Here is a 72089-nt window from a genome sequence, read left to right as displayed (position 1 = left end):
ATGACTGCTTATAGCATGTAAAGATGTACCTTGTGAGGCATTATTGAACATTAATTGACCCGACAGGCTTATACTTCTGTTGTTATGTCGGTTTTATTTATCTAGGTTCATACTTACTCTGATATGAACAATATTGTTCCAAAGGACCCTGTTGGTTTTATAACTGCACAAAAACATGGGATATTGTCAGTAATCTGACATAGTTGGTGTAAATCAGATAAATGACTTGTAAGCTGTGGATCGTGGTAAAGCAAGGAGGAAACAAAGGATTGTATACTTCATCCTCTTTGGTTGACCTTAATCATTAATTTAGTTTTCGCTAAACCTCTAACAACCTTCTATTTTTCTTTATTCTCTTCTCTAGGCGTTTAGTGTAGCTTTGTTTGCCATTGGTATACTTGGAAAGTTATTTCAGGATTATACAGACATGTTTCAAAGGTTTTATCAAAATTTATCAATATATATTGATTCTTTGAGATTCTTAGCATATGTTGAAAAATATATTCCCACTAGGATTAAAGTGCTTTAAAGATTCAATAACATGATATACTCAATGCAAGTTCTGAGTTCTTACTCACCACCACAGTGATTAAAGGTCTATTAAGCTCATTGTCAGCAAGGGGTGGAATGAGGAGAAACTACTTGCTTGCAATTTTCAATGACAAATTCCAGCATTAACCACCAACAGTTTGCAGTCCCTGTTAAAACTGATGTTAATACTGTTAGATCATTATAAATGTGCACTCACATTGTATAGCCTTTACCCTGTTTTGCAGCATTGATTTTTTGATGTGCCAGTAATAAGTGCTGAAGTAAAGAACACTGGGGAGACAGTGTACTCCTAAAAGAATTTATCAGCTAAGGAAACATTATTAAACTCCAACGCTGAGATTGAGTAAAAGGGAATGATGTAAAATCTGACTTTGTCTTTTCCACTGTATTAATTGTGACTGTGATAATAATACCAGCTATTAACTTGCATAGGTATGACATGGTCAGATCACACTTCAAGGCTGCCTTGTTCAAAAGTTAATAGTATTTGTAAACAGTTCCCTAATCCCAGGTATCAAAAGACAACAACTTCAAATTCAACAACTTTACATGCTGGTGGGTTTTACAACATTGAATCTGTTGGTAGCATTTTAACTGTGTAGCAGAGGTGGGTGTATTATCTGAGTGATTGACCACAACCAGTTTTGAACAACAACAAACTATTTATTGGAATAACTGTAACTATACACAGAGTGCTAGGATGTGCTCCCGAATTTTCTAGCTCCAGGATTAATTCTGTCCAGGAAAGCTCACACTCAAGCTGGGATTCGCACTCTTTAGCGTGATTGGCCAATTAGGTCACATGACCTTTTGAAACTTTGCCACTTCAAAGGTTCATTACTTCATCCTTCCTGCCCCCTGTCCCTGTAGTCTCTTACTGCAACATGCTATAGTTAAACTATTAACTAGGCAACATCAATAATAAATATTATTAACAAAGTTCATTATAAACTCAGTCCGTCTGGGGACTTCCTCTTCCTCTGGGAGTAATGTAGTTCAACAGGTTGTGTCGCCACAGTAGAGGTAGTCTATGTTGGATTCTCAGAAACTTGACTTTCTTCTCTCAAGGGTGCATCAGTACTCATTATTTCTTCAGTTCCCATTGGAACAGTGCTTAGCCTTCTTCAGGATGACTTACATCTTCACTTCCTTGAATAAAAGCCACATTATAGGCAGGTACAATTGGAGCAAACAGCCCATTGATTCTCGAAGTAATTCCTGTCTCCTCAAATGATCCAAAAGCTTTTTTTGGACTTTGTCCTGTATGTGGACCTCATATGATACCAGGCCTGTTCTGGTCACTACAACACCATGGACCCAACTTGGTTCACTTCCAAAATTTTTGATGAACACTGGATCGTCTACTTCAAATGTCTTCTCATCCATTGATGCAAAGTGATTCTTCTTCTAAACACTTTGCCACCATTGCTGCCAAATTTAGAAATACCAGGTCCAACCTGGTTCTTAACCATTGACCCATCATTAACTCAGCAGGAATTACTTCAGTAGTCATATGTGGATGGTTCTGTAAGCAACAAGGAAACACACTAATTCTGTCTCCAGGGATGCTGGTAGTTGTTTTACAGAGGCTACTTTAGAGATCTGTATAGTATGTTCAGCGAGTACATCCGAGGATGGATGGTAAGGTGTGGTACATATGTGATTAATCCCATTTGATGACACGAAGTGCTGGAACGTAACACTAGTAAATTTTGTTTTTTGTCTTTTTGTCTTTTTATTCCGCAGGTGGAGGTCCACCTCGTTGTCAGATGAGGGGCATGCACACGGTGGGTCGTGCGTGGGCTGCTCTTGGAGGTTCCGGGAGTGGCCTAGTACTTCGTGTCGGTGTGTGTGCTTGATCCTGGACCGGTAGACGGGCGCCGCAACAGCTCAGTGACTAGCACTGCTAGCTGTGCAGATACATGGATTTGGGCCTGTGTCTGTGGGAGTTTGTGCATTCTCCCTGTGGTTGCGTGGGTTTCCTCCAGGCGCTCTGGTTTCCTCCCACACCCCAAAGATGTGCTCTTAGGCTGATTGGTTTACCAAATTGACACTATTCTCCCCTGAATCTGGCTAAGTTAGGGGTTCCATTCGTAGACACGCAGGGTAGAATAGGTGTAGGGTGACACGGCGGCACGGGCTCGTTGGGCCGAAGGGCCTGTTTCCCGTGCTGGGTTGTTCTTTGTTCTTTGTTTTGTTCTTTGTAAATGCTGTCCCATTGTCTGAAACTAGTACCTCTGGCAGATCATGCAGGACGAAGCAATGACATTGCTTCTCCCCTGTGGCATAAGCTGTCTAACCAGTTTGAATGAATGTCCGCTCATAGAATGAACATTGTACTCATAAATGGGCCTATGTAATCAATATGAACTCTCACCCAGTTAGCTTTGGACACACTGTTTTGCCATTCCTTCAATATCTGTGCCTGTCCCAGACCACCAAATGTAATTACAAACCAACAACTCCATCTTTGACATTCTTGGGTAGTCATTGTGCAATTTATCAAATATTAGCTTTCTCCCAGGTTCGGGGATTACTACTCTCACCCCCAAAGGAGAATATTTTCCTCATTGCTAAGTTCATCCTTCCTTGTTTGATAAGGACTTAACTGTTCTGATGTTTATTATGCTGCCAGCCACAGAGAGTCATATGCTTGACTTTTGACAATATGGGATCTCTCTGGGTCCAGTACATTATCTGTTGTGCAGGTACAGGTAACATATAAAGGAAATTTAAAGCAAATTCAATTTCCTGAGGCACTGATAGGGGTGATGTACTTTCTGGCTACATCGGTGATGTGTGCCCCTGGTCAGAGCTGGACAGTATATTCATAAGCAGCCAACTTAAATAAAGGAAATTACAATGAAATGAGGATACAGGTAGCTAACGTGGACTGGATGATATATTAGTAAGAAAGTCAGTAAGCAAGCTGTGGCAGGGATTTAAGGAGGTAATTCATGACTCTCAGCAAAAATATATCCCAGTGAGGGAGGAAAGATTCGAAGACAGGGATTAACCAACCATGACTAACCAAGACAATTAAAGAGATTATTAAATTGAAAGAAAAAGCATATAAGGCGGCAAAAGTCAGTGATAGCCCCGAAAACTAGGATAAATTCACAATTCAGCAAAGGAGGACTAGAAAGATAATGAAGAGAGAAAAAATAAACAAGAAGGGAAAACTAGCGAGGAATATAAAAACTGACAGTCAGAGCTTCTTTAGATATATAAAAAGAAAGAGAAAGGTCAAAGCTCCAGAGAAAATGAATTTGGGGAAATAGTTATGGGGAACAAGGAAATGGCAGAGGAGTTAAACAGATGTTTTGCATCAGTCTTTATGGTGGAAGGTATTTGAACATAAAAATAATGCTAAAAAATATGGGAAAGGAATTAAATGAACATAAGAAATAGGAGCAGGAGTAGGCCATCCAGCCCTTCGAGCCTGCCCCGCCATTCAATAAGATCATGGCTGATCTGTCGCTGCTCAGTTCCACTTTCCCGCCCTCTCCCCATAACCCTTAATCCCCTCTCCTATCAAAAACCCATCAACCCGCGTCTTAAAAATATTTAGCGAGGCAGCCTCCACCACTTCAACGGGCAGAGAATTCCAGAGATTCACCACCCTTTGAGTGAAGAAGTTCCTCCTCAACTCCGTTCTAAACCGCCCCCCTTTTATCTTGAGGCTGTGCCCCCTAGTCCTATTGTCTTTTTTGAGCGGGAAGAGTCTTTCCACCTCTATCCTATCCATCCCATTCATCATCTTATACGTCTCAATGAGATCTCCTCTCATTCTTCTAAACTCTAACGAGTACAAGCCCAGTTTATTCAGCCTCTCCTCATAGCTCAACCCCCTCAACTCCGGTATCAGCCTAGTAAACCTCCTCTGCACTCCCTCCAAGGCCAAAATATCTTTGCGCAGGTGCGGTGCCCAAAAATGCACACAGTACTCCAGTTGCGGCCTCACCAATGCCCTATACAGCTGCAGCAAGACCTCCCTACTTTTATATTCAATCCCCTTCGCTATGAAGGCCAGCATCCCATTCGCCTTCCTGACCACCTGCTGCACCTGCAAGCTGGGTTTTTGCGACTCGTGCACAAGGACCCCGAGGTCCCTCTGCACCGTCGCCTGCTGCAGTTTTTCGCCTCGTAAGTAATAGTCCTTCCTACCATTTTTCCTACCAAAGTGGACCACCTCACACTTGCCAACATTAAATTCCATTTGCCATTTCCTGGCCCATTCGCCCAGCCTATCTAGATCCTTCTGCAGACTCTCCACACCCTCCGCACAATTTGCCGTTCCCCCAATCTTGGTGTCATCAGCAAATTTCGACACTCTACACTCGGTTCCCTCCTCCAGATCATCTATATAAATGGTAAAAAGCTGAGGTCCCAGCACCGACCCCTGGGGCACTCCACTAGTCACCATCCGCCAATCCGAATAGCACCCGTTGACCCCCACTCTCTGCCTCCTATTTGACAACCAATCTTCTATCCACGCTAACACCCTACCCCCAACTCCATGTCCCTCGACCTTCTGCAATAACCTCTTGTGAGGCACTTTGTCAAACGCTTTCTGAAAATCTAGAAAGACCACATCCACCGGCTCTCCTCTATCCACCGCCCTAGACACATCCTCATAGAACTCCAGTAAATTTGTCAGACACGACTTCCCTTTAATGAAACCGTGCTGCGTCTGCTCTATCAAGCAATTCCCTTCAAGATGCCTCGCAATTTCCTCCTTAATGACAGATTCTAACATTTTACCTACCACAGATGTTAAACTAACCGGCCTATAATTCCCCGCCTTTTGCCTGGCACCCTTCTTAAACAACGGTGTAACATTAGCCGTTTTCCAATCATCCGGCACTTCCCCGGAATCCAGCGACGTTTGGAAAATAACCACCAAGGCATCCACTATCACCTCCGCCATTTCTTTCAGAACCTTCGGATGCATTCCATCCGGTCCTGGGGACTTGTCCACAATCAGCCCCTCCAGTCTGTCGAGCACTGCCTTTCTAGTAACAGTAATGTCATTAAGACCCTCCAGTCCTACCACCTTTCTATCGCTAACACCCGGCAAATTATTTACGTCCTCCTCCGTGAAGACAGAAACAAAAAAGTTATTCAATACCTTAGCCATATCCCCATCCCCTACCACTAGGTCCCCTTTCTCATCCTCTAAAGGACCAACATTCACCCTAGCCAGCCTCTTCCTTTTTATATATTTATAAAAACTCTTGCTATCCTTTTTTATATTAAGCGCTAGCCCAGCTTCATAGTTTCTCCTACCCTTCCTTATCAACTTCTTTGTCAATCTTTGTTGACATTTAAACCTCTCCCAATCCTCTTCTCGCCCACTACTCTTAGCTACTCTAAATTCCTCCGCTTTTAGTTTAACACTTTCCTTCACCTCCTTCGTTATCCACGGCTTATTACCTCTCCTCTTACTATCCTTTTTGACCATCGGAATAAATTTCCGTTGAGCACCAAGAAAGATCTCCTTAAAGATCCTCCACTGCTCCTTAACAGACCCTCCCTCCAACGCGCTCTCCCAGTCCACATTCGCCAATTCTTCTCTCATCCTACCGTATTTCCCTCTATTCAAACAAAGGACGCGTGTCCGGGAACCCACTTTCTCCTCCTCCACCTGCACCAGAAACTCCACCATACAATGATCACTCTCCCCAAGAGGATCCTTCACCACAAGGTCCCTAATTCTACCCGCTTCATTACATAGCACCAGATCCAAGATAGCTTGCTCCCTCGTCGGCTCCAACACACACTGTTCGAGGAAACTATCCGGCAGCATTCCAAGAACTCTTCCTTATTAGTATTGGACAAACAAATGGGCTAAAGGCAGATAAATCTCTTGGCCCTCAAGACTTGCATCCTAAGATCCAAAAAGAAGTGGCCAGAAAGATAATGGATGCATTGGTTGTAATTTTCCAAAAATCCTTGGATTCTGGAGAAGTACCGGAGAATTGGGAAACTGCCTATGTGACATCCCTATTCAAAAAGGGAGGGAGGCAAATAGCAGATAGATAAGCAACATCTATTGTTGGAGGAAATGTTGTAATCAATATTAAGGAAGTAATAGCAGCACATTTGGAGAAACAGCCTTGCTTTATGAATGGAAAATTTTATCTCACTATTTTCTTCGAGGTTTTTGAGGAAGTCTCAATCAGAGCGGACATCGGGAAATCAGTAACTGTGTTATATTTGGATTTCCAGAAGGCATTTGACAAGGTTAAGTAATAAGATAAAGGTCCATGGTGTTGGAGGTAGTATATTGGCATGGTAGAGAATTGGTTAATGGGCAAGAAACAGTGAGTGGAGATAAGGGGTTTTTTTTCAGACTGGCGACATGTAACCAGTGAGGTTCCACAGAGATCAGTGCTGGGACCAAAACTATTTACAATATATATTAATGATTTGGCAGAAGGAAGTGAATGTATTATAGCCAAATTTGCAAAAGATGCAAAAATATGTGGAAAGGCAAGTTGCAGAGGGATATAAACAGTTTATAAAGAGATATATTTGCAAATGGGCAGAAAGTTATCAAATGGAGTAGAATGTGGGAAAATGTGAAGGTGTTCATTTGAAATGGAGAACAAAAGAACACGATATTTTTTAAATGAAGAAAAGCTGCAAAAAACTGCAACACAAAAGGGGTACTTGTGCACAAAACACAGAAAGCTAGCAGACAGGTGCAGCAGGTAATCAGGAAGGTTAATGAAATGTTGGCCTTTATTTCAAGGGGGTTGGAGTATAAGAATGGGGAATTCTTGTAACTGTACAAGGTACAAGTGAGACCACATCTGGAATACAGTGAGCAGTTTGGTGCCCTTATTTAAAGATAGATATTTGGAGGCAGTTCAGAGAAGGTACTCTAGGATGATCCCTGATAAGATTACAGAATCCCTACAGTGCAGAAGCAGGCACCTCAGCCCATCGAGTCTGCCCTAACCTACCGAAACCTACCCCTGTAATCTATGCATTTATCCCTTTAATCCCCTATCCTAAACACCTTGATATATTAAGGGGCAATTTAGCATAGTCAGTCAATCTGATCTGTACATCTTTGGACTGTAGGAGGAACCAGAGCACTTGGAGGAAACCCATGCAGACATGGGAGAAACGTGCAAGCTCCACGCAGAAAGCAAGGGATTGTTTTATGAGGAAAGATTAAATAGGTTCAGGCTTTGCTCATTGGAATTTTGGAAGAATGAGAGGAGATCTCATTGAAATGTATCAGATTCTTGAGGGCTTGACAGGGTAAATACTGAAAGGATGTTTCCCCTCATGGGAGAGTCTAGGACCAGGAGGTATAGTCTCAGAATAATGGAGCACCAATTTAAAACTGAAATGAGGAGAAATTTCTTCTCTCAGAGGGTTGTGAGTCTTTGGAACTCCCTGCCACAGAGAGCTGTAGGAATAGAGTCCTTGAGTAAGGTTGAAAAAGATAGATTTTTGTTCAGTAGGGGAATTAAGCATAATGAGGAAAGGGCAGGAAAGTGAAGTTGAGGAATATTGGATCAGTTATTATCCTATTGAATGGTAGAGCAAAGTCGAGGGGCTGAATGGCCTACTCCAAATGCTATTTCTTATGGTCTTATAGTTAATAACAAAGCCTAATGCTGTATCTTCGTGGATGCAATGTTGGTGGTGGTGGGGGCGGGGGGAGGTGGTGGAATTGCTTTGTTTTCCTTCAAAAGCCCAAATAAGAATGATGATGATGGTACCAGAATATTTCATGCTGTGGTGAAATATTCTGGTACCAAAGGTGATGACTCGGCCCTCCTTCTTGATTTGTGAATATGCCTTTGTTGCATCCGTCAGAGTCCAATGGGTCTTTCTGTCCCATCACTCATTGTACACAATAAAACAGTGCTAAATCTGTATAGAGACACATTGCAGATGAGTATTATTTCTTTGAAAAGATCAAAATGAACAAGTAAACATTTTGACTGAGGGACAAAAGCAAATTACTGTGAATGCTGGAATCTGAAATCAAAAGAGAAAATGCTGGAAAATCTCAGCAGATCTGGCAGCATCTGTACAGAGAGAAAAGAGTCCAGATGACTCTTTGTCAAAGCTAACAGGCATAGAAAGTGAGAGATATTTATTCTGCAGGGTAATGGAATGAAAGATGAGTCATACCAACAGAAACCAGGGGAAAGACTGCGAATGGCTGTCCACAGAGTGAATAAAGGGTGTGAATGGCCAAATGGCAAAGAAGCTAAAATGAAAATGTTGGGAGGGGGTATGGTGTTTTTGGGGGGGGTGGGGGGGTGGTGATGGATGGACGGGACAGATGTAAAATATCTGTCCCATCAATTTTTCCCCCCTTCCCCCAAGTGTCTTCATTGTAGCTTCTCTGCCATTTGGCCATTCACACCGTTTATTCTCTCTATGGACAGCCAGTAGCAGTTTTTTTCCTCTGGTTTCTATGGCTATGACTCATCTTTCATTCCCTCACCCTGCAGTATAAATACCTTCACACTCTCTATGCCCTTTATCTTTGACAAAGGGCTGTCTGGACTTGAAACATCAGTTTTTTTCTCTCCTTACAGGTGCTGCCAGACCTGCTGAGATTTTCCAGCATTTTATCTTTTGATTTTGACTGAAGGGCATGTTTTATTTAACCCAGCCACAAAGGCTGCTGTCACAGGGCTGTTGTAGCTGAATTGAATTTGTGCCTTTGCATTCTGAGGCTTTGGATGTTAATGCCCTTTTACGAGATCTGTGAAATTCTTTGTATCAGCGCCACCTAGAGATGTCAAGCCCCCAATTAAATCATGAGTTTAGATTCCACAGGCTATAAGTAGGAAGACTGTTCTCTTATCCTCTCCCCCACTATTTCATTTGCCTGGAAAAAGTACTGCAGATGTTCAACATATTGAACCCAATCTTCAGAGTTAGCATCAAATGGCTCCTATTTATCATAAAGAGGGATTTTGGTGTCCCATTAGTTGTAGTCAGGCTTGAATTATTTGAACACAAGATATTTTTCCTTTTTTCCATGATGATTTGAAGGCACTTCTGATGATCCTTGTTGCCAGTGTATTGTCCTATGACTTAATTTGAAGAACACCAAACTATTTAGTAGAATAACTATATTGCAGGATGTGCTACCGACATCTACAGCTCCAGGACTCTTCCTGCCTGGGACAGCCTGCGCTCACTCCTGGGGTTTGCAGTCTTCAGCCTGAATGGCCAAACAGATCACTTGGCCTTTCAAAACCTCACCACTTCAAGGAGCTTGCCATGATGGGTGGATGGGGGAGAGATTTCAGATGTTTTGTGAGGGTGTTCAGTTGAAACCCCAAAATCTTGGGTTGGGTCAGAAAGCCGACATGATCCCGTTCACTTCTGGATTTAACTCAGGAGGGGTTTCAGATGAATGGGATAACCCATGGAGTTGTCAGATGTGCAATCAGGGTATTTAAATCCTCAAATAATCCAGATGTAATTATTTGACATGATTTATTATTGTCACGTGTACTAGTATACAGTGAAAAGTTATTTTTCTTGCATGCTATACAGACAAAGCAAACTGTTCATAGAGAAGGGAAGGAGAGACAGAATATAGTGTTACAGTCATAGCTAGGGTGTAGACAAAGATCAACTTAATGCAAGGTAAGTCCATTCAAAAGTCTGACAGCAGCAGGGAAAAAGCTGTTTTTAAGTCAGTTGGTACATGATCTCAGACTTCTGTATCTTTTTCCCTGATGGGAGAAAGTGGAAGAGAGAATGTCTGGGGTGCATGTGGTCCGTGATTAAGCTGGCTGCTTTTCCAAGACAACGGAAAGCGTAGGGACTATCAATGGATGGGAGGCTGGTTTGAGTGATGGTTTTAACCAGTATATGGTTTTTCAAAGCTATGTGGAACTCGGCAGGGTTAACAAGGTGAGTGTGCAGTGGGGAGTGCTACTTCAGTGAAGCTGACAGTGTGGGTGGTCTTCAAGCATGTAACAATAGCTGCAGTGCTGACTCAGTGAGAGACTAATGCTCACAACACTTCTTCTGAGAGAGGGCTTTCATTGCTTGATGGATGATTTCCAACTTTTTAGAAGTAATTTCACATGCCTAGCACTTTGCTCACCTTGAGCTGTAATTCACTGCTGTCAGCCTTCATTAAGGCATGGGAGCAGCTTGTGTAGTTTTCCCTTGAACCTGTAAAGAGGAGCAAGTGGGCCAGTATCTGTAACATGGAACAGCTGCAATCATTTCCTTCCCCTCAGCCACATGTGACTCCACAGGGCACAGGGAATGGATACAGAGATCCAGCTGGAAGGAGGCTGAAGCAAGCCCCCCCCACCCCCCCAACATCTGACAAATTCAGGCCATCATTGTTTGATTTTTTTTCCTTCTTTGTTTAGGATGTGGACATCTCTGGCTGGCCCCTCCCTAGTTGCTCTTGAGCTGAGTGGTTTGCTAAGCTATTTCAGAGGATGTATCAGTGTCAACCACGTTGCTGGGTAAATATAGCAGCTTTCGTTCCCTAAAGGGTATTAGTGAACCAGGTTGATTTTTTTTTACACAGCAATCAACAATAGTTTCATGGTCATCATTAGACTTTTAATTCCACATTTTTATTGAATACAGATTTCCCATCTGCCGTGGAGAGATCCAAACTCCTGTCCTGTGAGCATTTCCCTGGGTCTCCGGAATATTAGTCCAGTAGCAATACCACTACATCACCACTTCCCCTCATGCCAGCATTGCTCCTGAGGTTTGCCCATAGTGGGCACTAGGTGAGGTTGCATGGAAGGGTGAGGGTGGGTGAAAGCTGTGAATTGGTGCTAACTTGGTACACGGACTAGAAAGTGCCATGGAATGAGTTGGGGCGTGTGTTGTCATAGGGCTATGAAGGTTGTATAGAGAGGCATAATGTGGCCTCGAGGGCACGAAAAGCCAAGAGATGGGGTGGGGCATGAGGTGGCATAGATGGACATAGATTGGTAATGGCTATGTATAAAAGGGAAGGCTGGTTCTTGTTTGAATTTTTTTTTTTCCCTGACAACCAGAACACATCGACAGATCTCTGCCCAGGCCACCTCGGCATCCAGCATCCTCTATATTCATTCTGGGGGCAATAAGCCCAGCTTTTAATGCCCCAGAATGAAAATCTGACCTCTTGGGATTCTTTTTCCCAGAACAAGTTAGTGAAGCTGAGAAATTTCCCCTCTCTGCACTCTCGAGTCAGGGGGGAAAGTTCAGCCCAATATATCAACATCGCTTTAATATAACAATTAATGTCGGTAAGTTCAGAGCCTGTCACTCCCAGATGGTTGTGTGTAAGGGGCCTAATGCATTTGAATTAATTGAGGGAGTTGGTGAATTGAAGCCAACTTCCTAACTTGTATATACTTTTCAGGTTTTAATCCTCCACTAACACTCAGCCACATGAACCCTGTGTCAGCTGTGGCCATTTACATTTCACCCAGTAGCTCTAACTCATTGGATCTTAGTCTGATTTGTGTGATTTATGATACTGGAGTGATAATAATAGAAACAACATGTATGACTTAATATTTGAATAACTTAACTGCTTCTTTTAAACTGGGAGCTTGTATAATATGAAAACTGTGTCAGAACAAGCACAGCACTTTCCTTCCTCCCTTCCAACCCATTAAGATATCACCTAAAAATGGAATCAACATTTTCCCTGGTGATTCTCAAGCTAATTTTTGGGAATCATTTTAAACAAAGGATTTCATGGTAATATGAGGAATTTTGTGGCTGGAGCCTGGAAATTAAGTGGTTAAAGCCATTTTTATAAATTGGTTTTTCAATCTAACCAATATTATATGCAATAAATACAAAAATCTCATTATGTTGTCACAGAAAGATTGTAAATACCTTTGGTCAGTTTTTGTAGCAAATTTATGGCGCAGGCAATAGAATAGAACCAGAAATAAGTGTCAAAGGGATAACTCGGGACATGCAATCCTGATTGATAATGGATGTTTCAAGTTTCCAGGAGAAATTTAAAGTTCAATTCAGAAGAATTATGGTAACATCTATTCAGGAAACTAAGCTACCAAATATTTGACTGAAATTTTAACTTTTGTGCCCTGGATAAGGAATGAAACTTTTTGATATGTGTAATTTCCTGTTAATGAGGGGGCAATCTTGAGCCTACATTCACTATATGGGAGAATTCCAGTGGAGGCCCAAGATGCGCAAGTTGTAGATCTCGCCAGTGAGATCACAATTTTGTATCTTCCCTGTCCCTCACTGGTAAGGTCACCAGATTCATGTCCATAATGGACATGAACTTGTTTCACACGAATCTCAATACATTTCCATATCATTAATCTGTCCACTCACCAGATATTGGCCATCACCATATATTGACACTGCGCCAACGTAATGTCACGCCGCCACGGTTTACAACACATTCATCTTAATGTGAACCTGTCGTGGTGGTCTTCCCACGGGATAAGGATAGCTCCCCCCACTGGGGGAGAAGGACAATGCCCCCAGCACAGTTTGGCACTGCCAGATTGGCACTCTGCCTACATCAAGCTGGCACTGCTATCCTGATAATGCCAACCTGTGCCAAGGCTTGGACCCCAATAGGAGCCTCATGGGGGAGGAGAGATTCATTTAGATGCACTGGTGGCCAGAAGTGAATGGAGGAGTTGGGAATGCTAGCGATGGCTATTGCTCGGGGAGGCGGGTGCTGGCACCAACTGGGAGGAGGAAGAAGGGCTGATGTTTGGGTTAGTGTGGGAGAAGGGGCTGATGAATGGGGAGCAGGGTTGATGATCGGTGTGAGGGGGTGGTGGTGGAGGTGGGGTCAATGGTCATGGTGGGGTGGAAAGGACGGATGATATCATGGGGTGAGAGGGAAAGCGGCCAATGATTGTGGGGGTTGGAGAGAAGTACTGACCGCAGTCAGGGTGGGGAGGAGAGCCACTGAGAACTCCAGGGTAAGCTGGGGGGAGATTTATACACCTTCTGATTGGGATGCCCTTTAAAGGTGGCGCCTGATCTCAGAGCAGCCAGGTTTTGCCGGCATGTTCGGGTCCTGCCTTCCTCCATGATGGCGCGAAACACATCCCTTGAATTTTTAAAACAGAGTGTCATAACTTCTGGAGAGAAAGCCAGTTGGTTTCTCTGGAGAAAAGCAGGCCAGTTTTCTCACCGGAAACCACACTCTACCATTTTTTGGTAAGAATCTGCCTCCCCCCCCGCAACATTTTATTTATCATGAGGCAACAGTCAGATAGGGCAGCCTTTCTGGTTTGTCCTGAGAGTGTTGAGAGCCCTAGCTCACTGACAATGCATTTTCTTCATTTTGTTTGTAGTGTTTTACCGGAGAAGCAATAGTGAGAGATCTGTGGTCACTCAGCCCCTGCAAGCAGCCTATCCATTGAGAAACCTTTTTATTTACTTCCCCCCTTCCCATCCCCTCAAAGGCTTTGTTTATAAATGACTGTTGGTGATATGAGTGGACAGACAGTGGATGTGTTTGTTTGACAATCCTTTGTCTGCTCTTTACAAGGGGGTGTTATTATATTCTGGATAAGCAGTGTAATATCAACATTAATATAATAGACAGGGATCTCACACACATCACACTGTTGCTAGTATCACCCACAGTAAATTCTATACTTGCATTGCTCATTATGCGTTTGATGAATGCAACCTAGAGAACACTTTATAATTCTTAAGGCCAGACCAGATAGCATCTTGAGTATTTGGTGCACAATCTACATCAGATCATTTCTGCACTGGATGAAGTGTATTCTGCTCTATACATTGCATAGTGGGAATGAATGATATTCCCATTTGCTAAATTCCTCATGTGTCTGTAATGCCTATCTGCATATCCAAATGTCGCTTAGCAGTGCCATCGTTCTTTGCCCCTGCAGCTTCTGTGTTTCTTTAGGGAAAACAGATTAACTTTAGTAAAGTTATTAAGCATACCAAGTAAAGTAAAACTTTCAGTGAAATGAGAGTATCAGCTTCTGACTGGTGAATATCAGGCTGCCTAGAGTTACCCTGACCCTGTTTGAGGGACAGAGCTTGAGGCTGCATCAACCCAAACTTTCTTTACAAGGCTCAGAGGAGCACAGTCCAAAACGATTATATACCACTGTTCCAAATTTTCTGGCAGGAGTTTTTAAATAATTGGGAATGCCATCCTCTGGACAGGTGCATTGGAATGACAAATCCCTGAAGGTCAGTGATTACCTTTGGAATCAATCAGATCATAGTTAATCCCAGCAAGCGTCCGTGTCAACTCTTGCCAAAGCATTTCATACTGGGCCTCTTGATTATGCCCTGCTGGAATTTCAGGTGTAGCTTGGGAAAACCCTCACACCAATGTCCCAAATCGGTGTTTAGACATGCAAGTGGAGGAAGCCAGCACAAAATACAAGGGACAGCGTCCATTGTAAATTTCAGCCTCTCCTCATTTTACAACATGATTTGCCTGACTTCATGCCATCATGTCATTTCATGATCATAATAAATGTAATATTCCTAAAATACATACCCAACACTTACTCCCTCCCCCAAGCCTTCCTCCAAAGTCAGCCTTTCCTCTCCCTGAGACCTTGGACTTACCTTCTGCTCTGATTTTGAATCTTCAGCTTTTGAGTTGGTCCTGATCCATATTTTTCTGGTCTGTCCTTCCATATGTGAGCTGAGGACTCAATACCCACCACCAATACCTTTTTATCCTTCAGTGCTGCACCTATGAATAATTCCAATGTTTTCCTACCCTTCTCTGCCTGCAAAGTCACACAAGAGATCAATATTTATCAATGAATCAAGTTGTTATATTCAGCTTAAATCATAAAGGAGTGAATGAAATCCACTAGCACCTGTTTTTCATCCGACCCAAAGTTGCAATTTGCCCTCAAAATCTTTTCGTAGAATCATAGAAAAGCTATAGCACAGAAGAAGGCCATTGGACCCGCTACATCCGTGCTGGCTCTCCACAGGTGCAACTCACCTGATGCCGATGCTCTGACTTCACCCAGAAGCTCTGCAAGTCCTTCCTTCACAGATAATTATCCAATTCCCTCTTGAATGCTTCAATTGACCCAGCTTCTCAGGCAGTGTATTACAGATCCTCACAGCTCGCTGCATGAAACCATTTTGCCCCTTGTCGCCATTGTTTCTTTTGTCAATGGTCACAAATGCGTACTCTTTTGTTCTCACTCCTTCTACCAATGGGAACTTCTTTCCCTAGCTATTCAGTTCTCACCCCTCATGATTTTCAAAACTACCATCAAATTTCTTCAAAGCCTCACATTAAATCACAAAGGAAAACAGTCCCAAATTCTCGAATCCATCTACGTGAATCTTTTCTACATCTTCGCTAATGTCTTCACATCCTTCCTAATGTGTGTTATCTTGAACTGGACCAACATTCCAGTTGAAGCCAAAGCATTGTTCAATACAAGTTTAACATAACTTCCTTGCTTGTATGCTCTATGTGCTCCTTCATAAAGCCTGGGATACTGTATAATTTATTAACCTCGCTCTCAACCTGTCCAGCCATCTTCAATAATTTAGGCGTTTATACACCGAGGTCCTTCTGCTCCTACACCCACTTTTGAATTGTACCAGTTATGTTACATTGTTCTTTCTGCCAAAATTAATCACTTCAAATATTTCTGCATTGAATTGCATCTGCCACTTGTCCGCCCATTCCACCAGTCATATAAGTTCCTTTGAAGTTCTACATTGTCCTCCACACAGTTCATTAATGCTCCCTAGTTTCATATCCACTGCGAATTTTGAAATTGTGGCCTGTATATCAAATCTAGGTCAGTAATACATATCAGGAAGAACAAGGAACCCTATACCGATGACTTGAGAACTCAGTTATAAACCTTTCTCCAGACAAAAAGCATCTGTTCTGTTTCCTGGCATTCAGCCAATTTCACATCCATATTACTACTGTCTCTTTTATTCCATGAGCTCTACTTTTACTCAGAAGTCTGTTGTGTGGCACTGTATCAAATGCCTTTTGGAAGTCCATGTATGCCACATCAAAAGTATTACCCTCATCAATGCTCTCTGTTACCTCAGTAGAAAACTCCAGAAAGTTAGTTAAACACAATTTGCTGTTAACAAATCAATGCTGGCTTTTCATGTGTATTCATTTATTAGCTGCAATTGTGAATTAGGAAATTGCATAGCATTAAGTTATATCTAAGAGAAGCTGTCCAAGACACAAAATTCATCTGACGTTGGCCCAAAACATGCAGTAGAGCAATTATTTTCATCCATACCTTGTGTAGCTGGGTTAGATTGTGAGCTGCTTCCTGGCTTGCCCTATTTCCCTGCCCTAGCTATAATGTGTACACTTCCATATGCAATCCCATCTGGCCTACACTTTGAACTATGTGGGCTGCCAGTCTCTGAGCTGGTCAAGTGGCAGCTCCTGTCGTGCAGTGCAGATCTTTTTCTCCATCCTGCTGGCTATGTGGAGCTTGTGGCCTTGCAATAAAATAAAAGAATAAGGGTGAGCACAGGTAAGCAGAGATAGGTGCTGCTGAAAGCAGTTGCAATCTCTCATGCATTGCATGTAAGGATGAGATTTAAGTGAGGATGGAAAGGTGGGAAATCACACCATTAATAGAAACAGCCTTGCCATGAAAAGGAAAAAGAAGCTGGAATGATAAAGCATCTTTTACATCCCCTGATGACCCAAATTGCTTCACAGCTAATACTTTTGAAGTGAAGTCACTGTTGTTTTCTGGGCAACTGCAGCAGCAAATTTGCACCCAGCAAGAACTTACAATAAGCCACGATATGACATACCAGCTGATCTCTTTGAAAATGAAATGGCATAAAAGAAATTATGACAAAACTTTAGAAGTCCATTTATGTACAGAACAACTCTACCATATTGATTTGGTTTACTATTGTCACCTGTATTTGTATACAGTGAAAAGCAATGTTTCTTGCGCACTATACAAAGCATACCATACATAGAGAAGGAAAAGGAGGGGGAACAGAACATTGTGTTACAGTCATAGCTAGGATGTAGAGAAAGATCAACTTAATATGAGGTAGGTCCATTCAAAAGTCTGATGGCAGCAGGCAAGAACTGTTCTTGAGTCTATTGGTACGTGATCTCAGACTTTTGCCTTTTTTCCCGGCGGAAGAAGGTAAAGAGAGAATGTCCAGGGCGGGGTACTTAATTATGATGGCTACTTTGCCGAGGCAGCAGAAAGTGTAGACAGAGTCAACGGACGGGAGGCTGGTTTGCGTGATGAACTGAGCTTCATTCACGGCCCTCTGTAGTTGTTGCAGTCTTGGACAGAGTAGGAGCCATACCAAGCTGTGATACAACGAGAAAGAATACTTTCTATGGTGCATTGGTAAAAGTTGGTGAGGGTCGTAGTGAACATGTCAGATTTCCTTAGGCTCTTGAGAAAGTAGAGGCTTTGGTGGGCTTTCTTAACTATAGCATTAGCATAGAGGGCCCTGAACAGGTTGATGGTGATCTGGAATTTAAAACTTGAAGCTTGTGACCATTTCCACTTCATCCCTGCTGATGTAGACAGGGGCATGTTCTCCTATATTGTTGCTTGCTCATTCTATTTGAAAAACAGTGATGAAATCTGTGCTCAATTCATAATGAATTAAAATCAAAATTGACTCCTATAATGCTAAATTGAAATGTGCCAGTAGGAGTGAATTTATATCAAGAAAGAGAATGAAGACATAGTGCTGTATACAACAAAGGATATTGATTTGATTTAAGCTTAGTGCAGGTACAGCACACAAACATTCAGAATAATATTTTCTCAGAAGCCATCAACAGGAAAAAGTTCCATTCTGCTCTCGACTAAAAGCCTGATATTTATTAATCAACTTATTGCAATTAGGCTCAAGAGTTAGGAAATTCAGTGCTCACACGCCTTTGTAATTTATATTATCCTTCCAGTTACTTTCCCCAAATGCCCTATTCCAGTGTTTAATTAAACCCCTGTTAACAGATAGGCTTCAGCACTAGAAGAAAAGGTCACTAGTACACAGAGTTTAATGAAGGAAGTGGGAGAAGCAGACAAGCTACAAAGGAATTGAAGCAACTCAGCTATATATAGTGAGTATATTGGATGGGAGGTCAAAGTGGCAGCTTATTTGTTTGAGTACGTGTTGAAAAGCACAAGCACTTCCCTTCATTTAAGGGGTTCAATTATAGATTTTTTTTCTGTGTGAGATGAAAGTTTTGAAGAAAACCTGCAGTGCCTGCATTAACTCCAGGCACCAATCATCTGGGTGAAAGCAATGTTTAAATCCGGGCCTCGGCTGCATGGGACCTGGTGCTCAGACCTGGTGAGAAGCTCCAGTTGATTGATTGGTGGAAGTGGAGTTTTGGTCAGCATGGGTTCTGACAGGATGGCCTTCTTATTGAGTTAAAGTTAAGTTGAAGATTACACAGGATTCTTCTATATTCGCTTCCCACGCCTGGAGACACACAAGGCAGATGAAGAATGTTGTTGAATTCAGTATATATGTGCAGATATTGGATATTAAGCTCCCCAGATAGTGTGTGCCCAAGTGCATGATATTCAGAAGGTGGTCACTCACAATTTGAATATTCAGAGAGTGGAACTGCTTGCAGTTGATGAAGGGCAAGACTCGATCACACAGGGCTCACAGAGTGGCATGCATGCCATCTATACCCCCTGCACCTGAGGCATACTGGCAACAGCAGCAAAGCCAGCAGCCCAAGTATCTTCTTGGGCCTGATCAAGGTTAAAATGGATGTAGTGAATCGGTCCTCAGCACAATCTGCAGCAGGCGTGGTGAGGTCAGAAAATCACCTCTCATATCTAGAGTTTTGCTGGTTGTTGTTCGATTCATCGTAAACCCGTCAACTGAATTTGAATGGCTATTGATCACAATGAATAACTGTTACTCTTCAAATTCTGCAAAATCTTGGTGCCACACTGTAGCTGGCTATTTCCATGGTTACTACAGTTCTGATGACACTTCTTTTCTACTGCTTGACATACTCTGTACCATGTCTTCTCTGTCCTTATCTAACCCTAGCCACCAAAGATAGCTTCTCACTGGACTCTATGTCACACAAGTTCCTGAATGTTGATCATGTAGTTCACATAGCAACCATGATCTGTACTTTTCACAAATTGCAACTCTGCCTCCCCACATAACACGACCGCTTATCAACTGACAACTCATTTTTACACATGCATAATGACTTGATTTCTAAATCCAGCATTCGCGTTGACCACAGGTTTGCCATGTAATTCTACACCCTTGCCAATACAGGGCCCCTGCGAGTTGTTCTGTCAATCTCAAGTGCTGTGTCTGACAGTTCACCTACGTGCAAAAAGGAGGCTTACCTTCCCTGAACGTTTTACCACTAATGGGGATGGTTTATCGAGACATCACATCAGCATTCAGTGATCTTCTACTCACCTATATTTATTATCATACTTTCAAGCAGACCAAATCAAAGCCCATCTCTGCATTCGGACTGCAGCCAAAGTAGGTTCCGGACATTTTGGATTCAACATAGCCTTTAGTCCTGTAAGTGTAAATGTCCCTTTGTGCCAATTTCACAAACTATGGAGAGAAGATGAGTGTGTAACATAGTTTCGTGAGGGGATAGGATGGGAGGGAGTCAGCTAGAGTATACAGGGGTTGGAGGGTATTTGGGGGGTGAGAGTGTGATTGGGAGGTAGGGGATTAATTGGGGAAGGGTAGGAGGGTAGTTGGGGGGCTGTACATTATTTCAGAGATCTGGAAGGTATTTGTGGGATAAGGGGTAGATGGGTGTGCAGGACGTGGGGCGAGAGTCAGGAGGTAGTCAAGGTACCAGGAGGTTAAGTGGGTTGAGGGTGTAGTCAGTTGGTCGGGGTAATTGGTGAGGTGGGGAGAGGGTTATGAAGGGGATAGTGGCCCAATAGGGGTTGAGAGGGGTTGAGAGGGGTTGAGAGGAGGGTTAGAAGTATAGTGATCCAGGAGTTACAACTGGTTTTATTGCTTCTAACATTTCCATGATAACTATTCTGCTAAGTTGGGACCAGCCGAAGTCACTCACTTTAAATCAGAGTTTCAGAAGGTTCCAGATGTATGGTAATTGCCAATGAAAGTTGAAACCTTACAGGCAATTCCTGTGTGGTCAATGCATGGGGGCTTCAGAAGGATTCCCCAGCACATCTTTCGGGGTATCTCTATCCAGAGACTATCTTCTGTTGGAGGTCACTGGCAATGAGGCTGCATGAGTCAAATGCAATTGGTCTTTCCTCACCATTGTCATACCCAGGAGAGATTACAGTATCTACTCATATGAAGAGGCATCAGATGCTTAATAACTTTGGATATACTCAGCTGCTGACCTCAACACAACCTTAGTCGAAACATGGATAAAAAAACTAAACTGAAGAAGTGAGATGAGAGTGATTGCCCTTGACACCAAGGCAACATTTGATTTAGAGTGGCATCAAGAAACCCAAGCAAAACTGAAGTCAATGGGTTCAGGGGGAAAACTCACCACTGGTTGGAGTCATAGCTAGCACAAACAAAGAAGGTTTTTATTTCACGTGGTTCCCATTTTCATATTATCCAAACAATTAAAATTGATCTCTTTTACAAGTGATACAATCTCTTAAAACTCCTTATTAAAAATGTTTTTTTAAATATTTACAGCTTCCCCAAGCACTTTAAAGATAATCACAAATGTCCTTACTGTTTCTTGGTTAAAGGTCATCGCAGAAAAGAAGAGATAGATTGAGGAGATGAAGTTCATGAAAATGTATGCAGAATTCCTTTCTACCTCAATGTGTAAAAATCCCAACAATGCAAGGTTCACTGTAGATCTGTTAATAGGAATTGAACCAGAGCAGATAAGACAAGTAAAAGAAAGAAATAGCCAGGTAATATTGGCCATAATACTTCAAGAAAATGATGGAGAATAAATATGATGAAGCTTGAATTAATAGATTGGAGAAAAGCTGACGTTGACAGGTTGAGAATAAAACTTGGGAAAATAAAATATGCAACTATATTGGCAAACAATGAGTAGAACAATGTGAAACATTTAAAACCGTGTTCAACAGAACACAGGGAAAATATATTCAGCTAAAGGGAAAGGATATACTAAACAATGGGGAACTCTATGGATGAATAAGACCATAAAGGGACAATTGAGGTTTAGAAAGAGACATACATTAAAGACATAAAGATATGAGATACACATGATAATAGAGGGTACAAAAGAGATTAGGAGAGATGTCAAAAAAACAATTAGGAAGACAAAGAGGAACAATTAAATTAAATTATCAAGGAACATAAAGCAAAATAGTAAAATATTTTACAAGCAGATCAATAAAAAAGGAAGGCTGCTTTGGGAATAGGACCATTCAGGGATAGACAGAATAATATCACAGGTAATGATAAAGAGATTGCAGAAATATTAAATAGTTATTTCACTTCAGTATTTACCAGGGAGCTAGGACAAGTAGACATGACATTGAATGATGAGATCAGTGATGAGACAAGTGCACTTAAAATTTAAAAAGGAGAATGTTTGAACAAACTAAACAAACTCAAAGGGGATAAAGCCCTGGTCCAAAGGGATTCTTTTCAAAGAATCTAGGGAATATATAGCGGAGGCATTGCTGTTCATTTTTAATAATTCATTAGGAAAAAGGCTTAGTGCCAAAATACTGGCAGATTACTAATGTAATTCCAATCTTTAAGAATGTCCAAAAAATTATAAATTCAACATTGATGGTAGGAAACCAACATCTAAAAATGAGAAATGTAATAATATATAGTCAGCAGGATTTCAAAAGGGGAAATCTTGCTTAACCAACCCCACTGAATTATTTGAGGAGAAAACAGATAGAATGGCAATGCTACAGATGAGGTGAGATTGAGGAGATTGGGCCTATAATCTCTGAAGTTTGGAAGAGTCGGAGGTCATTTTACAAAATTCTTAAATGCCCCAGACAGGGTAGATGCATAGAGGATATTTTCCACAGTTGAGAGAGAGGGAGAGACTGGAACCAATGGACACAGTTTCAGAAATGGGACAATCTATGCAGGACTGAGACGAGGAGAATTTTCTTCACTCACAGGGTAATGAATCATTGGAATTCTCTGCCCTGAGTGGGGACTCAGTCATTGTTCAAGACTGAGATTTATAGATTTCTGGATATCAATGACATCAAAGTATAAGGGGATAGTGCAGGAAAACGGTACTGAGGTAGAGGATTGGCTATGATCTAGGTGAATGGCAGAACAGGCTCGAGGGGCTGAATGGCCTTGTAGAATCCCTAGAGTGCAGAAGGAAGCTATTTGGCCTATCACGCCAGCACTGACAACAATCTCACTGGGGTCCTATCCTGGAACCTCACAAATTTACCCTGCTAATGCCCCTGACACTAAGGGACAATTTAATATGGCCAACCAACATAGCCCATACATCTTTGGAGCGTGTGATAAAACCAGAGCACCCAGAGGAAACCCATGCAGACATGGGAAGAACCTGCAAATTTCACACAGACAGTGACCCAAGCCGGGAATTGAACCTGGGTCCCTGATACTGTGAGGCAGCAATGCTAACCGCTGTACCAGCATGCCTCTCCTATGTTCCTATGTCCTACAGGTCAGAGAATGTGGAGTCAGGGCACAAACGGCAGAATGGATTGCTAGCTGACTTCAAGACAGAAAGCAGAGAGCGAGAGTAAAGTGTAGTTATTCAGAGTGGGTGGGAAGTGGTCTTCCCAAAGGATCAGTGCTGGAATGGAAAACTTCTGTTCACACTTCACATTCAAAATTACAATATCTAAATTTCGCAGATGACACCAAATTTGGGGATGGTGGAGTGATGCGTGGGGATGCAGGGAGGTCGGTGGTGTTGTCAATACTGAGGGGAATTGCAACAATTTACGGGAGGACATTAATAAACATGCTGAAAGGGCAAATAATTGATAAATGAAGTTCAGTACACATAGTACATTCTGGTAGGAAGAATAGAAAGGTAATTTATTATTTGGCAGGTACAAGTCAAGGTGGGATAGAGAACAAAGGGATATTGAAGAGAAATACACCAGTCACTGAAAGCTGCACCAGAGGTTAGCAAAGCCATAAAAAGAATGCCAAGTGCTATCTGTATCAACTGGGGTTAAATGGATACAAGTTTTGAGGGAGGGGATACATATGGAATTTCTCCTCTCATAGAGAAGAGCATAACTAGAGATCACCAATACAAGATATTCACTTAGAAATCCAAAAGGTAATTGAGAAGAAACTCCTTTACCCAAGAATGCTGAACACATTACCACAGGGAGTTATTTAAGTGAATGGGATAGATCCACTTAAGGGGAAGGAGGACAGGAATTTGAGGGAGAAGGACATAAATGATTATGATATTAGATTTAGATGAAAAAAGATGGGAGGAGGTTTTGGTTGAGCATAAACTGACATCGACTGGTCAGGTTAAATGGCTTGTTTCTGTGCCAGATATCCTATTAATCAGATGTAGTATTGTTTGCTGCTTATAATGCAGTCTCTACAATGAGGAGACTAAACACAAATCAGGTGGACATTTGTATTCAGCCCCAAGCGTGACTTAAGCTTTTGGTCATCTCTCATTTAAATTTTCCATCCCACTCCCTCCCTATACTTGGCCTCCTATGTGACTTCCAGGCTCAATACTGAATTCAACAATTTCAGATCATAAGCTCTGCCCTCCCCTCATTCCCTTTCTTGTGTTTGAACACTCGTTTTTGATGATGACTCTGCATTTGAAACACCTCCAGACCCATCTTTTATTTCTTCACTTACCGTGACATTTTGCTTGCACTGTTATCCCTTTTTTTACTTACTCCATCCTATAACACACCTTCCCTTTCACCACTCTCCCCATTCCCTCCCCCTGTATTTGTTTAAATTTTGTTACATAACTAACACCTTCCAATACTTTGAAATTGAACATGATTCTGAAAACAACTGTTTCTCCCTCCATAGATGTTGCAGACCTGCTGAGTATTTCCAGCATTTTCTGTTCTCTTTTCATTTTTAATTGTGGGGAAAATACTGACAGGATCCCAAAGAAATAAACCAGGAACCATATTATAAAATAATTTGAACAATTTCATGAGGGAGAGAGATCTAAAAGAATTCTTTGTGGGATATAGGAACAGTAGACAGGAGACCATTCAACCCCACTTGCCTGTTCTGCCATTCAACTATATCATAACAAATCTCTGTCACAGCTCTATTTATTCTCCTGTGCTCCATATTCCTATCAGTCCCATCTTGAAAATTTCACTTGGTCAGAATCCATAGCCTGCTGTGGGGTTGAGTTCCAGATTTCAATTACCCGCTCTGTGAAAAATGCTTCTTAATCTCACAGCTTTAATTTTGAGATTGTATCCCTGTACTTTGGATTCTCCCATCAGACAAGGTAGTTTAACTTCTGCACTATTAAATCCCATAATCTTTCTCATCACATTGATTAGATCACCTTCAATCTATTAAAACTCAAGGTGACAACTTTATCCAACTTGTCCTCTTAGCGTAACCCTTTAAATTCAAAGATCAATTTGGTGAATCTGTGCTGTTCCCACTCCAGTGTCGACACATCTTCCTTGAACTGTAGTTTCCAAATCCTGTGTCACTTGGGGGATTGATTGATTGATTGATTTATTATTGTCACATGCATTAGTATACAGTGAAAAGCATTGTTTCTTGTGTGCTATATAGATAAAGCAAACCGTTCATAGAGAAGGAAACGAGAGAGTGCAGAATGTAGTGTTACAGTCATAGCTAGGATGTAGAGAAAAATCAACTTAATGTAAGGTAGATCCATTCAGAAGTCTGACAGCAACAGGGAAGAAGCTGTTCTTGAGTCAGTTGGTACATGAACTCAGACTTATGTATCTTCTTTCCAATGGAAAAAGGTGGAAGAGAGCAAATCTTGGGTACACGGGTCCTTAATTATGTTGGCTGCTTTACTGAGGTAGCAGGAAATGTAGACAGAGTCAACGGATGGGAGGCAGGTTTGCGTGGCTTCATTCATGACCCTTTGTAGTTTTTTGCGGTCTTGGGTAGAGCAGGAGCCATACCAATCTGTGATACAACCAGAAAGAATGCCTTCTGTGGTGCATCTGTAAATGTTGGTGAGAATCATAGCTCACATGCAAGACATGTGTGACGTAGTCACCTTGTACAAAAACAAGGGTGATTGCAGTGATGACAATAATCACTTGGAAATGTCCTGATGTATGGTGGCAAAAGCCTTTGCTCACGTTGTTCTGACCAGGCTGCAGACCCTGACATTACAAATCTATCCTGAGACTCAGTGCGGCTTCAGAGCTGGCAGATTAACAATAGCCATGATAGAATCACATAATCCCCACAATGCAGAAGGAGGACAATCAGCTCATCAAGTCTGCACAGACTCCTAAATAGAACAGTTTCCCAGACAATATCTCCATCACCCCAACCATATACTCCACTAATCCCCCTAACCTACACATCTTTGGACAGTAAGTAGAAACTTAGCATGACCAATCCACCTAACCTGCACATCTTTGGACTGTGGGAGGGAGTTTAGAAGAATGAGGGGAGATCTCATTGAGACGTATAAGATGATGAATGGGATGGATAGGATAGAGGTGGAGAGACTCTTCCCGCTCAAAAAAGACAGTAGGACTAGGGGGCACAGCCTCAAGATAAAGGGGAGGCGGTTTAGAACGGAGTTGAGGAGGAACTTCTTCACTCAAAGGGTGGTGAATCTCTGGAATTCTCTGCCCGTTGAAGTGGTGGAGGCTGCCTCGCTAAATATTTTTAAGAAGCGGGTTGATGGGTTCTTGATAAGAGAGGGGATTAAGGGTTATGGGGAGAGGGCGGGAAAGTGGAACTGAGCCACAACAGATCAGCCATGATCTTATTGAATGGCGGGGCAGGCTCGAAGGGCTAGATGGCCTACTCCTGCTCCTATTTCTTATGTTCTTATGTTCTTATGAACCAGAGCACCTGGAAGAAACCCATGCAGGTACGGGGAGAATGTGTAAACTCTACACAGACAGTGACCCAAGGCCGGAATTGAACCCAGGTCCCTAACACTGTAGGGCAGCAATGCTAACCACTGTGCCACCATGCCTCCCAATGATCTCCTCACTTTGGCAGTTACAGGAGCAGTGCTGTGAACAGTGCACAGCACTCCACATTTCCTTCATAGACTCAGCAAGAGCTTTGATCTTGTTAGCAGAGATAGACTCTTTGAACTTCTATGGAAAATAAGCTGGTCTCCTGGATTCTTGGATATCATTTCTTCTTTACATGTGAACATGCACAATTTAATTAGAAACAACATTCAAGAGCAGCAGAAGTGTAAAGCAGGGTTGCACCCTGATCCCAACTCTCATTAGCGTTTTCGTCTCCATGTTGCTATTGTATGTTCTTGGTGGCCCAAATGAGGATGTCTACCTACATGCCAGAGCTGATGGCAAGCTGTTCAACTTGGCAAGACCAAAATGTCTACTGTCTTAGTCCCTATGTTGCTGTTTACTGATGATGTAAAGTTCACTTACAGCAGCTTATAGATCAGTTCTCCCAAGCCTGCAAGGAATTTTGAACTGGCAATGAGAGAATGAGGTCACCCATGTCCATGATAAGGATATCTGCGTTTACAGCTGTGGTGCACAAGAAACAGACCCGCAAGTAAACCTTTGAATGAATTTTGTTCTCCTCATGTCCAGAGTCCAAGGTGCCTCTCTATCAAATGCCCAAACCCCTTGCAAAGACCCCCTGGAGTTAGAATCCCTACAGTGCAGAAGGAGGCCATTTGACCCACTAAAACTGCACTGATAAAATCCCAACCAGGCCCTATCCCTGTAATCCCACGTATTTATCCTCTAATCCCCCTGGCACTAAGGGTCAATTTAGCATGGCCAATCAACCTAATCTGCACAGTTTTGGACTGTGGGAGGAAACCGGAGCACCTGGAGGAATCCGCAGCACCTGGGGGGAATGTGCAAACTCCACACAGTCATCTGAAGCCGGAATTGAACCCATGTCTCTGGTGCTGTGAGGCAGCACTGTGCCACTGTGCCATCTTGGTAGGGGATTGGGTCTACCTGTTCCTGCAGCTAGTCATAGAGCATTGCCCACCAATGTGTCAACCAGGCTGACTTCTGAACAGAGAACCTATCACGGACAAAAAAAAAAGTAGAAGTTCCACAGTAAGCAGGGCAAACTGACTTCCAGGTTTCCGATCCAAAACTCCAACTTTCATAACATGCCCCTGTTAAGATCCAGGCCAGAACCTTTGAAACTTGGCAACTTATTTTTTTCATGGAAATGTACTTCTGTCAGTAAGAATTTGTTTTTCTTTTATTCATTGCTGAGAATCTTTCCTTTTCTATGAAAAAAAGTACAATAAAAGGTAGTAATACTTAAGACAATGGGCCCGAGTGCAGCACTTCTACTTTCTTTATTATTTTGGCACATGTGCCCTGCCCTTGTCCAATTTGGGAGTCGTTTAATTAAAGTCTGCAGCTGCTTTCGTCTGTGCCAGGCTATTCATCAAACAGTTGGATAGAGTCCAACCTCCATGTGCATATTTGTTATAATCTTTTTCAATGTACCACATAATACATTTCAATCACTGCAGTTAGTTTGTGAAAAGTAGAGACCACTGCTAAACCCGAATAGTGCTTTGTGATTCTGGCATTGTCATCATTAGTGAAGTAAATTCCAATAATGCTATAAATCACCATGCTTTCAGAACATAAATGGAAAATGTATTCAAAGCAGGTCAATTATGGAGGGGAGGTGTTAAATTCAAGTTAAATTCAGCCTCAAAAATGCAAAATCGTTGCAGTGCTTAATGTGTCACACCTTTTAATTATTGGTTTAATTGGTGATTTTATTCTTGGGTGACAATGCTTAATGTCTGTTATTAATTCTGCTATATGTAAAATGCAAGTTCATGAGAACGCACAATAGCCCCAGTTTTAACCCTGACCATTCAGGGTTGGCTCACAATTGTGGCAACGTCGAACCAACTGCACACAGGCTTCCAGTATTTTAATCCCAAAATTTTTGGGAGCGTGACAGGCAAGTTGGAAGACCTAATAAATTTTGAAGTGTCAGGTTTCATTGACAGAATGTGGGCCTCTTGCGCAAATCATGAGCGATCTCTAAGCTGCTAACAAAAGTCTTGGGGAGATTCCTTGTGGCCCAGCGGGAGCAGGACTTCCTATTCTGATTCAACAAGGACACATCAAACCTTCTTTGTCCTGAGCATTTAAACATCCTCGCTGCCTTTCCACCAGCACACCTCCTGCCTGACAGACTTTGCCAGGTACTGTGCCATCGAATGTGTTCTCCAATGACATTCACCTTCTCACACCAATGATGCTTCCAACTGTCAGCCATGGTATCACTGCATCTAATTATAAGTGGGAATAGGAACATAGAAATTAGGAGCAGAGTAGGCAAATTTGGCCCTTCGAGCCTGCTCCGCCATTCAATCAGATCAAGGTTGATCTCTCCTGATCTCAAATCCACCTCCCCATCTGTTCCCAATATCTCCTTCTCCCTTTCTTTTAATATAAAATCTGAACTGCTCAACTGACAGATTAAAATGGGCCATGTTTCAGCTGAGAAGTCCATGAAGAATTCCCACCGCACTAAACACATCCAGAGTTTATATTGGAGCTAGAAAACTATTTTCCACAAAGGGTCAATAGCACAAATCCTAAATGGTGCCACTATATGTGTCATCTCCCTTTAGGTTGGCTGATTCTTCTAAGTAGAAATAGACAAAAATCTCACTCATTCAGAAGAATTGGAGCCTTGTGCCCTAGTTAGGATTCTGATGGGGTTTGATGGTCATCAGCATGTCATTTATGACTGCCACAGCCCGTCATGAATGGTCATAGACAATTAAACAACTCACTGGAGGTGGAGGCTCCACAATTATACCCATCCTCAATGATGGGGGAGCCTAGCATGTCAGTGCAAAAGACAAGACTGAAACATTTGCAGCTGTTTTCAGAAATGCTGAGTGGATGACCCATTTTGGCCTTCTCCTGAGGTGTCCAGCAACACAGATGCCAGTCTTCAGCCAATTTGATTCCACATGATATCAAGAAACAGTTGAATGCACTGGAAACTGCAAAGGCTATGAGCCCTGACAACATTCCAGCAATAGTGCTGTAGACTTATGCTCCAGAACTTGCTGCACCCCTGGCCAAGCTGTTCCAATGCAACTACAACACCAGCAATGAGGAAAGTTGCCCAGGTATATGCCACACAAAAGAAGCAGGAAAAATCAAACCCAGCCAATCACTGTCCCATTAGTATATTCTCAATCAGTAAAGTGATAGACAGGTCATCAAAATTACTATCAAGAAGAACTTGCAGCAATAAATTGCTCATTGCCACTCAGTTTGCATTCCAGAGCCATTTAGTTCGTGACGCCTTTACAGTCTTGATCCAAACATGGACAAAAGAGCTGAACACATGAGATGAGGCAAGAGTGACTGCGCTTGACAATAAGGCAGCATTTGACTCAGTGTGGCATCATGGAGCTGTAGCAAAACTAGAGTCAACATGAATCAGGGAAAAATTCTCTTCGCTGTTTGGAGCACAAAAGCACAAAGCAAGGTGGTCATGATTATGGAGGTCAATCATCATGGCTCCAGGACATCACTGCAGGAGTTCTTCAGTGTGGTACCCTCGGCCCAACCATCTACAGCTTCATCAATGACCTTCCCTCCAACAAAAATATAGAAGTAAAATATTCGCTGATGATTGCACCATTTGCAACTCCAGAGATAGTGAAACAGTCTCTGCTCATATGAAGCAAGACCTGGACAACATTCAGGCTTGGACAGATAAATGGCAACCACATTTGCACCACACATGCCAGATAATGACCATCTCTAACAGGAAAGTAACAAACCTTGATAATCAGTAGCATTACCATCGCTGAACCAAGCTCCCTGTATCAACATTCTGGGGGTTATCATTGGCTAGAAACAGAATTGGACTAACCATATAAATACAGTGGCCACATGAGTAGGTCAGAGGCTGGGAATTCTGCAGGGTAACTCACTGCCTGACTCCCCAAAGCCTGTCCACTATCTACAAGGTACAGAGCAGTAGTGCGTTGGAATACTCTGTATGAAATACCATCGTAAATGGTCCCAGATTTTGTTTAACTGGAAGCAGGCCAACAGGAATATCGAATATTTATTAAATATGTACAACTATTCACAGGGATAGATAAGTACGTGGCTCCTTCCAGAACCACCTGAGTTCCAGTGACACATGACTTGACATCACTGATGATGTACATTAGCAATTAGCAGGATACCTATTAACCCTTTCTACTACAACCACTTGCCTGGATGAGTACAGCTCCAACAACACTCAAGAGACTTGACAAAGCAGCCTGCTTGACTGGCACCCTACCCACCAGCTTAAACACTTAATCCCTCCACCACTGACATACAGTGACAACGGTACGTGCTGTATACAAGAAGCATCAACTCACCAACACTCATTTTCCAGCACCTTCCAAACCTGCAACCTTCACTGCCTAGACGCTACGACAACGGATGAATGAACATCGCTCGACAGTCACCAGGCAAGACTGTTCCCTTCCTGTTGGCGAACACTTCAGTGGTCACGGGCATTCAGCCTCTGACCTTCGGGTAAGCGTTCTCCAAGGCGGCCTTCACGACACACGACAGCGCAGAGTCGCTGAACAGAGACTGATAGCCAAGTTCCGCACACATGAGGACGGTCTCAACAGGGATCTTGGGTTCATGTCGCACTATCTGTAACCCCCGTGACTTGCCTGGGTTTGCAAAACCTCACTTACTGTACTGCCTGGAGACAATACACATCTCTTTAAACTGTGATCAGTGCTCCTTCCACTCACATTATCAGCCACTTCAGGTCTTGAACAGCAGGTTAGGTGTAAGGATTTGCATTCTAATCAGTAATCTCTAAACTGTCTGTGCTTTATATACTCTGTCTGAGGCCAGAACTCTCCATTCACCTGACGAAGGGGCTAACCCGAAAGCTTGCGAGTATATTATCAAATAAATCGGTTGGACTAAAACCTGGTGTTGTCAGACTTTTTACTGTGTTTAGAAGGACAAGGACAGAGGACACAGAGGAACATCACAACAAGCAAGTTCCCCTCCTAGTCACATGTCACACCCTAACTTGGAAATATTTTGCTGTTCCTTCAATGTCACTGGGTCAAAATCCTAGAGCTGCTTTCCTAGCAGCACTGCGGGAGTACCTACATCCCATGAACTGCAGTTATTCAAGAGGGCAGCTCACCGCCACCTTCTCAAGAGCAATTAGGGATGGGAAATAAATGCTGGCCTAGCCAGTGACATCCACATCTCATGAATGAATAAATAATAATAAACCCAATGTGACAGTGCTGAAACTGATCATCCCATCTTGGGCATAGTGTACAACTGATGATTGATCTGTTTCTGTCAGTTTTCAATCACTATTGAATGTGAAAATTATCCTGAAAGAAACAAAAAGATCAGCTGAGAATAATTATAAGAGACATTAGAAGAATACACTTACAGGAATAGAAAGAAACATGTTCAGAATGGGAAGGTATCAATTCAGACAGGTCTGGTGACAGTAATCAGGGGAGAAATACCAAAAAGCATTCAGAAATAAAATTGGTTCACAAATTTCTCACATTTGTCTTATCAAAGGTTGTGGCTCAGTTGGTAACACTCTCATTTCTCAGTCACAAAATAGAGTTCAAGATCCACTCCAGGGCTTAGGCACACAAATTAAGGCCGACATTCCAGAGCAGTACTGAGGGAGTACTCCATTGCCAGAGGTACTGTCTTTCAGATGAGATGTTTAACTGGGCCTGCTTGTGTGGAAGTAAAATCCCATGGCACTATTTCAAAGAAGAGGATGGGAGTTAGAGCTGGCCAATATTTATCTTTCATCAACATCTGGAAAATGGAATGTCTGCTCATTATGACACTGTGTGTTTGTGGGAGCTTACTGTGTGCAAATTGACCGCACCTTGGCTGCCAGCACAAGGGAACAGAATTTTAACATGAAGTATATACAAGGCAAATTAGCATCCTTCCTAAAATCATTTAAAAATTAAAAGAGATGAGACTCAGGTTAAAATATCTTGGGGCTCTATTAGTATAGGTAGCCTGCAATTTTGCCATTTTAGCCGATTCCCTGTGGGGTTCCGTTGTTTCCCTGCTCAAGTTACAATGGGAGATTAACTAGTCGCTTATCTAATTTCCTGTTTGTGGTGCCTTGTGTGCAAATTGCATTTCCCTATATAACATCAAAATTAATTGTGTGCCTGAAAAAGATGGTAGAGCAATGATCTGTGGAAGAAACATTCTGTGTCGAGCTAATATACTTCTCACAGTCTTGCTTTCTTGTAGATCGTGTTGTACAAATTGTTAATTAGACATAACAGGTAATTCATTGAAGTGCAGGGTTTTGCAGTTACCTGTGAAATGTAATCTTAAAAATATACTAAATTACTGAAGCTGGCACCACCAAAGTGATTGGCTTATTTTACAATGATTTTATTAGAGCATGCTTCATTCTAAGTGTCCCTCAGAGGGAAACAAGGCATTGACATGGACACATTTTATGGCTGCTTCATAGTTAGTGTCAGCTCTGCGGCTGGCATGCTGGAAGCAGCAATAACAGAAGTCTTAGCCTGTTGCTGGAGCTGAAATGTAAGCCTGTGAGTGCTCCAGGTAATGTCCGATGGTGTTACAATAAATAACTTGTTAATAGAGCAACTTGTCAAAAGAAGTGTTTCATTCTCCTCACACCTCATACAAAGACCCTACAGATGCTGACACAACCATTCTAAATTCTTTTGAGAAATGCTCACAATAACAGGACAAATTGTAATATCAACTAATTTATGTCATGCATTTTGGTAATAAAATAATGAAGTGTTGTAAATATCTTTTACTTTCAATTAAAATGCCAGTTGTCCATTCCCACCCACAAAAAAACAAGTGGGAAGCAATTGAAAATCAAGGGGCAGGCCTGCTGACCCTTTGCTGCCCACAGCCATTCCACGTTATTATCAGGCAGCTTTATAAATAGGTGAGCAGCAGGCCATCCTGCTAAAGCTGACATGCAGAGTTCAATGCCAGCTGAAGAATTGGTTAAAAGGTTTCAGGTACAAATGGGTGTTGCCTCGAACATGAATGCTCTGCCCACTTTTACCTGATGTTGTATTCCCAATCCAGTTGTCCTCCAAGCAAACACTGAAGACTGCTCAAAAAAAAAGTTTTGGTTGATTCTGGAGGAACTGGACTACTTATTTTAGAATCATAGAATGGTTCCAGCACAGAAACAGGACATCTAGCCCTTTATATGCAAACTGAGTGTGTGCAAGAGCATCCCAGCTAGACCACTCCCCTGTCATTTACTCCTAGCTCCTGCACTTTATGTTTCTCTTCATATGTGGTAGCATGGCCCTTTAAAGGGGGCATTACCTGAGGGCCGGGTGAGCAGGTTAGAGGCTATGGATGATCAAAGCAGAAAGCTCAAGCAATCAGAAGCGAGGGTGCGTACTCTGGGTCGAGGAGTTCCCGCAGTTCGGGCCAGGGAGAAGAGTTGTTCAATCACACTCTTACTTCAGTCTGATCTTTTGTATATGTTATTATTTATTGTTTGTAGTAAAACCTTTGTTAATTCAAGCCGCATCAAGTCGCCGGCAATCTATTACAGGTGTAACAGGCGTTACAATAACAGGGTGCTTATCCATTTCCCTTTTAAAAGCCATGATTGAAGTTTCCATCATATTCTCAGGCAATGCATTCTAAATCTTAACAATTCGTATCCTAAAACTGTTTTCCTCATGTTGCCAGCGCTACTTTTGCTTATGTTAAATCTTTAACTTCTGGTTCTCAATCTGGTCCCCAAAAGGAGCAGCTTCTCCCTATCTACTCTGTCCTTTCTGTGGCTCCACTCACCACACCCACATGCTAGGCATCCTTATCATCCACCCTGGCATGCATCCTGCTCACACACTCTCCACCTGTCTTTATATAGGATAAGTTCACAGACTGATGGCACCCAGACATTCCAGACAGGGGAAGGAATGCCCGACATCAAGATCCTCACTCCCTTAGAGGAATGTGCCATTGCGCTAGTTAGCAAAGGCATGGACCATACCAGTGGTGATGGAAAGTGGGCAGTGCACACCCAAGTGACGATTTCCCACCAGGATGGTTCTTCAGACACCATAAGTCGATAGGGATACACGTAACATAGCACTCAGTGCAGTTCTGTCCAACACCTTAGTTTAGTGACTTTGGGCTCCAACTATTGCCAGTTCACCAGCCAGGCATCCTTGTTAGATCAAAGACAGGGTCCCAGGTAGATGAGGTGGGTGGTTCTCCAGACAAAAAACCTGAGCTCCTCAGCAGGATGTCCAGCCACCACTGACCCACCAGGAGTCCAGAATGTTTTTGCCAAGTGATCCTGGGGAAGGATGCTGCAGAGCAGAATTGCTGACATTTGTGCATCCTTCACATGTCAACAGGATGTGTGGCCATAAGCCGCATGTCATTGGCATAGGCCAAGAGGACAAGCTCCACGCTCAGCCCACATAGCATCCTGTCAATGTCCTCTACAAGAGGTGCAGGAAAAGCTCCACACAGATAGCATATAACTCATTGAGCATGGGGCACCAGTAATGTACTCCTGCCCTGAAGCAAAGGGGTGCCATCCAGGACCCATTACTCTCAATCCGATACTGCACAGTGCTGAGTAATTAAGATTTGCAATGAACTACCTGAGAATGTAGTGGAGGCAAGTTTAATCAAGGCATTCAAAACTGTTAACTGAAAAGGAGGAAAGTGCAGAGTTACAGGGAGAAGGCAGGAGAACTGGTGCAGAAAGGATGGGCCAAATGGCTCATTGCAACACTGTGAAATAGAGATAAAAAACAAAGGTGAACAAAGACGTACACGCACATTCACATAAGCTCTTTAAAAAAGATCGAAGCAACTCAACACTAATATTTTCTCTGTGGGCTTGCAAAAAAACCCACTGTGATTGCCTCACTGAGCTATTTCTTGTGGAGGTGTATTCATGCAAATTACAGACACTGGAATGTTCAACTTTTAATTAGACTGAAATGAGGTGGAGGGAACTGGAAGACAATTAACATTGTTTTTTTTTTATCTCCAGCACCCGTTTCAGAAGAGGTTTTAGCGAATAATAGTTGTAGCCTGTCACTGCCGCCAGGCAAATTTATTCTGAGATGTTCAAGGGGCTTTGTTTATCTCATTTTTCAATTAACCTCTGCTTTTTAACTTCCATCACAACGTCAGTGCCACTGTGCAAAGGAGAACATGAGAACATTTTCTTTTTTTTGCATTCTCCCAGTTTCTTGCCACTGTTTGAATAACTGGGGGAATCCACATTTATGTATGTTAAAATTACTTGCTGAAAATTTTAGATTGCTGGCAAATTGTCACAAATAATAGAAGCTTTTGCATTATGAATTGCAGCAAATAATTCTTCCACAATAGAGCATATGGGTAAATGTATTCCCTTCTGTACTCCCTTCATTAATTTACTCAGCTGTGGGAACCAGGACACTTCTATTTTGTTCCTCCACAATAATGCGCTCAATGTTTTTGGAAAATGTGCATCTTACTAATTTGCCACAGACATGACTTAGCTATCTAACTATGCGTGTTGTTTATACACTGCCCTTGTAAGAAGTATGTGTTCAAAGGGCCACTTGCAGTAAACTAGATTTTGCATTGTACCAAATGACAGTGCCAAACTCTTTTGCAATGGACAATAATAACACAAAGCGCAGTCATTTTACACCTTGAAATATGCACTAACTATGTTTACATATAGGTGGCATTAAAAGGCACAACATTTGGCAAATGTTAAAATTACAATCCAAGTGAAACAAAAACTACAAAGGAAATTACATTTGGTAAACTTGGATCCTGATTTAGCTCAAGAGGCTAATTTTCTGATCTAGAAATTCCAGTAGGGAGCACATACCAGGAATCCAGTTCATCTCTACATGTGATGATTCAACCATTTAAAATAACGGTCGTAAAATTGCCAAGCTTCTAGTTTGCTTTCCAATTGGGTATCACTCCCTAGTGGGAGTGCAAAATCAGAAAATTATCCCTGAAATAGCACAATTAATAGAGATTGATTGCTATGTCTGGTCAACAATTCCATTATCGTTGTATCATGCAATTGCTAAGATAATTGAAAGCAAATGAAATAGAACTTGGTCTTTATTAATCTCACAGTTCTTAAGAATAATGTCATTATTAAAATATTGTAAATTCAGCCTCTTTTTAACTATTCTGTTTTGAAATTATAAAGAAATACATTTCTAGAGTACCTTCCATAACATCTCAAACAGCTTGAGAGCCAATCAAGTACTTCTGCAGCTTGGTCACTGTTGTAGGAAATATGGCAGCCAATGTATGCAGAACAAACTCTCATAAACTGTAATGTGATTATCATCTGATAATTTTTTTTAAATAATATTAACTGATGGATAAATATTGGTTGGGATGCCTAGGATATTTCCTCTGCTCCTCTTCAAAAAGCATGCCATAAAATCTTTTACATCCACCTGAGAGAGGAGACAATGCCTCAGTTAAACCCTCCATCTGAAAGACAGCACTCCGACAATGTAGCACTCCCTCAATACCACAGTGGGATTTGAACCATAACTTTGTGATTCAAAGGCAGAAGTGCTACTGACTCAGCCACAGTATCACAGAATGCTGTGTCAGAAATTGACCAATTGCCCCATCACGTCCTCACCTCTGTTCTTTATTTTGGAAGGACTAAGGGGACAAAAGGATGCACAATACACAGAGGACCCGAGGAAGTACGGAGGACCAAAAGGACCTTGGGGTGCATATCCAAAGATCCCTGAAGGCAGCAGGACAGATAGGTAACGTGGTTAAAAAAGCATATGGATACTGCCTGTATTAGTCTAGGCATAGAATATAAGAGCAGGAAGGTTATGATTTTTTTTATTCGTAAGTGGGACATGGGCATTGCTGGCTGGCCAGCATTTATTTCCCATCCCTAATTGTCCAAGGGTAGTTGTGAGTCAACCACATTGCTGTGGCTCTGGAGTCACATGTAGGTCAGACCGGGTAAGGACAGTAGATTTCCTTCCCTAAAGGACATTAGTAATCCAGGTGCGTTTTTCCAACAATCAGCAATGGTTTCATGGTCATCAGTAGATTCTTAATTCCAGATATTTTTTCAATTGAATTCAAATTCCACCATTTGCTGTGGCAAGATTCAAACCCGGGTCCCCAGAACATTAGCTGAATTTCTGGATTATTAGTCTTACAATAATGCCACTAGGTCACCACCTCCCCGCATGTAAGTTATAAAACACTCATTAGTCCACACCTTATTCCATAGAGTGCTATGTGTAGTTCTAGTTGCCGCATTATAGGAATCATATGATTGCACTGGAAAGGGTGTAGAGGAGATTCAACATAATGTTGCTTGGGCTGGAGCATTTTAGCTATGCATAGAAGTTGGTTAGGCTGGGGTTGTTTTCCTTAGAGAAAAGGTTGAGGCGAGGCTTGAATCAACCATAGAATGATAGAATCCCTACAGTGCAGAAGGAGGTCATTTGGCCCATCAAGTCTATACTGACTCTCTAACAGACCATCTTACTCAGGCCCCCTCTTACTTTCTGTGCTATACACCTCTTTGATTCTATGGCTTCACCGTCTAACCTACTGCTTCTTGTTCTCCAAAAGCATTAATAGTCCTATTTTTCAAACACTTATCTTAGTCCCTTTAAAATGACTTATAGATTCTGTTTCGGTTACCCTTGGTGGCAGAGAATTTCAAACACCATTCATTCTGTATGTTATAAAAGCATTCTAACCCTCTCTTTCATTCCTTTTGTGATTACCTTTAATTTGCACCCTATTATTACAGTCTCATCAAATTGGGAGAAATCTGTAACTTGAAAGGATATTATGACCCTTCATAAGCTGAAGGTCTTCATCAGATCAGCTTCAGTGAAAAAATGCCCTACCTCCTCAAGTCTCTTATAACTGTAATTCTTCATTGCTGGTATGAGCCAGCTGAATTTACAATGCATTTATGCTATTTTCATTCTTTATACATCCTTTCCATAATGAAGTCCAAGAGCAGAACCCAGTACTATTATTGTGCATTAACGTGTCATATTATTGTGTTCCCAACTAACTCTCAGGCCATTAACAAATAGTAAGAAATCTCACAACACCAGGTTAAAGTCCAACAGGTTTTCAGAGCTGCTTCATCAGGTGAGTAGAAATATGGTTTCACAAACCCGGTATATATAGGCAAAGAAAGAGAAAGTTCATGATTCCAAATAAACCTGTTGGATTTTAACCTGGTGTTGTAAGACTTCTTACTGAGCCCACCCTAGTCCAATGCCGGCATCTCCACATCATTAACAAAAAGGAAGGAATGTAACAAAGCCCAATAAAGTGGAAAATATAGTGGCAGGGCCATTGAGTCGTGCAGGACGATTCAAATTTGGAGAGAACTTGGTGGGGAAGCGAGGCAGCGATGCAGTTTGAAATGGCTCATCGGCAGTTACACATGTTGGCAAGGTTGATCAGTCAAACTTCAATACCTCTGAGGTGCACAGGGATGCTGTCAGTAAGCATCTCTGAAAGTGGGAAAATTGGGAGAAGTGGGAAAATTGATCTACCTTCCATTATGGTGCAGTCCAGGATTAAGGAGATAGAGAGAGGGAAACATTGCTCTAACAAGAGGAACAGCACTGAGGAACAGTCAGGTGGAGCCTTTCAGGATAGGGTCTGCTCTGAAGGGCTGTGGGGTCCAACCCTTAAAGGGAAAATTCAGCAGGATTAATCCATTTTAGACAACCAGACAGAAAACAGTGTGAGACATAAAATTGGGAATCAACCATCCGTGAGTGCTGAAGGAAATGCACACAGGAAGATAATACCATGGCACAGCACTGCAGCTGTAACAGGGGGTATAACCTGTTGGTGGAATCATAGAAGAATCAGTGCAGAAGGGGGTCATTTAGCCCATTGAGTCTGCACTGACCACAATTCCACCCAGGCCCTTACCCCATAACTCCATATATTTACCCTGCTAATCCCCCTGACACTAAGGGACAATTTACCATGGCCAATCAACCGAACCCACACATTTTGAAATCATTCTAGAATGCCCTCTTTCATCTCCAGAGGTGGGCGGCGGGGGGGTTTGAGCGAGGGACTGGACCTGGCTGAGCGAGTGAATGAGTGAGCAAGGGTTGAGGGCTGGGTCCCCCAGATTCTGAAAGCCCCTATGCGAATCATCACCAGTGGATAAATAGGCAGGAGTCACCACAAGTGCTGGCAGAATGGCAGGAGGGGGGAGGCAGAAGAAGGGTAGTGATGTGACCCAGAGTTTTCTGGACCCAAATGAACAATGCGGTTATCTGAAAGGCAGGACAAAGGAAACTCCTCCACTCCAGGGAGAGGGTCAATGAGCTGTGCTCCATAATGCAGGGTGAGCTGTGCCCAAAAGGATTGGGTGACCATGGCACTCAAATTTACAGCTGCATTCAATTCTTTGTGCTTCCAGACCCTTCCAGTGATCCATTAGTGACATATATGGGAGATCCCAGACAGTAGCAAGAGACAGGCAACCAATTCACTGTTTAAAAGGGCTAGTGACTTTGTACAATAGCAAATGGACCCCAAAAACCAGGTAGGAGGTCAGTAGGGTTTGAGCTCATAGCCAGGTTTCCATGAATGCACGGTATCACTTATTACACACGTGGGACAATCATGGACCAGCCAGCAGCATTCATATATGGCCACAGGAAATGTGTTCTCCAGCTCTGTGCCTGGTTTAGAGACAGCATCCATTATGCTTCGAAATTTCTAGATGCTACATTGGTTCCAGACATACGTACAACTGTAGGATTTAGTCTCTCTGGAATTGGCACTTGCTATCAATCAGGAACCTTCTCATTGAAGCAGGGGAAGCTTTTGGTGCCAGACATTGTTCCACAAGTACCACTACTGAGCAGAAAATAGGACTGCTGAAGACCTGATTCCTTTACCTGGACCATTCGGAGGTATTACCCAAATAGAGTCTCATGGATCTTTGTCTATTGCACCTTGCACAGCACATGGGTGAAACTTTATATCCAGAGGAAGTGAAGGAGACACAAGCTTCATAGGATGAGAGCAGGCAAAAGTGAAAATCACCTTGCTGTAGCAGGAGTCAGAGGGATGGAAATAAATGCCAGAAAACTTGATTCTCTGCTGTTTTCAATATTCATCCCTCTATAAGTAGAAACCATTCTCTAACCTGCCTTTCCACCCACAAATGTCACTTATCATGTAACATTCTGATATGATAATCCAGATTCTATCTTCACCCTGAGGGGAAATGGAAAAATAGAATTTAAAAGTTAGGAATCTGTCCACAGTTACACAATGCTGTAGACCTGATCTGGAGTTCTGTGTTTAGTTTTGCTCTGCTTATATAGTAATGATAGAGAAGGGATACAATTGCATTAGAAGCAATTCAGGGAATGTTTACTCTACTGATACCTGGGATAAGGTATCTTTTCTTATGAGGAAAAGTTGAACTAGTTGAGCTTTTGCCAACTGGAGCTTAGAAAAATGAGAGGCAAACTTATTGAAATGCATAAGGTAGTGTGAGGGCTTGACGGGCTGATGTTGGGAACAAACTTCCCCTTGTGGGGGAGTTTGGAAAGTAGGGGTCTCCCATTTAAGTCTGAAATTAGGAGATTTTTCTTTTTCTCAGAGGGTCGTTAGTCTGTAGATGTCTGTTCACCAGAGAACAGTGAAGACTGGGTCATTGAATATATTTAAGGCTGAGTTAAGCAGAATTTTAATCCACAAGAGAGTCGAGGTTCTGGGACACAGGCAGAAAAGTGGAGTTGTGTCCACAATCAGATCAGCCATGACCTTATCAAATGGTGGAACAGGCTTGAAGAGGCAAATAATCTCTTAATTATTGTGTTCTTGTAGTGTGCCCCACTCAGAGAACGTATGGTTCCAGTAGCACCAAACCTTTAGCGTTACAAAGCTTACGTCTGTGTTGTATCTGTGAGGATTAAGCAGACTACATTATTCTAAAACCATCTGAGAATATTATACTTGAGTCTTTAAATAAAGGTTGGGGAAACATGTCTGCAAATGCAATGTCTCCTGGGCAGGTGCAAAGAGATAGGTTACAGATCAGAACTGAATGGCGGTGAAACAGATTGAGAGGCTAAAGGGCCTGTTCCTGTTCCTATGGCCCTATAAATTGTGTTTGTAATTCCTGATTCGCCATTTCATTTGAGATTGCACTATGACTGCTCTTGACATTAAGGCAGCATTTGACTTGAGAGTCAAGGAGCCTAGCAAAGCTGAAGTCGATAGAAGTCAGAGAAAAACTCCTCATGGGTTGGAGTGATATTGTCAGGAATCCATTTCTTTAATAACTATATGCTTTTTAAGGACAGTGGAAGATGAAAAAGGCAGTGAGAGTGAGGCAGAAGGAGACTTCTACACATCTCAAATTGAGCCTCCTGCTATCTGGTTAGCTAACTCTGAACTATTAGGAAAGTTAGATAGCACCATTTCATACTTACAGGTTGGACAATAAGAATATCTAGTGAGAGTACTTGCAGAATTTAAAGTAATCTGTAGTGATAAACCGGAATGATGTGGCTATTGGGAAATCTTCTCCTATGAAACAATATCCCTTTTGTTTAAGCCCGGAGAAATAGGCTTGGCTGGAAGCAGAAATTCAACAGATGTTGGAAAAACCCCCAGCTGAACCTAGTCAAAGCAGTTCGATCTTTAATCTCTCCCGCAGCGTTAGTGCCTAAACTTGATGGGTCAACCAAATTCTGCATTGCACACAGAAAGGTTAATGCAGTAACCTAACAGGTGTGTACTGCCAAGATGTCAGGTGGGCACTGCCAGGTTGGCACTGTCTGATAGGCACTGCCTGGCTATGCCCCTGAGTACCTGGGGACTTTAAGCGCCTCCAAGCTCCCCAGCATGGCTATGCTGTCTGGTCTCCCACCTTCAGCTGCATCATCAATGACCTTCTTTCTATCACAAGATTAGAAGTGGGGATTTTCCCTGATGTTTGCACAATGTTCTGTACCATTAGCAATTCACCTAGGCTCCTTTGACAGCCTCTTCCAAATCACAACCGCTACCAAAGGGCAGCAGAAGCATGGGACACCACCAGCAAATATCCATCTGAAAGTATCACCATCCTGACCTGAAACTAAATCGCCTCTCCTCCACTGTCTCTGGGTCAAAATCCTGGAACTCCCTCCCCAACAACACTGTGGATATACTTACACTACATAGACTGCAGCAATTCAGAAAGGTGGTTCACCACCTTCTCAAGGGCAATTAGGAATGGGCAATAAATGCTGGCCTAGTCCACAATACCAACATCCCATGCACAAATACATTTTTTAAAAGTTGAATTAAGGGAAATTCCAATATTGGTGCCTGAAACTAGACCTTTAACAATTGGAAAAGTTTAAAATTATCGCTACTGATATAAATAAAACTAGAAAAATGTTCAAATTCTGAAATAAAAACAAAAAGTTTATTAGACGTGCAGCGCAGGATCTCAGCACCTGTCAAGAGAAAAGGTAGGTTAGCTTTCTGTCAGAACCAAAAAGTGGAAGGAAAAACATTACTTTTAATAGAATGGACCAAAAATAAAAGAGACAAAACTAGAATCTGAGCTGACTTCTGAATATAGGAAAAAATTAATGGGTTAAAAGTCAACAAGAGGATATAGAAAGCTGATGGATGATTATGGGAAGATCATTTTAATCAGGCAGTGACAAGACACTAAAAGAACTAAAGTCTGAAAATAGAACAATATAGTGAACTGAAAGGTAAGGGTAAGTAGGAAAAAACTCCACAGTGGAAGTAAATCATTGCAAGGCAGTGACAAAAATTATCGTTGAAGCAGAAATACTAAGACATTCTTTTAAAGGGGATTAAGCAATTGCTGAATAAAAGTGTATGAAAGAATTTAGGGAATCAGTATGATGTATGGGATTAAAATAGGTGGCTTTTGGCGAATGAATTACTGGTGCACACTTGATGGGTCAAAAGGCCTGATGTGTGCTGCAACATTCCAAGATTCCCTGAGAAAAACTGACAGAAGGAAAAGATAAGAAAACAGAAAATGCCAGACATCTGAGGTAATATAGAAGATACTAGAAGCAAAAAGTAGGCTCATCAATAACCAAAATGGAAAAGATGCCAAGTGGAGATTCCTTCTTCCCAATATGCGTTCTTACAAAGGGTTCATGAACACACAAAACATCACTCACCTTTCCTCCTATAAGAAAGAAGGAATACTGTTCCCAAAACTTTTGTTCAACTTAATTGGAACTATTTAGGAAGTAAGTGATGGAGAAAGCAAATTGTGAACGAGAGAAAGGAGTGAAATAGCCAGGGCAGGTCACAATCACAGAGAACAGAGACATTTGTACATCATTGTGCAATGTCCTTTAATTCTGTTTAGTGATGAAGAGTCTACAGTGTGAACAGTGACAGTATGTTAGGTCTCTTATACATGTCCAACAAGGGATAAACTGGGTTCCCATTTTGTAGGTAAAACACTTTGTTTAAAATAACTGGATAGGAAAATACGTTGTGATAAATATCCCAAAATATTACATGGTTCCAACCAAGCTAAATACAATTCTTCAGGTAGGGGTAACTTTCCAAATTAGTTTGCATTACAGGGCATTGTACTCTAAAACCACATTTTTTAAATTCATTTTATAGGATGTAAGCATTGCTGTAGCCAGCATCCCTAACTGCCCTCCATTTCAGAGGACTGTTGAGAATCAACTACATTGGTGTGAATCTGAAGTCACATGTAGGCCAGACCAGGTCAGGATGGCAGATTTCCATAGAGGGGATTTTACAACAATTGAGAATGGTTTCATGGTCACCATTAGACTTTTAATCACATATATTTATTGAATTCAAATCTGTCATGGTGGAATTTCAACCAGGATCGTCAGATCTTATCCTGAGTCTGGATTACTAGTCTAGTGATAGTACCACTATTGTCTTCCCTTAAATACTCAGAACTTGTTGGTGGGTCAAGGAAATGAAGAAGACTATGCTTTCCTCCAGCTTTCATTAAGAGGTATATACAGCCCTTAGTATAATTATTTTGCTGATAGCTTTTATGAGCAGTACATTTACACTGTGCTTTGCATTAACAACAGAAAAATGCAATGTTTTTGTGGTGTTGGCTCTTATCATAATGTGTGTGCCCTGCTGCTGAGTACAAGCAGCTTCCAACAAAGAAACTATGATTTAAGTTTAATCTTAATCCCCTTTTCCTGATTTTATGAGAGGATTTCAGCAAGTAACTGCATTTAACTAATAAGCATGAATTAATCTGTTTGGAACTGCAAGGCATGAAGGAATAAAAGCTCTGAAAATGTAATCAAAACATTTCCAAAGATTTCTGCATGTACTAATGGAAGAACATTAGCTCCTGTTTAATATGCATCTGCTACCACAATAATGCGTCTCTTGTGTCAACCTAAAGACAATTATTTGGAGTATTTTAAAATGTACTGTTTGTGAGAAAGCTGGTTGTGAAGTGACATTATTTAATTAAAACGAAAGCAGTCTTGTTAAGCAGAGTTGAGTCTTTTAAGCTTAATTTGGCAGTAGTCATACAACATTTTTGTATATTAGAAAATTAAAGCACTGCACTTTATGTTCATCCTTGAGATGTGTGGGTCAGCGGAAAGGCCAGCATTTGATCTTCATGGAAACAGAATCCCAATAGTGCAGTAAGAGGCTATTTGGCCCATCCAATTTGTACCAACCCTTTGAAGGAGCATCCCACCCAGGCCTTCCCCTTCACCTTTTCCCTGTAACCCCACACATTCACCATGGATAGTCCACCTAACCTACACATCTTTGGACATTAAGGGGCAATTTAGCATGGCCAATCCACCTAACGTTCACATCTTTCGACTGTGGGAGGAAACTGGAGCATTCGGAGGAAACCCAAGCAGAGACGAGGAGAATATGCAAATGCCACACAGACAGTGACCCAAGGCCAGAATTGAACTCAAGTCCCTAGCACTGTGAGGCAGCAATGTTAACCACTGTGTCGCAGTGCCCTGGTGGATTGCCAAAGTTCTTTGTTGGCTAGTTAGATCACTTCAGAGAATTTAAGCATCCACTGTATTGATGTGGGAGTGAAGTCACATGTAGTTTAAACTCGATAACAATGGCAGGTTTCCTACTCAAGGATATTTGTAAATGCATTGGGTTTCTGCAACCATCTGACAGCACTGTTACTTCCAATTTCTTTTTGAAACTGCCATGATAGGCTTTGAAATCACATTCTGTGATTTGTTGGGCCTCTGTACCTTTTTATTCATCTCAATGTAGGGCATCCTACATAAGTAAGTTAGCTTTCTTTTTCTCACCGGTTTGTTTCCTGCTGAAGGTATTAAACCCTTGTTGATGTATTTTGGCCAAGAGATCAAGGTTCATATCCAAGCCTTGACAATGATCAGAATTCTCTAACTGTTCATTCATGGCAGGTTCTCCGGTGCCACTGGCAGTGCACCCCTGCTGTGGATTTCCCAGCGGCATGGGAAATCCCATTCACAGCAGCAGGACTGGAAGAGCCCGCTACTAGTGAATGTCATGCCACCTCTCGCTGCCGATAACCCATTGATGCGATACCAGAGAATTCTGGCCAGTGAGTTTCAAAAGGGTATTATAGAATCATAGAATCACTACAGTGCACAAGGAGGCCATTCAGCCCATTGAGACTGCACCAACAACAATCCCAGCAAGGCCTATCCCCCAGCCCTATGTATTTACCCTGCTAATCCCCCTGACACTAAGGGGAATTTATCATGACCAATCATCCTAACCTGCACTTCTTTGGAGTGTGGGAAGAAACCAGAGCACCTGGAGGAAACCCACGCAGATAAGGGGAGAACATGCAAACTCCACACAGACAGTCATCCAAGGTCGCAATTGAACCCAAGTTCCTGGAGCTGTGAGGCAGCAGTGCTAACCACTGTGCCACAATGCTGAACGGTACTAACAGCATAGGTTCAATTCCCACACTGGCTGAGGTGATTCATGTAGGCCTCACATTCTCAGCCTTGCCCCTTGCTTGAGGTAGGGTGATCCTCAGGTTTAATCACCACCGGTCACTGCCTATGGTCATCTGGGACTATGATGACTTTACTTTACTTTACCCTTGGGTCCATGAGTCTGGAAGATGGTATAATCTGTTTCATGGGAAATTAGCAATAGGAGCTCCACTGACTTAACTCTGCTATTTGGGAGATTAGAGAGCAGGAGTTAAGCTCTTCACGGTACCATGGTGGATCTGGAGTGTCAGCCATGAGTATCCATTGTAAATAGTTACTCAAAGTTTAGCTTTTCCAATAGTGTTCATGAAGATTTGATGCCAGTAGAATAAAGAACCCCCGTTTTATAATATTCTTGCAGTTGGTGTGCTTAAATCTCATGTTACAGCAGTATTTCCTGTGGCTCACCATCATCATTCTGTACTCATGGTCAAAGTGCAGCACAGTGGCACAGTGGTTAGCACTGCCGCCTCACAGTGACAGGGACCAGGTTCAATCCCCAGCTTGGGTCACTGACTGTGTGGAGTTTGCACATTCTCCCTGTGTCTGCGTGGGTTTCCTCCGGGTGCCCCGGTTTCCTCCCACTGTCCAAAGATGTGCAAGTTAGGTGCATTGGCCACGTTAAATTCTCCCTCAGCATACCACAACAGGCACCAGAGTGTGGCAACTAAGGGATTTTCACTGTAACTTTATTGTAGTGTGAATGTAAGCCTACTTGTGACTCATAAATAAACTTTACTTCTCCATTCCTTGCTCATTACTGACATGAACATTGAGAGCTGGGAGTGGGGAGAGGTGTGGCCACTGCATTCCAGATGTTGGATAGTTCTGATGTCCATGCAAGAATCCACACTTATCAAATCACTGCTCAAATTACTTACATAAAATTAATTCATTTATTAGCATGAGAACTAAATAACACTCAATACAAATAAAACATTTACCTGAATTACAACTTCTACTTTTAGAACAAAATGGACATTGCTTCAGCGCTTTGTGGGCTACATTTTATACTCCTCTGTCAGTGAGGTTGGTGGTGGGGGGGGTGGTGGTGGTGGTGGTGGTGGTGGTGGTGGTGGTGCGGGGTAGCTTGTAAAATCCAGCATGAGGCTTTCTGCCAGCCCTGAACTATCTGCAATGTTATGGTGACAGAGACATTGAGCTGGCTGTCCATCTTGAGTCTATTGAAATGGTAACTCAAAGGTCTTATCCCACTTCCACTGGTATTTCATCATGGGGCATCAAGTCTACACCATGCAGGAAACCCAGCAGTTTTAACTGCAGGGACAGTGTCAGACATGGTGGGGACCCTTGTTGGGGGTTCTGAGCCCACTGGAGTAGACTCCAAGTTCATACTTCACCATTTAACTTTCTCCTTGATCTCTTGAATCTGCCCCTTCCTAATCGCTGAGACCCAGCCAAGATTTACCTGAGCTCCTTGGTCTAGTGTGACTGCTTGTACTCCCAGCAGTGTTCACCTTTCTCTGTGTCAGTGTAAACTACAGAGCTGTGACCCTCAGCCCCACTGTGCCACCGTGGTACAGTGGTTAGTACTGCTGCCTCACAGTGCCAGGGACCTGGGTTTGATTCCTGGCTTGGGCCATTGTTTATGTGGAGTTTGCATGTTTGCCCCATATCTGCATGGGTTTCTTCCAGTTGGTGCTCCAGTTTCCTCCCACAATCTGAAAAATGGTTAGGTGCGTTGGACATGCTAAATTCTCCCTCAGTGTACCCAAACAGGTGCCGTAGTGTGGCGACTAGGGGGTTTTCACAGTAACTTCATTGCAGTATTAATGTAATCCTACTTGTGACTAATAAATAAACTTTAAACTTTAACTTTAACGTACCTTGAAACAGAGTTACCCACTTCTTACATGAATATGCATCGTCACAGACTCCTCTGATTAGCCAAGTTGCTGCAGTACGCAGATTAATTTTGCTAAATTTAAACCAAATATTCCTAGTTAAAGAGCTGTCCATCACAGAGGCTATAAGGAGTCGTGGCCTGCATCCCTCGTGGATCTAACTCACAGCCTTCACTCGAGATAGAAGTGTCAGTCAAACCTATTACTAATATTATTGCATGTTTTTAAATTCTGTCTCAGATATCACTGACATTTATTGTCCATCCCTCATTGCTCTGAGAACAAAAATCTCCAGGTTGTCAATCAATTGGAATGTTTGAATTGAATTTGAAACACCAACTAATTTGATCAATTAACACTTATGCGTAGGGTTGTCAGGGACATTGCTGGATAAAATTACACTCATGGCTTTGCACTCAACAAACCTTGATCTTTGTAATTTGACTGCAGCATTAGGAGAGTGCCTGAGAGCGTGGTGGGGACAAGTTCAATTGTGGCTTTCAAAAGAGAATTTATTGAAGAGAAAATAGGTTAAGGCTATGGGGAAAAGACAGGAAAGTAGCACAAGGTGAAGTGCTCTTGCAGAGAACCAGTGCAGACACTGTACCAAAAAGGTCAGGTTTCTGAAGAGTTAATATGGACTGAATGAGCGTGTGGCACATCATAACATTCAAGATGATGGACCAAGTGTTGGTAAATGGGATGAAGTGGGAGATCAGGTGTTTCTCATATGCTGGTACAGACACGATGGCCCGAAGGGCCTCTTTTGCACTGTATACTCAATTATTTTATGAATACAGTCCTGCCCATATAGTGATTAAAAATGCAAATAACCAAGAGCTAAGGTCAGTGTAAAAATAGATGTCAACATGAAAAGGACCTGGCATGGGATCCTCGCCATCTAACATGATTTTGGAACTTGCCAAATTTAATAGAAGAGCTTGCAGCCTTTGGGGGTGGGGGTGGGGGTGGGGAGTGGGGGACATTGCTGTTGATTCCTTTATCAAAGATCTTCACTGCCATGGCAGACGGGTGCGAACACATGATCAGAATCTGAACTCAATTGAAATAGAATTGTGGTGGGTATTGTGAATGAATCACTATTCGACCTTCTCCAAACCAAAAGTCACCTGATTCTCAACATGGCTGTCCAGCTAGTTAGGTTGTTCAAGCTATGGAATCACTTCACAAGAGGGAAGCCACTTCATGGGGCAGAAGCCAAACCTTCTGTCTATCACATCAAGCCACATATGGGCAGGGTCTGTGCAAGCCAGGACAAGCCAACACCCACAACCAGGTCAAACGACCATGCCAACGCTGAGGGCTATTGTCATGCTAGCAATGCCAAATTCTTAAACCCACAAAACCATAGAACCATTGAACCAAAGATTCCCAACATTGCAGAAACAGGCCACTATTCTCCAGGGAGTCCAAGGTCCAAGAGAGGACACTGGACAGTGCTGGAGGGTGGGGTGTTACCAAAAAGAGGGTAACTGTTGGGATTTGTGATTAACCTCTCAGGATCAGTAAGTTTGTGGTCTGTGAGGTCTTGGGGGCTTTGAGGTCAGAAGGGGGTTTTGGGGGGCTCTGAGAGTGGGACTGTGTGAGGTTGAGGGGGGTAGTCTTTGAGGCCAAGCGAGGAAGCTGTTGTTCTGTACCATGCAGGCTGGCCAGCTGAGCTGAGTAGGTAGGTGCCCACATGACAATACTTATTGGAGCCCCTCCTTGGAGAGGGGGAAGGTCCCAACACCTAATTCACCATCCAAAGGTGAACATCCAAGTGTGATAAGAAAGCCCAAGATCCGACTGAAAGACACTTCAGTGGATCCCGTGCAGATGGACAGGAGGGCGAGAGATGCCCTGATCATGATGCAGTTTCAAGAGGTCCAGGATTAGGGAGGACACTTGTGTGACCCTTCTGGACATAACCCATCCTCTGCATCTGTTGAACTCATGAGGGATAACATGGGTGGCACAGATGTTGTGCTGTCACCCTGTTTTGTCTACTGGGCTGGAGACGCCTCGGTCTCTGGAAGGGGTGAGTGAGATGGACTGGACACTCCCAGGGTCTCCTGCCCACCTGTGGGTTAATGGTCATCCTCCTCTTCTCCAGAGCATCCAATATTTGTGTCAGGGCACCTTCTGTGAACCTAGGAGCTGGCTTTCTTGCTACCAGCCTCTTAGTTGGACTGTGAGCAAATTAAATGCAGATTGAACTGCTCAGGCGACTCCGGATGGGGCAATTCAGACATTGCACTACGGGCACGGCATTATTCCTGTTACAAAAAATGTTTTCAAGTTTCTAACAATTCTGTTTTAGATTGTGTCGACAGGACCAATGGGATTCACTCTGATTCTCACGCCAAAAGTAACAGTGAGCCAAATTTTGGAAAAATTCCAGCCTATGTCACTACATTACAGCAACTTCAGCAGGATTTCATTGGTTGCACAACACTTTGGCACATCCTGAGGTCATGAAAGGTGCTACATGATTGCAAGTTCTTCCATTCCAAACCACTCAGTAAAGCTCAAGCAAACTGTCGATTCACCTGTGCAGCTCTGCCCAAGGGTCATCCAGGCTCAAAACGTTGTCTCTATTCTCTCCCCACAGATGGTGTCAGACCTGCGAGATTTTCCAGTATTTTCTGCTTTCTCTTCAGGTTCCAGCATCCATCGTATTTTGCTTTTACCATCTGTGCACCTTCATGTGTAATGTCCTGGAAAATACTGTACAGGTGCTCAGCAAATGATCGGGGAAAGATGGTGGTGTAGCAGTAATGTCACTCCACTAGTAATCCAGAGACTGAGGCTTATCGCTGGAGTCACAAGTTCAAATGGCATCTGGTAGTATTTAAATTTGATTAATAAATCTGGCATATAAAGCAAGTCTTAGTAATCATGACCATGGACTGGCCTTCATGTGACTCTAGACCTGCAGTGATATGGTTTACCCTTAGCTGCCCTCTGAAATGACCAAGCAAAACACTCACTTCAAGGGAATTTGGGGATGGGGAAAAATTGCAGGCCTTTCCAGTGACATTCACATCCCCATGAAAGAATTTTAAAATACCACAAGAAACTACAAAGGGTTGTGAATGTAGCCCAGTCCATCACTCAAACCAGCCTCTCAAATATTGACTCTGTCTACACTTCCCGCTCTCTCAGGAAAAGTAGCCAACATATGTGAAGTTGAACGAATGAAGTAGTGGCATGATGGGAATATTGGTCAAATAATTGGTGCAAAATAAGGAAAGCTGATCAAGCTATTCCAAAATGCCAGACCCCTGTAAGACTTGATAAGACTGACTCCGCATAACTTGAGACATGAATAAGACCAGAGAAGGTCAAGCTGTGCCTGACCTCTGAAAGACCTGATAAGGCTGACTCCACATGACCTAGAGCTGTATGAGTGAGACAAGATAAGGTCAGAGATGACGAAGTTGGATCTGAAACATTCCCAATTTCAAGTCGGCTCAGCACTTATAATCAAAATGGTAAAATAGGGCCCAGAGTTTCAATGAGATTAGTTGACTCTTGTGTTTACTGGCACCTGGGCAGAGAAATCCAGGGGATTTGTCTTGGTTGTATATTCTATTTATTGAATAGTAGGAGGCGCATGACTACAGTTTGCCTTTTATGTCACATATATCTCATATTGGGCATTCATAACCCTGAGTGTTAGAGTAGAAAATGGATACTGTAAATTGTTTTATCTTCCTTACCTGTACTACAAAGTTAATCTGTTCAAACCCTTTGGAATTTTGTGATTTTATTCTCTTATTAAGTGTCTTGAATCTCACATATTGCCTGCTTCAAACAAAACATTATTTATCCCATAAGTCCCTAACTGGAACTTGCCAAGAGGCACCTGGAGATGTCTCCTTTCCCATGAGCCACCATCACCAACTCAATTTCCCAGCCTCCCCACACCACCACCTCCTCCTTTCCCCTCCAGCCCCTGTCTGACCACCACCACCACCACCACCACCCCCCCCCCCCCCCCCCACCTTGTCCGGGCAACAGATAGTGCCACTCAGTGCCAGCCTGCCTTGTAAAGTGCAGATAATAAGCGTAGGATTCTTTTTACTCATTCACATGTGGGTCCCATCATAGTGGCAGGTGTGTCCAAAACGCCTTTGGCATTGTGGCATCTGCACTTTTTATGCCCTCATAAAATCCTTTTTAACTCATTTTATTGTGCATTCAGAGACTTCCCAAAATATGGCCATCCTTACTTTGATGATGCCGCATCAGAACAAACAGAAACCAAGCCTAATGAAAATATTCATCCATTTGAACTGCTCTAGGGCAGATTCTAATTCAAATCTCCCACATTATATTTTTTAGCCATTTAATACAAAAGAGCTGCTGAGGTGGCAAACTGTTACCATTATATCTTTGGAGTACCTTCTAGGGCTAAAGAAGCCAAGATACTGAGTATGAAGGAAGGTTTGCTAACCATAACTTTCAGGGAACCCTTATGTCTGTCAATCTAGTATTCAGAGTTACTGCTCCAGTATCTGGAGTTATTGGTATTTGACCCAATAGCAGCTCTCATTACCCAAAGGCAGGAGTCCTGACGGTGGCACGTGTTCATCTGTATGTCCTCCCCAATTCTTACAGCTATCCAGGACCTACCTATCGGCCAGCTCAACCTCATCCTCAGCAGCCTCTGAATGTTAAGTTGTCATGGTGATGCCGGCGTTGGACTGGGGTGAACACAGTAAGAAGCCTCACGACACCATGTTAAAGTCCAACAGGTTTAGTTGTAGCAAATGCCACTATCTTTCAGAACTGGCTGCTCCTACCTAATGAAGAAACTGCCAGTTCCGAAAGCTAGTGGCGCTTGCTACAAATAAACCTGTTGGACTTTAACGTGGTGTTGTGAGACTTCTTACTGTGTAAGATTGTCAACCATGTGAGCAGCAATATACTGATGAGCTTAAGGCCACTTTCAGATCAACTTCTGACACTTGTGACTTCTGGAATACATCCCCGGCTACTAATCTTAGGCAAGGAAGAGCTAAAACAGATTTCCATCCAAGGGAATTTGAATATGTTGCTGGATTTACCTTCCTGGCTGCTTCTCCGATGCAACTGGCAACTCTTCATTCTAATTATCATCGTCGCTATCAGCACACCTGCCTAATCTCCTTCTTCCACCAGCTGCCTGCTGAGTTTTCTTCTAAGAACATCATTGTGCAGTGTACAGCTTACCACTATAATTTTCTAAATCTTTACAGGCTATTACAAAAGCACAGCCCAAGATCTGTCAAGCAGCTAAACCATTGCTTCAGCATGCCTGCGATATGCTCTATTTGTATCCATGCGGTCATTATATATTATTTTAGTTCTGTCTCGGATTGGTGTCATGAGTCACAACTCCTTTGTTTCTAGGAATTGACCCATCTAAACTAAATAATTCTATTAGAAATTGCTGGCACTGTGGCCTGCAATAGGTTTCACCAATGCCATTTGCCACTTTTTTCAACCTCTGATTTCCAGCAATAATCCCCAAAAACAAATCAGCTCAGATATCTCCAACTATAACTGACCCTGCCTGTAGACACATATTATAGAATGAAGGCAGACCTGCCTTGTGGTTGGACTAACATTGTAAGTCTCTTCAGACCTTTCTCATCTTCTTTCAGAGCCACCAATTGAAGTAATTTTCCCAGAAGATAAATCATTACCATGGGAGCAATCAAAACTACAGATAGTTAGGGACCTGTTGGTAAATATGCCCAGGCGAAAAGCAGGCTGCAGATTTAACAGGGAAAGAATTGGTTTTATTAGCAATGAAATCAATAAATCTCTGATTCAATGTGCAGCAAATTGTAATCATGACCAATCATAATCAAGGACCAAAACTCCTTTTCGAAAAAGGACTCAATGTGACTAACTGAGCCTAGACCCTCTGCATTTATCTTTGTCTTTGATTACACTATGAAGCCAACAGATAAGTTTTTTTCAGGAACCAAGACCATACCTTCAGCCAAAGTGGAATGATATCTGGAATGGTTTAATAGGTGGGTTAGGGAAGGCAAAAAACTTGAACCATTCAAGTGGCAGTTAGCTGCCTAGATGGGGAAAATATCCAACATTTTCAATGCTAGGACAAGCTTGATGAACTAAATGTCCCTCTCTGAGCTTGGCTAATTGTTGTCATTTTGTGGGCTATCTGATGTGCCCTCCCACTTCCAATTTTACAAAATAAAACATGTTTTTAATTGTGAACAGATTTTGCAAGGAAACAGTCACTGGTAAGCCATAGGTTCTAAAAATCCTTGATGTGGTCAATCAAGTTGACATTAATGCTGATTTATTTTATACTTCCCCTACAACAAAGACAATTTAAGTTGTAAAAGACCAGCCTTGCGGTGAGGTTTTCTTTCAGTTTCTGTATTATCAATAAGCTACTATTGAATGAATGCCAGCTTATTTTGTAAATCATTATTCTGAGATCATCAGGTGCTTCAATTCCTTTATTTTAATAACGTGTATTGAGGAATTTCATTCCCTTATCATCTCCAAACTGGTTTAGCTCAAATGTCAGCTTTTGATGAGATTAACATATCATCTGAAGGATAGGATTTGTTTCATGTTATTTAGGGATACTTTTATGATTCATTACAATTTCCAATTACCGAGAAAAAAAATGGGATTTCCAATTGGAATAAACCTTCCTTTCGATAGAATTAAAACCTTATACCTAATCCTCAAGAGAAAGATTACGAAACAAGCAGTTTTACCTTTTGTTTATATTGCTTTGTGTTTTCTTTCTTAAGTAAGAAAATTAATCAGTAGCAGCAATATCTACAGCTTTATGGAGATTAGCAAATAAAATTAACTTTAAAAAAAAGTAACATTTCCAAAAGATTTTTATGATGATGTACCAATTGTTTAATTCTTTAGGTTCATTGTTGATAAGGTGTCAGCTATTAAGCAGTCAACAAGGATTTGAACAGAAAGATGTAGATGTGTGAGACCACCTCTGAGTGCTCAGTCATGAAAGTTAACATATTACAGACTGGAATTTCTTCCACCTCCTTCAAAGCAGCACAGATATAGGAATTTGGCTTCACAAAATCTGTTCCATTATATCTACCTGTATGAGGAACTCCATAACATGTGTTATTTTGTATACATTTATGTTGTACTTCTTTTTGCTGAGCTACATTGTCTGCTCTCGAGAAGGTGGTGGTGAGCTGCCTTCTTGGATAGCTGCAGTCCACGTGCTATGGGTTGACCTACAATGCTGTTAGGGAAGGAATTCCAGGGTTTTGATCCAGCCACTGCAAAGTAACGGTGATGTATTTTCAGGTCAGAATGGTGAGTAACTTGGAGGGGAACATCCAGGTGATAGTAAAGGCAAAATACTGCAGATGCTGGAATCTGAAACAAAAACAGAAAATGCTGGAGAAACTCATCATGTCTGACAGCATCTGTAGAGGGAGAATAGAGTCAATGTTTTGAGTTGGGATGACTTTTGTCAGAGCTGAAGGCAAAGAAAATCAGACAAGATTTATGTAATGAAGATGGGGGGGGGTGGGTGGGGATGGCTGTAACTGGACAAAGGGAGTGTAATGGTGATGATTAGGGTGATAACTGCCACAGAGACTTTGGACAGATCCTTGGCATTTGTTTGAATAGTTACACCTAGATAACTCCAGAACTGATCTCCCGTCACTCACTTAAACTGAGCCTCCGACTATTCTCCTGAGACCACATCTACCACCGACCACTGACCTGATATAAGTACCACCTCGTTGACTTACCATCTCACCCATCTGCCATCCAACTCACCTACCTCCTCATTCACCTGTTACCACACAGCATCAATAACTTACCACCCTACCAACTTATCCACCTACTATTCTCATGCACCTGCCACCCTACACACTTATCTCACTTACCTGCCAATCCTACCACGCCACCAGTTCACTCACCCAATAACATTCAAGTTTGACTTTAACCTTACCATAGAGCAGATTGTTCCATAAAAAGTCAGCATGTCCTATTTCCCCTCTCTCTCTGCAGCCACCATCTTCCTGCACCACAACTACCCCTTGGAACGTTGCACTCCTCATTTCTGGAAAACCTTACAAGAAATGCAAAGCAGCATTAAGTCAGGGAAAATTTGAGCAAACCATTGACGATTGTGGCTCCTCAGAGATCCAGACCTTCATTTCAATCAACACACAATCCCCTCAGTTCCACAAACAATTCTGGCTAACATGTAGCACAAGTTGGAATATTACAGCCATGAGCAAAATATTAGATGCATTCATTAACTCATAACAATAATAAAATGGGGACTAATTCACCAAGGTAATGAAGTCCCTATAGATTTCTCAGCAGGCTACCAAAGTAATTTCCTACAGTTTTACTTTTAAATAGTACATTGAATTGCTGATGAGTTTCTTAAATCCAAAAATCATGTGGTTGCCAGGTTACCAAGGACTCACCAGCACTATTGTTTCATAGTTGCAGCGTTAGCAGTGTAATTTTGCAACAAGTCCATTGGTTTTGATTGAGGTGGAACTATTAAAATTAACTTCTCACTTTTAGGGAATGGCAGGATTGAGCAAAAGCACAAGTGGTGTGGCATCACTGGTGTGACAACACACTTCTGCTACCATTTTCTCTTTCATTTGTGCCATAAGACAGGCCTTACAATGTAAGTGTGCCAGCCTGCATGAAATTCTGGGCTATGAAATCTTAATATAAACTGAATATTTCATTAAGTCTTGAATGTAATCGATTTCTTGGATGTATGTAATTTTTGTGGTCAGAGGAGAGAGACTAAGTGGTTGTCATCATACCATGAGTGGAGCAAGGTTGAGAAACAAAGTATGGGCATCAGGATTTTTGTCAAGCTAAGGTCAGGGCTTATATTACTCCTTTTCCCTTATGGACAAATTATACAGAAGAGAAAGGACAGAGTTAAATATAAGTATCCTCACTGTAGGAGTACATTACATCCCAGTGTGGTAACTGGGAGAATTGCAATGGAGTTTCAAGCTGGCACTAAACACATTAGATCCCTCACCTGCAATTATCTCACCCCTTGCCACTCCAACACAATCTGTGCTGGGCACGACATGGTTGGAAAATCACAGCCAATATCTCAAAAGTCTGCTCTACACAATTCCTGTTGATCTTTGATATTCAGTCTGTGAATTTAAGTGATTTATAGGTGTCACCAACCATGATTGCTGGGTATGTCTGAGCATTAACTAACAACCCATCAGCACTGGGTTAACTCATCACAACTGGGGTGGTGAATTGAAAAAGAATAAACAGTTTGAACAGGTTAGTGAGCATTAATGTGTAATATTTAGGTGATTTTCATCATGCACTAATTGGATGTCCTTGTCCCTGCAACAAACTCAGTTCCTTCGCCTCAAATCCACAGAGCATTCACAGCCACAGCATCCTATTTGACCCCGCAATGAGTTTGTGATGCAATATTCTCTCCATCACAAAGACCAACTACTTCTACTTCCTTAATAATGCGGGTCTCAATGACTGTCTCAACCCATCACTTCTGAAACACACACCCATAATTTTGTTACCACCAAACTTGACAATTCCAATGCTCTCTTTCCTGGCCTCTGATCTCCTTCCCCTCCACAAACGTAAAAACTCACCCAAAGCTGTGCTGAGAAAACAATGTCTTCCCAAATTGGTTAGCACTGCTGCCTCACAGTGCCAGGGACCCAGGTTCAATTGCAGCCTCAGGTCACTATCTGTGTGGGGTTTGCACATTCTCCCCGTATCTGCGTGCGTTTTCTCTGGGTGCTCCAGTTTCCTCTCACGGTCCAAAGATGTGCTGGTTAGGTGTCTTGGCCATGCTAAATTGTCTGTTAATGTCAAGGGATTAGCAGGGTAAATATGTAGAGTTCTGGGAATAGGGCCTGGGTAGGGTTGTGGTCGGTTCAGATGGATGGGCCGTAAGGTCTCCTTCTGCACTGTAGGAATTCTATGATCCTATGATGATTCAAATCAGCTCATTGCTCTCTGACCTACATTGGCTCCTAGTCCATTTTAAAAGCCTCATCGTCATGTTCAAATCCCTCCAGGCCTCACCCACATTATCTGTGTATTATTCTCCAGTTTAATACTCTTTGAGAAATTGGCATTATTCCAAATCAGTCTTGATTTTCTTGAGGACTACAGTGAGGACTAAAGAGGAAGAGCTTAGGATGGCTAATTAAAACTGGAGTGCTAGCCAAGGAATTGCCTCATATATCAGCATTTGTTTTCTGAAACAATATTAAGAGGCTGGTTTCACTTCTCGCCAATGAACGTGTGACAAATTAAAGCAGGAGTCCTGCTGCGTTTAACAAGTACCTATACACTCATCAGTTAAGTCAGCGATAAACCTATTATTTTGCTACTAGAATTGGAACGGCAAGGCCTTTTTATCCTGGCTGTTCTAGTGAGGAATGCCTGCAGAGCAATTGTTTACAACCATGATTAATAACTCGATAACAACAATCATCTCTGCTCACTTCCAAGAATAACTTATTTTCAACCAATGTGGAGACAAAAATAGCATTCTAGACTTGTTGGGATATATTTTGCTCTGTGTGAAAAATTTAAACAGAATTATTTTACTGAACGAGGCATTTCAATAATGAATTTTCTTTAACTTGGCGCATATGAAAAATTTGCCCTGAATCATTCTCTGCTCTGGACCAAAAAATACTACTGCAGCTCTCTTGAGGAATCGTAAGATATTTATTTTGACGAATCTTCCTGTTCCCATATTGAGAGAGGGGGAGACGACAGGAAGCTGAGCCAATTTTGAGTAGCGTCTAATACCTCATTTCAGCAGAAGTAACTTCAGAGCAAATTTGTCAAAGAGCCTCTCAATGAGACACAATGCAAAAAGAATTCAAGGGAGAGACCGATCTTAAACATGACAAGTTTTCACCTCAGCAAAAATGACTGTTTTCAGCTGTATCAATTTGTTTACCCCCTTACTTAAGGTACAATACAGAAATAACAAAGTTCATTCATCTTAACCATCAAATTGGTGGCAAATCCAACAAAATAGTTGGTTGGTTATTTCTTCCAAGTGCTAAGCTCATACACTGTCATACTGAGATCAACAGCAATAACATAATAAAAAAGCTACTCAAACACCAGGGGGAGCATTGTGATATTAATCTTATATTGCTAAATTATGCACCTCGCCTACAATCAATTCCCCCTAGCCAATATGACCAGCTCAAGTTTGCCTTAACTTAAAAAAGGTAATACAAAAATGTAATATGACCAATGGGTTAGAGATTATATAAGTTCTCCACCACAGGAGCAAACATCAGATTCAGGTCAGGTGGTCAGTAATCCTGTTCAACCTGTCATCCATACCATAAATGGATGTCAAATAGTGGAGACATTCTGAACTTCATGCCCAAACCCTTGATATATGCTTCTTCCATTCAAAATTGAGCCATGAACATTAGTTCCTGAACTTTGTTTCCTTTTTAGTAATTCTCACTACCTTCAGATCCCAATGTTCCCCCACAGACCTGCAGCAACAGAGTTCTCTTATTCACAGCACCAGCACACTATTTCCAAGCTCTCATGACATAATCTATCCCTGGGGCAGAAAGGGGCCATAAAATTGGAAAAACTAAATTATCGCCTACTTTTATCAGTCCTACTTAGTGTACATACAGTGAATGTCACGTGCTTTCCATTCCCAAATGCGCATGGCTTTAAAAATGATCATGGATCAGATTTGGTCTCCGCAGCTCCAAATTAGAAATTCTAACACCGTTCTGCTAGTAATTTATAAGCTCCTTAGTGAGGGTGAAGCCCTTCAATAACTTTACAAAGTGCTTTCATGTATTCACGGTAGCACTATTTAGAATTCCAGTGTGAACATGGTCAGTTTTGATGCTTTAATGGAACAGCTTGATCACTCTAAGAAGCTTAGAGGGAGGTGAGAGATCTATATAGCACGAGTGATTTGCATCCCTCACTAAAGTACCAAGGTCCAGATACATATTCACTCCACTGAACTTCCAAAGATGAAAATCCAATTCAATATTGGTACAGTCCTGCAGTTATCAAGGAGTTTAAACCCTCATTAATCAGTGCACAAAATTTCAACTGAATCTTGATTGACAAAGATGTTCCCTGAAGCCAGGTTGTTTTAAACTAAACTGTTGGAATAGGAGCCACACTCCAAAAAACGTAATACCTCTCATCTTCCCTTGAATTATCCTCCTGTTAACTTCTTCTTAACTTCTCTATTATTTATCTCCCAGGCAGCTTGGTCACATGAACAGTTCCTGGCAGCCAGTTGCTTTTCACAACGAATCATCTTTCAGAGAAACTTAATTCTTAAAGGGACCATCATTCCAACATAAAACATAGGTTTTTCCTCAAAAGCGCAAGGACCATCATATTATATGTGATTCTTTCTTTCACTTATCCCAATTATTCTTCCAGACAGTGGGAAGAATGTGCTGCCCAAGACCTACCAGTTCTTCTTAGGAACTCATTTCAGGTTCTGAGTGCTCTTTTCAGTCAGATATTACATGGTGTAACTGTAAAGTCAAGTTACTTTCAATATCAAAACCTTCAGATAACTTTATCCTGAAGCCAGAAATCTATTGTGACTAACCAACCAATATTGTGATACAAAAGCATGTCAGTGGCTGGGGATTCTGTAGAAAATAACTCACCTTCTGCTTCCCCAAAGACTGTCCACTTTCTACTAGGTGCGAGTCAGGATTGTGATGGAATACTCTCCACTTGCCGGGATAAGTGCAGCTCCAACAACACTCAAGTAGCTGGACACTTTCCAGGACAAAGCTTGATTGGCTCCCCTTCACCACCTTCAACATTCAGTTCCTAGACCAGCAGTGTGCCACGTCTGCAGTCCAGCAACTCAAAATGTCTTCAGCAGCACCTTCCAAACACATGGCCTTTGCTACCTAGAAGAAAAAGGGCAGACGATGCATGGGAATGCACACTATCCTCACCAGGAACTATATCCCCATTCCTTCACTGCCAATGAGTCAAAGTCCTGGAACTTTGTCCCTAACAACACTGTGGGTGCTACATCCGTATGGATTGCAGTAATTCAAAGAAGTGGCTCACCACCAACTTCTCAATGGCAATTAGTGATGGACAACAAATGGCATTCACATCCAATGAAAAATTTTTAAAAATTTACCTCTTTAATGCAGCTGCCCTTACCTGCCCCAGTACTGCCACTTTTAAAACTAGAAGTTGATATGTTCAAGGTGGATTAGGTTTTGATTTGACATTTTTAACATTCTTCCATGCCACCTGACCTAAATTGACCTTCTATTTCACTCTATAATTTATTTTTAAAGAGGAAGCATTAAACTTTATTGTTGCAATTTCAGCCATAGACAATAGCCATTTATCGTACTGCCAACTAATGGTGGGGAGCATAGCTGTGCAATTCAAACAATGTTTTGCAGAAGTTTCGTCCCTCTTCAACGACATTTATTTTGAGGACTGTACACAGATCCTGTTCTAATATGCAGCCCTTCAAACACTTTCTTTGGAGCGATAAAGAACTGTTCACTGTGACGTATTGTACATGACAAACTCAGGGTCTCATTAAATTGCAAGAAAGGCATGTGGTCAAAGATGAGCATGCAGAATGTAAGTACTACACAATTTTATTCAGATCCCTTCCTATTTAACAGGCAAGAAGTTTCTGATTCCCAAGGGTCCCTGCCTATGTTTCCAAAGTTACGCCAAGAAATCAGGAGACCCTCCTCAGAAATTCTAGGTGACAAGGTGCCAGCTAAAATAATATGCAGTCAAAGGAGAAACAGATGCTTCAGACCTTGCTGAAGACTGAACATCTGCTTTTTGGTTAAACACAGAGTGGGATTTTCTTCCTCCTCCACGGCATGTTTTGCGGTGATGGAATCTTATGATCCCACGTTGGATTTTCCCATTGAAAGCACTCCTTGCTGCCGGGAAACCCACATTGGGGGTGCACCGTAAGAGCCCACTGGCATGAACGGCAGCAAGATTTCAGCAGTACGGTGTATTTTGTCATTAGTTTACTAGTCAATAAAGATTGACAAGACTGATACTTTGACTGTTTACATTTGAGAAATGTTGCCATATATTTTAAGAAAGAATAAAAAGAATGTGCATTTTTCCAGCACTTTTCATGTCCTTGGTATATCCCAAAATATTTCTCAGTAAATTATTCACTTTCTGCAACTATTATGAAAGCAAATGTAACAGCCAATTTACACAGGGCAAGGTCCCACAAACAGCAAATGTGTCAACTAATTTGAATAATAAATAATTAAAATCTAGTAAAACTTAGCAGGTCCCAAAAAAATCCCAGACAATGTTTCCAATCCAATACAACTCTTCTTTCGAACATTTATTTTTATTTAATGTGACAACTAACCTGTTTTTACTAGAATAACTGAAAAGAAATATTAACCAGGATACTGGAGTAACTTCCTATTCTTCTTTGAATAGTGCTGTGGAATCTTTTACCATGGGAACTTTTGCAACAATCTTACATTATTAATTCATACATCTTGTGGCAGCACCTTTGAAAGCCATAACATCCTAGAAGAACAGACACATGGGAACACCACCACCTCCAAGCTACAAACCACCCTGATATAGAATTATATTGTTATTCCTTGACTCTCTCGAGGTCAAAATCCTGGAACTTTTTCCCTAACAGCACTCCCATAGGGGAGGCTGTGGTATTGCTATACCAGTATTCCAGATACCCAAGGCAATGCTGTGGCGATCTGGGTTCAAACTCACCATGGAGAGATGTTAAAATTTGAAATAAATAAAAAACCTGAAATTGTCAATTATTGTAAAAAACCTATCTGGTTCACCAATGTCTTTAGGGAAGGAAGTCTACCGTCCTTTCCTAGTCTGACTTATGTATGATTCCAGACCTACTGCGATGTGATCGACTCTTTAAATGTCCTCTGAAATGGCCTAACAAGCCATTCAGTTAAAGGGCAATTAGGGATGGGCAATAAATGCTGGCCCAGACAGAAACACCCACATTCCATGAATGAATAAAATAAAACATGTCACATGTTCTGCAGCAGTTTTAAGGTTTAAGGTGAGAGGGCTGACATACAGAAGTGTCCAGAAGGGCAATGTTTTTCACACAGAGGGTGGTGAGTGTCTGGAACAAGATGCCAGAGGTAGTAGTATATAGGCGGGTACGATTTTATCTTTTAAAAAGCATTTAGATAGTTACATGGGTATGATGGGTATAGAGGGATATGGGCAATTCGGATTACCTTTGTGGTTTCAAAAAAAAGGGTGGCATGGACAAATTGGGCCGAAGGGCCTGGTTCCATGCTGTAAACCTCTATGACTCTATGACTCCAGTTCAAGAAGGTGGCTGTATGATTTTCAAGAAAAAAGATGCCAAAAATGGCCTTGCGTTCAATGGTTGGAATGGCATCCCTTTAGACCTACATTTTGGAGTTAAGCACACATAAGAACATAAGAAATAGGAGCAGGAGTAGGCCATCTAGCCCTTCGAGCCTGCCCTGCCATTCAATATGATCATGGCTGATCTGAAGTGGCTCAGTTCCACCTTCCCGCTTTCTCCCCATAACCCTTAATCCCCTTGTTTGTCAAAAACCTATCTACCCGTGTCTTAAATATATTTAGTGAGGTAGCCTCAACCACTTCAACGGGCAGAGAATTCCAGAGATTCACCACCCTTTGAGTGAAGAAGTTCCTCCTCAACTCTGTTCTAAACTGCTCTCCCTCCTTATCTTGAGGCTGTGCCCTCTAGTCCATACCAATAGTTGACATGAACCCAAAAGATATACGGCAGAAATGGTTTTGGTATACCACAGGATTCACACTGGAAGTGGTAAGGTAAGCCAGTGAGCTTGTAAATAAAGTAGTTGGAAGATATTGGGTGGAATTCTCCCAAAGAAATTCTAAGTGGCGAATTTGTGTGAAAACTGGAGTAAATCCTGCTGCGGAGTGCCCCCGCGTAAATCACACTAAAAATCTGTGGGTGAGGCTAATTCCCGCTGGAGAGGATGGCAGCATAGCATTGAGTGGGCCACTGCCCATGTGCTGATCTGTCAGTGTGGAAAGGGCGCATGCGCAATGGCCCTGCACTGCCGGCCTCCTGATCGCTGACAGCTTAGTCACTGACCAGGCCCGTGACCCCTCATCACTGGCCCTTCAATTCCCCCATACCCAATTGCTCACCTCTCAAAATTGTCCAGGCCAGCCTCGACAATCACTCCTCACACCTCCCCCCCACCCCGCCCCACCTCCCCAATAATGGGATTTAAAATAGGTTAAAATAAGCAAAGGACAAAGAACAACACAGCACGGGAAACAGGCCCTTCGGCCCAACGAGCCCGCACCGCCATTTTAACATTATGAGTCCCCTCTCCACCATAAAGCATTGCCATAATTTATGCAGCTCTGTGCCGATTTCTGGCACAAAGCGGGTGGCACCAGAAATCCGGCTGCCGGAGACTTGGGAAGCCTGTGAAACGGCCTTCATTTCAGTCTCCCCACGAGAATCAGCCCCGTTTTGTGCCTACTCCAAGTGACCAAATATTGTGAGAAGCAAGAGATAGAACGAGTGAATATAGAAAAAAGAGAGCAGCCTTTGTGTGGGCTTGCTGCAAAGTGGTCATAGCTGGAAGAAGAGATGAAAAATAGGATAACAATCTACAGACAATATGGAATTTCTGTTTCTACCAAAATGATTATTTGTGAAGCAAGAAGAATAAAAGTAGTGAACAGAACTGCGAATTTTGGTAGAACAGCATCTTGAAAGTGTTAAATTAAAAGCGGAGGCGTTTAGAGTAGCTAAGAGTAATGGGCGAGAAGAGGATTGGGAGAGGTTTAGATGTCAACAAAGAGTGACAAAGAAGTTGATAAAGAAGGGTAGGAGAAACTATGAAGCTGGGCTAGCGCTTAATATAAAAAAGGATAGCAAGAGCTTTTATAAATATATAAAAAGGAAGAGGCTGGCTAGGGTGAACGTTGGACCCTTAGAGGATGAGAAGGGGGACTTAGTGGTAGGGGATGGGGAAATGGCTGAGGCCCTGAATAACTTTTTTGTTTCGGTCTTCACGGAGGAGGACGTGAATAATTTGCTGGGTGTTAGCAATGGAAAGATGGTAGGTGTGGAGGGCCTGAATGACATTATTGTTACTAGAGAGGCGGTGCTCGACAGACTGGAGGGACTGGTTGTGGACAAGTCCCCAGGACCGGATGGAGTACATCCAAGGGTTCTGAAAGAAATGGCGGAGGCGATAGTGGAGGCCTTGGTGATTATTTTCCAAACATCACTGGATTCCGGGGAAGTGCCGGAAGATTGGAAAACGGCTAATGTTACGCTGTTGTTTAAGAAGGGTGGCAGGCAAAAGGCGGGGAATTATAGGCCGATTAGTTTAATGTCTGTTGTAGGAAAAATGTTAGAATCCGTGATCAAGGAGAAAATAGCGAGGCATCTTGAGGAGAATTGTTTGGTAGAGCAGGTGCAGCACGGTTTCATTAAGGGGAAGTCGTGTCTGACGAATTTATTGGAGTTCTATGAGGATGTGTCTAGGGCGGTGGATGGAGGAGAGCTGGTGGATGTGGTGTTTCTTGATTTTCAGAAGGCGTTTGACAAGGTGCCTCACAAGAGGTTATTACAGAAGGTCAGGGGGCATGGAGTTGGGGGTAGGATGTTAGCGTGGATAGAGGATTGGCTGTCAAATAGGAGGCAGAGAGTGGGGGTCGATGGGTGCTATTCGGATTGGCGGTTGGTGACTAGAGGAGTGCCCCAGGGGTCGGTGCTGGGGCCTCAGCTATTTACCATTTATATAGATGATATGGAGGAGGGAACCGAGTGTATGGTGTCGAAATTTGCTGATGACACCAAGATTGGTGGAATGGCAAATTGTGAGGAGGGTGTGGAGAATCTGCAGAAGGATCTAGATAGGCTGGGCGAATGGGCCAGGAAATGGCAAATGGAATTTAATGTTGGCAAATGTGAAGTTGTCCACTTTGGTAGGAATAATGGTAGGAAGGACTATTACTTATGTGGCGAAAAACTGCAGCAGGCGACGGTGCAGAGGGACCTCGGGGTTCTTGTGCATGAGTCGCAAAAACCCAGCCTGCAGGTGCAGCAGGTGGTCAGGAAGGCGAATGGGATGCTGGCCTTCATAGCGAGGGGGATTGAATATAAAAGTAGGGAGGTCTTGCTGCAGCTGTATAGGCTGGTGAGGCCGCAGCTGGAGCACTGTGTGCAGTTTTGGTCGCCGCACTTACGCAAGGATATTTTGGCCTTGGAGGGAGTGCAGAGGAGGTTTACTAGGCTGATACCGGAGTTGAGGGGGTTGAGCTATGAGGAGAGGCTGAATAAACTAGGCTTGTACTCGTTAGAGTTTAGAAGAATGAGGGGAGATCTCATTGAGACATGTAAGATGTTGAATGGGATGGATAGGATAGAGGTGGAGAGACTCTTCCCGCTCAGAAAGGACAGTAGGACTAGGGGGCACAGCCTCAAGATAAAGGGGGGGGCGGTTTAGAACGGAGTTGAGGAGGAACTTCTTCACTCAAAGGGTGGTGAATCTCTGGAATTCTCTGCCCGTTGAAGTGGTGGAGGCTGCCTCGCTAAATATTTTTAAGACGCGGGTTGATGGGTTTTTGATAAGAGAGGGGATTAAGGGTTATGGGGAGAGGGCGGGAATGTGGAACTGAGACACGACAGATCAGCCATGATCTTATTGAATGGTGGGGCAGGCTCGAAGGGCTAGATGGCCTACTCCTGCTCCTATTTCTTATGTTCTTATGTTGATGTTACATATTTATGAACATGTGCTGGGTAACCATGTCTGCTAGAGCCGTGATAGCAGAGAAGATTCCAGCTAAATATGAAGGAAAGATATTTGAACTTACAGATTTGTGATTAATAAAAAGAAGATAACAGATTTTAAACTAGGACAGATAGACAATATGAACAGACTAAACTGAATATTTTAATTGTCCATTGTAAACAAAATCAATGAAACCAACTGACCATGCGAAGACCCACTCCACTGTTGTTTTGATATGTTATCCTGGTGGGTAAAACTGCCACCATTAGCTTTTTTGATTAGTATCACAAGTAAGCTGACATTAACAATGTAGTGAAGTTACCACAAAAACCCCTAGTCATCACAGTCTTGTGTCTATTCGGGTACACTGAGGGACAATTTATCATGGCCAATGCATCTAACCAACACCTCTTTTGGACTGTGGGAGGAAACCAGAGCACCCAAAGGAAACCCACACAGACACAGGGAGAATGTGCAGATTCCACACAGTCATCCAAGCTGTGAATCAAAGCTTGGCGCTGTGAGTTAGCAGTACTAATCACTCTGTCACTGTGCTGCCCATATAGTGATCTTTGAGAGAAAAATTACACCACCAGTTGGCCTTTTACATGGAATTCTTGTTCCTGTTAATCCTAAGGTATGGATAAATGAAGAAGGGATGCAATTATCTCTATAAAAAATGTGGTCAAAGTATCCAATTGGCCTTTTTTAAAAACACAACCCTACCACTGTGTGACTAGGGCACATTTTTTGTTTATCATTCAAAGGATGTGGGTTTTGCTGGCTAGGTCAGTATTCTTTGCCCATCTCTATTTGCCCTTGATAAGATAGTGATCAGCTGCCTTCATGAACCACTGCAGTCCCTCTGGTGTAGCTGTACCCACGGTGCTGTTGAGTGAGTTACTTGCTGTAGGGTTTCTAGCCTCTGACCTGCTCTCATTACCACAGAATTTATGTAGCTTAGTCCAATTCATTTTCTGGAAGTGATAAGCCTCAGAATGTTGACAGTAGGGATTACGAGATGGTATTGCCATTGTGTCAAAGGGTGATGGTTAGATTCTGTCTTGGTGGAGATGCAGTAAAAAGTCTGACAGCACCAGGTTTTAGTCCAACCTATTTATTTGATTTATTTGGACTAAAACCTGGTGTTGTCAGACTTTTTACTGTGTTTACGCCAGTCCAACGCCGGCATACCCACATCATGGTGGAGATGGCCATTGCCTGTTGTGTGGACTTACTGTTGAAAGTGGAGCAGATGCTTTGTATGAAAGTCGTTTGGAAAATCAGGACTGAATTCCCCAATGTGAACTGTTAATTAAAATTGTTACGACGAGTGAAGACTTTAGAGTGTGCTTTGGGGATGGAGTTTGGAAATTCTCATGTGACAATCATCCAACAGGAATCCAGTGACATAGCACAGTAGCACAATGGTTAACACTGCTGCTTCACAGCACCAAGGACCAGATTCAATAGCAGCCTTGGGTCACTGTGTGGAGTTTGCACATTCTCCCCATGTCCACGTGGATTTCCTCCAGGTGCTCCAGTTTCTCCCCACACTCCAAAGATGTATGGGTCAGGTTGATTGGCCATGCTAAATTGCCCCTTAGTGTCGGGGGGTTAGGAGGGTAATACATGGGGTTAAGAGGATAAGGCCTGGGTGGGATTGTTGTCGGTGAAGGCTGGATGGGCTGAATGGCCTCCTTCTGCACTTTAGGGATTCTGTGATTCTATGACACTAATTTCTGTTAGTGAGACTATTGTAGCTCCAAATGTTTTGTCATCCATGTTAATATTAACCTGCATTCAGTTGTTAAGATAAGTGGGAAGTAGATGAGTTTTGTATTATAATCCAATTTTTCCATGTTTAATAATTTTTTTTCTTGTTGTTAAAACAAATTAGTGGTCCCGTGACTCTGTTCATCCATGTTTGATATAAAAGTAAATGTTACAATATTTTAAGCCATTCTGGGGTCATAACAGTCATATATTCAAGTTAAGTGCTTTCAGCAATGACCAGGATGACATACACAACACTAGTATTGATGAGTTTGACAGCAATAAGGAAGAAGTTTGGGCCTTCTACAATTTGTAAGACTTGACACTTTTTTGTTGTTTTTGTTGCATAATGGTAAATATTAATTAAACATCTCTTTGCACAGGAATATTTTTCTTTTTAAAATTCAGTTGTGTCATATAGTCCAGCAAATATGGTATTAGTTTTAGCTTGTGTTTGTTAGTTTTATTGAAGGACTATTTTCTTCCGAAGGAGGTAGGAGCACCTGATGAACATCTGAGCTGCTTTCCAGTTGGTACCATGTTTACTGGGCAGTTGTTAAACTTGAGCATGCTATCCCCACATGTGACATATAAAAAAAAGTGCATGTTTTAGTTCTATGGCACTGGATCGACCAGGAACACAAAACACAATTGTTGGAGGGAAGCTTGAACTGTTATTTCTGTCTTCAAAAGAGGAAATAATAGAAGAGTTAAAAACCCAAAGGAGAAAGGAGCAGGAAAAAAATGCTATTTTAGAGTATAAAAGAAGCCAGTTAATCCTGATCGAATCATTCTTTAAATCCATGACTACACCAGTTCAAAAGAAACTTTGCAGATCCCAGTGAAAATATTTTAAATGTACAGTATAGTACAAAGTGACTGATTACATGGCAGCCAGAATCCTTGGAGATGTCTGAATGTGATGTGGTTTATGTGAACCCACGGGTCTGATAACAGTCAGCAAAGTGAAAAAATAGGCTGTGGCATTTGTTGGCAGCCTGGGCTGATTCAGTCATCTCCTAAGAAAAGCCCTCAACTGAGAAGGATTAGTGAACGTCTGCTATCAAAAAAAAGCAAAAAGCCTCTCTGTAGGACTGTCTTCGGGATCCATTCACGAAGTGTGTCACAGTGAATGGCTTATTACACTACAGTTTCTATATTATAAGATTACGCGCAATCTCAGAAGTAGTGATACACTGAAGAGGTACACAGAGGTGTTATTGTATTCGCAGAATAGTGATGTGGGAATGGAAGAAAACCATTCCTTGCGTTATGATTTTATTAACTAGCCTGTAAAGACAGTGCACCAGTAAATCTGAACCATTATTTTAAAGCAAACCCATTGCTAAATCATGGATATTGAAGATGAGGGACTGGTTCAGATCTGTTTGTTCCCTTTTTGGAAACAAATCCTTTGAAGTTGCTCCTTTTATCTTTCCGCGGTTACTTTCTTCTAAAACTGAAAATGCGCCATTTTCATTTAAGCAGCAACTATTGTGCTTCAGGGGGGAAAAAAGCTTTCCAGAGATGAAAGCAATAACATAAAAGGATGATTAAGGGACAACTCTAATCCAAACAACTCCCTCATCCTTAATTAGTGGTATTATCAATGCATTTTTTCATTTACTTCAGCTGATATAATTTCCAGAAGAGAGGTTAAAATGTATTTAATTCCAGCCATTATGATGAATCCCAGGCTGGGTTACAGACATGTAGCTTCTGCTAGAATTAGATACCATAATAAGATTTAAGAGGACGCATTCTGCAGAAATACACTATAATGTACCCTTGATCAAATGTTTCTTGAAAGATTGTTCCCTTCCCGTATTGTTGTCTTTTTAAACCTGTCTGGATAATAGAAATTTTAAAATATCAAAGAGAACTGCCATATTTGTTTGCTGCAAGATTCAAAGGGTAAAATAAACTTCCTGCAAACAAGTGAAGAGGGTCTTGTAAAAAGTCAGTTGAAAGTAGATTAATGAGGAGGTAATGGAAATTGAGAGTAGGATCACATTCAAGTGTATGACAAGATCATGTTAGTTTGCAGGATAGGTCAGTACGAAATAGAAGATCAGCTTGTGGTGCAATTTTTTTGCGTTAGAATTTAGTTGAGTTTTATTTTGCTTGTTACATATGAACATAGCCCCCTGTTCTCTTCATAAGTGCAAAAACCTAACTTATGATTAGCTGTTGAAGAGAGAAATACTCACAAAAAGATCCAAGCTAGCAGACAGTCTTAATTTATGCACTTATTTAGTGAATTGTGGAAATAAAATTGAATTGGAAAATGGAAATAGCGGCTACAAATATTGTATTTCTCTAATTAAACCAGCCAAATAGATATTCAAGATCAATAGTGCAGGACACCATCGATGCTGAAACAATTGAATAATGGCTAGGTGACCATGCAAATTTGGGAAATGATGCTAGGAAATGTATTGTTACAGACAAGAGGAAGGACACAACAATGGAGTTGTTGGGCATACCAAAGTTTGCAAAGAGGAATGATGCAGCTTGGTCTGTCACGCAGGATGTCATTGGTGACCTTGCCTCAGGTGATCTTTGAAATCAGTTTATAACAGCAAGTTGATAACATTTTGGGGTTTGAAAAATCTGTTGTTGTCAGATCAGGACATCAAAGTTTTGAAGTTCTGGGTGAGCAGTAAATAGAACAGTTGAATTTCCAATGAGTCTTCTTTTAGAAGACAGAGAATGGAGGAAGTGAAAGAAGCTGCAACTCCAATTTCCTTTAAAAAACAGGATAGACTGTGGGTCAGGTCAAATAGCATTCCTGCATAAAATGCCAAAACTGAG

Source organism: Carcharhinus amblyrhynchos, chromosome 2, assembly GCF_965287045.1.
Source record: "Carcharhinus amblyrhynchos chromosome 2, sCarAmb.v2.hapA, whole genome shotgun sequence".
In the NCBI taxonomy this organism is placed as follows: domain Eukaryota; kingdom Metazoa; phylum Chordata; class Chondrichthyes; order Carcharhiniformes; family Carcharhinidae; genus Carcharhinus; species Carcharhinus amblyrhynchos.
The sequence above is the reverse complement of the archived record's forward strand: the minus strand, read 5'-3'. Positions refer to the sequence as shown.